This window comes from Pituophis catenifer, unplaced genomic scaffold (genome assembly GCF_029215685.1).
Source record: "Pituophis catenifer annectens isolate HBS135680 unplaced genomic scaffold, rPitCat1.0.hap2 SCAF_5, whole genome shotgun sequence".
Taxonomy (NCBI): domain Eukaryota; kingdom Metazoa; phylum Chordata; class Lepidosauria; order Squamata; family Colubridae; genus Pituophis; species Pituophis catenifer.
Window position 1 is genome coordinate 69,694,515 of NW_027256885.1, and position 71,732 is coordinate 69,766,246.

Below are 71,732 nucleotides of genomic sequence, written 5' to 3' on the forward strand. Positions count from 1 at the left end.
GGGCAGTGGTTCTCAACCTTCCTAATGCCGCAACCCATTAATACAGTTCCTCATGTTGTGGTGACCCCCAACCAGGGGTGGGTTCTAAATTTTTTTACTATAGGTTCTGTGGGCGTGGCTTATTTTGTGGGCGTGCCTTGGAAGTCATGTGACTGGGTGGGCATGGCTAGCTGGTCATGTGACCGGGTGGCCATGGCTATGTGTATAGGGACTACTCAGAGGGCTGAAAAAAGTCATTTCTGACAGATCCTCGCACTTTTGACTGGTCCTCACACTTATGACCATCCTCACATTTATGCCCGTGCAGCATTCTTAACAACCATGTCACTCATTTCACAACTGCTTCTCTTCACCATGGTGATAAGATAGGGCAAAAAACGTAAAATGTGAGGACAGTCGTAAATTCGAGGACTGGTCAAAAGTGCGAGGACCAGTCAAAAATAACTTTTTCAGCCCTCTGAGTAGTCCATATGCATAAAAGGATACAGCAATAGAGAGGGATGAAGGAAGGGAAGGGAAATTAGAGTAGGAGTGAGGGTAAGAGAGGGAGGAAGAGAGGAGGAGAAGGAGAAAGGAAGAGGAAGTCCGGAGGAGAAGAAGAGGGGGAGGGAAGAGAAAGTAAGAAGGAAAGAAAAGAGAGAGGTGGTAGGTTTGAGGAGAAAGATTGCTGTACAATAAAAAAGATGAAAGTGAAGAAAACCAACCCCAAACAAATATAAAGATATTAAGATAAAGAATGAATTGTTAAACTTGAAAGAATAAAAGAGAACAAATATGAATAAATAGCAATAATTAGAAACACAGATACAAACATACAATGTATTTTCTTTGAACAGAGTATTTGGCTGGTTCACAAATTTAAACAGTGTTTAGTCATTTCAATTAAATTTACAATTTCTATATTTCCTTTTTGCCATATTTATTCCTCATCTATTTTTTTAAAAAACCAATATTACCCTTCATCCTCATCTCTAATCTTAATCAAATTCAATTTTTCCCTTCTATTCTATATTATACCCCTTCCCATTGTCATCTATTTTTATATCCATCCTCACATTGGTTAATTATGTAATTATGTAATACAGTTGTTTAATACAAATTCAACATTTTAATATAAATCAATTAGTTATATAACTATCTTTTTTGTATATCAATCAATATGAACATGAATATTCCAATTATTTCCATGCAATCCAATTTCTTACAAATCAATTAATTATATTTACCAATAATAATAAACCAAATAATTTCCCCCATATATTCCTCCAAACCACAACTTAACCATTTCTGCTTTCAACACAATATACAATTAATAGTATCTCAATTATTACAATTCCCTAGTTAAATAGAGCTTTTTTTCTTTTGTGTTTTAAAATCTTGAACCTCCTCTTTTGCCCTAAATTTCCCATTGTTTGCAGTTTTGCACCTACCTTTTTTGGTGAGGAAAAAGAAAAAGAAATCTCTCTCTGCCTCATTTTGTCACGTTGCAGCAAAGACCCTGCTTTACTTTCAATTTCGCTTTTTCAGCATAGCTAGGGGGAAAAAAATCTGCTCCAGGAATTTACCTCTTTGCAGCTAGCTAGCAACAGAGCCCTCCGCAAAACAGCTGAGAGCAAATCAACTGAGAGTCCGGAGGCTGATCAAATCAACTTATGGTAATTAACCTATGCTGAAGCTGAAAGGGGCTGTTTTTTTCTATTTTTGCAGGCACCGGTCTTCTCATTTGTTTTCTTTTAACACTGATCAGCTGTAGGGTGGCCCTTTGAAACCCCGCGGCAAGAATTTAAACGGTTTGTTTCCCTCTAGCCATCAGCTGGGACTCAGGAGGCAGCAATAGATTGGGAGTGGGCGGGGTAAGCGACCGGCGACCGGCGATCCAACAGAGGCAGAGGGTGAGGGTGAGTGAAGGCGTGGGGGAGCGAGAGAGGGCTTTGGCGACCCCTGTGAAATGGCCATTCGACCCCCAAAGGGGTCGCGACCCCCAGGTTGAGAACCGCTGGTTTAGGGAGTTTCGCGCTGGGTAAGATTTATATTGCACAGTCAGTGGCGCGGTGGGGGGGAGCTCATCTGAGGCTTTTTCGCTAAAAACCTCAGCTAAATCCTTGTATTCTATGGGTATGCCCTCAGTTAGTATGGCGTGACCAGGCATGGCTGTTTCTCGATTCTCTGACCCCTCCGTTCTTTTATGTGGATTCTCAGCAAAAGTCACATTCATCTGAAATTTTATGATGCCTTGTTTCCAATTGATTTTTGGGTCCCATTTTTTCAGCCATGCAAGGCCCAGAACCAACGGCCATTCCATGCCAGGAGCCACTGTAAATGTAAGCATTTCCTCGTGGCTTCCGATGCCTATATGTAGAGGCTCAGTAGCAAAAGAAGCTGGCTCCCCTCCTGCTATTGACCCATCTAGTTGGCAGAACGCGATGGGATTTTTCAGCTTTCTTACGTTAATCCCTAACTTCCCTACTAGGGTTGGGCTGATCAAACAATGGGTGCACCTTGAATCCACTAGAGTGGAGATATTTATCTCCCTGTCCTGGTTTGGGATAAATAGTCTTAAGGGGAGGGTAAGCGGTTTAATTGGTTTGCTTACCAGTGGTTCATCATCTGGATCGCTTCCGAATGAGTGTGATTCCTCCTGTTCAGATGCCATGGTTTCCTCCCTAAAGAGGGTAGGGGATGGAACTTCTTCGGTCTCCCAGTTCCTCAGGGTAGTCTCCTTCCCACGCCAACCCGGTTTTGCAGGGTTCTCCTCCAGTGGGTGGTTCCGGGCGGGTGTTTGCGAACGACACTCTGCAGATCGGTGCCCCTCTTTTCCACACTTAAAACAGGCTGAAGATCTCAGAGAGAATGCGGTTTGTGGTTTGAGGGGCTCGTGCTTCCATTGGGGTGGGGATTTCTTCCATGCTCGCCCCGCTCAATACTGGTTTCTGGCCATATCGATCTCAGCTTCTTCGGCAGTGACATACCATTCATGTAGGTGATTCAGTGCACCTCGGGCCACGCAGGCATTGTATAGATCATCACTCAGCCCGTCCTTGAAACAGCTCACCAAAATATCTTCCGGCCAGTGCACATGACACGCGAGGTCCTGGAATTCTTCAGTATACTCTGCTACTGGCCGTCACCTTTGCTTCACCACCTTAATGCGGTCGCGTGTTTTGCGATCCGCTAGTGGGTCCTCAAACCGACATCGCAGGGCCATCATGAAGCAGTCGAAATCCCGCAGCTCTGGTGCGTTGGCGTTATGCAGGGTCACCATCCATCTGGCAGCGGCACCCTCTAGGGCTAGGGTCACAGCTCGCACTCGGGAGCCTTGGGTTTGGAAATCACGCCCGTACTCTTGCATGTAGGTAAGCGCATGTGCCACAAAGAATCCTAATTGGTGCGGATTCCCATCAAACTTCACCCCAAGGGGGGGGAGTTTCTCTTTCCAGTTGCAGGACTCATAGGTGGTTGGGAATGGGCGCCGGTGTGCGTGCAGCCTGGGGGGGAGGGGTTGCTGGGTCTTCTCCCACTGCTGCTGTACCCTCTGCTCGATAGGCAGGCTCCAGGAGGGGGGTGCCTCCCGTGGCATCATCCGCGACTGCTGCCCTTCCCGCGCCCTTTGGTTGTTGTCCTGGCTCCCTTCGGATGTTGAGGTTTTCCAAAGTTTCCATCTCCAATTGGGATATATGCTTCTTCAGATAATCCTCCCCCAGTGGTGCTTCGGCCATTCCCCCCTGGTCAGCAAGGGCTTCTAGTTCCAGTTTCCACCCCGGTTTTCGGTTGCCACGGCTGAGGGTGACTCCTCTGGATCTCTCATCCCAGGTATCTTTCTTCCCGATGCCAATTGACCAGCGGGGCTTTTCAGGATTCTCCAGGGTTGCCTCATCCTCTCTGATGGGGTGTACGAAACAGGCATCTGACTAGGTGGCGGTTGCTGTCTCCCCCCAGCAATCGGTTTCTCCCAGTTCTCTGCTTCTTTCAGACATGATTTGCAGGGTCCCCTCAGTAGAGCGAAGATTGCTTCTCTGGGTTGACCATTTTGCAGATCTTGCTTTCTGTAAGGATCGCCCCTCCTTCTAACTTAAGAAAGTGAGAACTCTTGAAATGTAGTTGTTCAAAAGGATTTATTTTATTAAGCAGAAGTGACAGCCATCCAGTTAAAGCAAGATCTGAATACCCTTAGGCAAGGCAGTAGGATTAAAGTGGTAGAGACCCCTCCCTTTAAGTCAGAATGCAGATTTTAGCCAATACACAAGTGTGAAGATGTTTTCTTTACTAGTTCTCTGACAACCTGAACAAACATGCATTCCCACCATTATCCTTTAAAGTGAAACAACCCATATGGCTATCATAAAAATTCCTGCAGGTAAAGGGGATCTCAGAGCTCTTTGGCGCCAGGATATAAGTTGTAAAATATCTGTTGACACAGGCAATGCTAGTGAATCGAATCCAAGTGTCCCCCCTCCTCCGATTGAATGGCAGTATCACTTTTAGGGATCTGACAATAAATGAACCAGCTATAGCTATGAAGCCCGTTACCAGTTTCTTTGTGGATGAATTTAAAATTAAAGAATGATGTCACAGAACCTTGCAGATAAGATTTTAGAACTTTGACTGCCTGTTTTTCAGTCCATTCCTCCAGAAGCTCCAGAAAAAAAGAGCTGGTTGATTTTAGGCAGTCCTCCAAGACGAAAAACAAGCACACACTGGACAGAAAAATTGGCTAGATAGATTCTTGGCATTATATAATGGAGTACATGCACACTCACAGTCTGAGATACGATAGGTTAGCTCCTCTTGATGTCTCAAATGTGATCCCTACTGCAAAAACCTCCAACAGTCTTGTGGGGTGAAGGGGTTTGTCACTGCCACCATCCCTGTTAACAAAACAAAACAAAACAAAAAATCCTCCATCTTCCTTTATTCCAAAGAAGACGAGCATTCCTGCTCTTTCAGAGCTAACAAAATGTGGTCAGAATGTGCTATAAACTAAATTTCCGGTTAGAATGAGATTACTGATTTCAGAAAAGAATACGAACTATTTATAATGGGGATTAATATTTGAGGAACCTGTTTACCATCAAAAGGACAATGGGGAAAGAAAGAAGGAAATTCAGCTTCCTGTTAGCAGCAAAGGCCTTTTAACAGCTCACCTGAGAAAACCTTGCTCCTGATTGGTTGCACAGAGTCTGAATTTCCAAGACTTTGGCGGTCTGTTCCCTTTGTTTAGACAAGGGCTGTCAAACTGGTCATGCCCATGCCCGGTTTAGCAAAGGAGAAAAAAAATCCCTATATGTCACTTGACGACACCGTGACAACGCAAGCTTGACAGCCCTGATTTAGACTGACAAATTGCGTTTATGTTTTCTCCCCATCATTTCTTCTTTCTGAATGTTCCCTGCCTGTTCTTTGTGACATATCTCTACCCTAAGAATAATAGAAATTGGTAGATATTTCTTTTTATGAGCTAAGCAGGCAAAGTGCTTAACGGTCCTTCAGCAAAGATTTATTCTTACTGTTCCTGTACAGATAGAGCTTCAATGTCCAGAGCTGGAAAAACAGATTTGGGCTGTTCTTTCCCTTAAGCCATACTTTCTCTTCCACATTGCAGATCCTGGACACAAGAAGGCTTCCCATACATTTCTTAACAATATCAACTATGAAGAAGGCGATGAATTCTTTGATAAGAATTTGGCACTCTTTGAGGTGAGATCACTGCTCGTTGCCGTTGGTTCACTTTCTTTTCCCACTTCCACCATATACAGGTAGTCCTTGATTTACAACCACAATGGGGCCCCAAATTTCTGTGGCTAAGTCAGATATTTGTTAAGTGAATTTTGCCCCATTTTACAACCTTTCTTGCCACAGCTGTTAAGTGAATCACTGCAGTTGCTAAGTTAGTAACATCGTTCTTAAGTGAATCTGGCTTTCCCATTGCTGGTCAGAAGGGTCACAAAAGGTGATCACAAGACCCTGGGACATTGCAACCATCATAAATATGAACCAGTTGCCAAGCATCCGAATTTTAATCAAGTGACCATGGGGATGCTGCAACCGTCGTAAGTGTGAAAAAATCAGTCACTGTTTTCAGTGCCATTGTAACTTTGAATGGTCACTGAATGAACTGTTGTAAGTCGAGGAATATCTATACTTTCAATATCAATCAATGTCAGTATTCTTTCCTTAATGTACTCTATAATATTCATGGATAAGACCTTTCATCTTAATTCAAGTTGCTGGGCTGTTACAAGTCCGTAGAAAAAGTACAGTTACCGTGAATTCTGCATGTTGAAAAATTTTTAACTGTCTTTTTTAAACGCTACTCATAGCAATTTGTAAAAATAGTTTTGAAAGGGAGGCAAATCTTGTCTGAGTTTTCTGAAAGTCTGGGGAAGTTTTAATGAAATGCAAAACAAGAAAGATTTGTGAATGCGTAAGCCTGTAGAATAACTAGCTTGTTTATAGTCCACTCTTATTTCTTTTACCATAGTTTCCATCCTTCTTCACTACTTTCAATCCTTTATTGTTTTTCTTCATCCATCTTAAAGGAACTTTTCATTGCAATTTGTCCTCATGTTTACTGTCTTCTGCCCCACTCAGTAGGAGGAGATGGATACCCAACCCAAAGTGTCTTCCCTGCTCAATCGAATGGCCAACTATACCAACTTGATGCAGGGAGCCCGTGAACATGAGGAGGCAGAGAATGTCCATCCAGGCAAGAAAAAAATCACCAAGGTAAGGAATGGCACTAAGAAGGTTTATGGGAAGACATCTTGACATGAGGCAAAAAAAATGTGTTTTAAGATCAGGATTGATAGAATTGATATTTTCCTCCATGATTTTAGTAGAACTAGAGAAATCTGCTGTCCTGAAATTTTGATTTCCCCAAGATATGTTCTGGGCTTTTTACAAAAGCTTTCGTTTTTGTGTGCCCTGGAAGAAATATTTCTAAATCCTTGACTTTTACATGTAATTCTTGAGACTTAAATAAGTAGGATTAGATTAACAAAAACTGGTGGAGATACATTTTTTTTCTCATGTTGTTTTATATGTCTCACATATATGAGCTTTAATGACCTTTCTAGACTTTCTGAGAACTTCAGCTTCCTTAGAAGCTTCACTTTAGTAGATCTTAAACATTACCTCAAAACTGATTATGCCCAGTGGACTTACTGATATTCACCATCATTCCTTCTGACCACCATTGAGTCAGCATCTAGGAAAGCACTGTCGACTGAACTTCCGGCGGTGACGTAGGGTTGTGGCGGCACAGGAGAAAAGCGCTCTCTTTCTGGTGTCGGATTTCTGAGCTTTTGGTACCTTTTTGGCGAAGACTGATCTTGGAGAGATCGAGGATAAGGAGGGGAAGCTTCGGGGGAGGCGAGGAGAGGTGCGATCTCCCACCGTACCATGAAGATCCCTCATTCCAGGCTCGGGAGAAGCCAGCTGGTGCGACGAGCGCAGCTGGCCCGGAGGCCCGACGAGCCGATTGAGACCATCGGGAGCGGAGGAGTGAGTACAGTGCAAGATCGTGGAGGGTGAGCAGAAAACAAGAATCAATAATTTGGAATAATTTGGCGCAAATCGAGGAGAGAGTATTTTTCCGGAGGGGTAGCGTGAAAAGAGAAGACCTCAGAGCGTAAAGGGGCGGCAACCATAGAGGCGAGCAGAAAGGAAGAGGATGGAACATAGACCAGCAGAGAAAGAGTAAAAAAACACTAAAGCAGCGAAAACGAAGGTGAGAAGAAGTGGATTTAAATTGTGGAGATTTGAAGAAGAACAGACATTCTTTGTATCCTCCTTTTTCGGCTGCCCTAACGGAAGGAGAGAGGTAGTTTGGCAAAGTAAAAACTGCAGACTGTGACTGTGCAGATTAGAGGTCGCCATATTGAAACATATTGAAACAGGAAAAGACTCCAGCATAAAAAAAAAAGAGAGACTTGCCTTTTCCTTCGTTGAAAATATAACAAACAAGACTTATAGAATATTTGAAAATATATTGCTCATATATAATCCTCTTTATTTAGACATAGATAATTGTTACTGATCGTTATAGATAAAATAGATAATTGTTACTGATATTTATTGGAATTAATTAATTAAGGATTATAGTGAAATTTGATCATAATTTAAGTACTATAAGCATTATAATTATTAATTATTGAATACTAAATATTAAGTATTAAGAATAGATTGAATAAGTTTTTGATTATTTAAGCTGCATATTTATACATATTTATACTTATATTAATATTTATACTGCTATTTTATATTATATCTATTTTTACATTTCTGCTACATTTTTACGGAGTATTTTATAGAGATAATTAATTATTTAAAGGAATTTACTTAAAAGAAAGAGACTAAGTGATTGAGAGATTATTGAATTGAATTTTTATGAGAGAAAAGAAAAGAGAGAGAAAGAAATTATACAAAATTTGGATGGTGATATGGGAGAAAGTTGATAAAATATTAGTGGAACAATATAGAATTTTGAAAGAGATGAGTACTACCACAACAACGTTGAAGACAGGGAAGAAGATAACATCAATTTTAGCAGGAACATCAGCCTCCCCAGTGTCACAGAAAACTTTGGAGGGAATGTTTGCGTCAGAGAAGCAACCCAGCACACCCAATATGCCAACAATGCAAGCCACGTTAATAACCATCCAAGAAACCATGGCCAAAATGCAAGAATGCATGACCAGAAACCACGAGCAATCCAGAAAAGATATGGACGAGGTAAAGAGACAAGTTAAGAACGACATCCAAAAGATTGATGGAAAAATGGATTTGATACAAGAAATTATCCAAAAAAATGACCAAAGGATAAAAGAAATAGAACAAAAAACTGAATTGACAGAAGAAAAACTAGAAGCACTGGATACAAAAATGACAGGACTAAACAAGGAACTTGAGAACACAGTGGCGCAGCTGGAAATGGAAAAAGCGGCATTTTATCTGCGTTTCCAAAATGTAGTAGAAGAGAGGGAGGAAGATTTGACGATAATGGCGGAGATGATAGCTGTGTCGCTCCAAAGAGAAAAGGACGAAATAATAAATGAACTAGATGAAGTGTACCGGGTTCATACAAATTACGCCCGACAAAACAAACTTCCCCGGGAGGTACACATAAGATTCGTAAGAAGAAAGGTGAGGGATATTGTATACAAAATAACAAAGGACGAACCTATGTTCTATAGGAATAAAGAAATAATTACTCTGAAACAAATTCCCAAAAGGATAAGAGACTTGCGAAAAGATTATTGGTTCCTGGCCACATTGCTAAATAGGAGATATATACCCTTTAGATGGATGACGCCGGAAGGAATGTTAGTAACGTGACAGGGAAAGAAAATAAAGGTGGATTCGCAGAGCAAGGCAAGGGAACTATATGACCAAATGACAGGCAGCGAGGCAAAAAATGGTAGTAAAGAAGAGGGAGGAAGGAATACCAAAGGAAAACAGAGGCGGGAATGTGAAAGAAACCCCCTACAAGGAGGAAAAGAAGACGAAGGAGAGACGCAGGAAGAAGGAGGAGTGCAAACAAGAGGCAAAAAAAAGGAACAAGAAGAAACAAAGAAGAAACAACAGGAAAGTCAGTAAAAAATGGAAAGAACTCTAAAAATCCTATCAGTGAATGTAAATGGACTCAACTCGCCATCCAAACGACACCAAATTTTCAAAAAAAATTTGAAACAAAAATCAGATATAGTGTGCCTCCAGGAGGTACACATAAGAAAACAAGACATAAAATACGTACAATATAAGAAATTAGGTACAGCATATTCATCTTTGGCAGAAGAGAAAAAAAGAGGAGTAGTGGTATATATTAAGGAAGGAATAGATAGCAATATAAGATATGTGGATACTGAAGGTAGAATAGTGATGATAGAGTTAAAACTTGATTTCAAAAATATATTGTTGGTAGTAATATATGCCCCAAACAGCAAACAATTAGAATTCTATAAAAAAGTGCATGAGAAAATTATGGATCAAAAAATGGAAAATGTATGTCTGATTGGAGACTTCAACGCTATTTTAGATGTAAGAAAAGATTATAAATGTGGCCAGCAAAATAAAAATAAGAAAAATGTATTGCCCAGAACTTTTATAGATATGGTGGAAGAGCTAAATATGATAGATAGCTGGAGATTCTATAATCCCGAAATTAAAATTTTTACATATTATTCGAATCCACATAAGTCCTGGTCTAGGTTGGACATGGCATGGGTATCCAGTATGTTAATGATGGAAATAGAAGAGGTAGAAATTCTACCAAATGATTGGGCTGATCACAACCCAATAATGATGACGTGGAAGGGGCAGCAGAGAAAGAAAAATAGATGGACAATGAATATACAGTTAATAAAAGAAAAAGAATATAAGAAATACATGGAAAAGGAGTTAGAATTGTTTTACAAGGAAAATACAAAACAACACACCTCCCTACAAAACTTATGGGACACAACTAAGGCGTATGTAAGAGGCCTTACAATAGCATATAATGTAAAACGGAGAAAAGAGAGAAAGAATATTTATTTTATTTATTTATTTTATTTATTCGGCTTATATGCCGCCCTATCTCACAATGGACTCAGGGCGGCTCACAACAATAAAACACAAGCCACAATAAAAATAAAGACTAAAATCTAAAAAATTTAAAATTAACCCATTAAAACCCTTAAAACCCCGTCATCAGACCAGGTCAAGGGATTTGAAAAGCCAAGTTTTTAATTCCCGGCGGAAGGTGCGAAGGTCAGGCGCTAGTCGGAGCTCCAAGGGGAGTTGATTCCAGAGGGTGGGCGCCCCAACCGAGAAGGCTCTACTCCTGGGGGCTGCCAGCCGCCACTGCCTAGCCGATGGCACCCTGAGTAGGCCCTCTCTATGGGCGCGAACCGGGCGATGGGATGTAGTTGTTGGCTGTAGGTGGTCCACCAAATATCCTTGTCCTAAGCCATGTAGGGCTTTATAGGTCAACACCAGCACCTTGAATCTCACCTGGAGGGCAACCGGTAGCCAATGCAAACCGCGCAGGAGGGGTGTAACATGGGAGTATCGGGATTCTCCCATCACAACCCGCGCGGCTGCATTTTGCACCAGCTGAAGCCTCCGAGTGGTCCTCAAGGGCAGCCCCATGTAGAGAGCGTTGCAGTAGTCAATCCGTGAGGTGACCAGCGCGTGAGTAACTGTGCGTAGGGCATCTCGGTCCAAGTAGGGACGCAACTGGCGCACCAGACGTATCTGGGCGAATGCCCCCCTGGGGCAATAAATTACGAGAAGAAATTCAAAATTGGGAATGTAAATTGCAAGGAAAACCAGGGGATGAACAAATAAGGGTAAAATGGATAGCGGCAAAACACAAGCTGAATATATTAGAACAAGGGAAATATGCAATGACTTTAAAATATATAAGGCAGAATTACTTCGAACACGCAAATAAACCAGGGAGGTGGTTGGCGTATAGGCTGAGGAAGGAGAGGGAAAAAAGACAATTCAGAAGCTACAAGATGATGAGGGAAGGATCCAACAGAGCTTAGAGAAGAAAAAGGAGATAATAGTCCAATATTATCAAAAACTTTATGAGAAGGACATAGTAACAACGGAGGAAATTGAACAGTATCTAAAAGGAGAGGGAGTGCAAATACTAACAGAGGAAGAAAAAGAACTATTAGATAAGGAGATTACTATAGGGGAATTAAAAGAAGCACTGAAGAGACAGAAAAATAACAAAACTCCGGGGACCGATGGTCTTCCAACGGAGTTTTATAAAACATTTGGAGAATTATTAAATGGAATATTATTAGAAATATATAACGAAGCACTGATGGAGGCAAAATTACCAAATTCATGGAAAGAAGCGTATATCTCCCTAATACCAAAAGAGGGGGCAGATACCACATTAATAAAAAACTATAGGGTGACTTCCGGTTTGTTTGCCACCGGCGAAGACGGTCGCTTTTGAAGGACCGCCAGCCTCGCCGCCTGTAGAGCCGCTCCGAGTGAGGGGAGCGGCTTGAAAACTCCAAAATCCTGAGGATTTGAGGAGAAGAGTGAAGCAAGAGGCAGGTCGAGCCCCTGTGAGCCCCCAGAAGTCTGCTACTGGGGAGGAAACGGGCGCGGCTCCCTTTCAACTTGCGGAGACTCCGGACGGCGTGGGACGACTCTGCCTGTCAGAGCAAGCCGGCTGCAACAAACATTTAAACTGATGGGAAAATAACTTTGCTATAAAACAACCTCAACCCCTAAACCAAGAAACTGCAAGTATTTCTCCTCTTTTGAACTTCTGATTTGGGAAAAAGTTAGAGCGAGCGGAAACGGCTTGGAAAAAATGGCGCCGTTCCAGTGCTAACGAGCTGAAAGGGAGAGTGATTTCGCAAAGCTATTTCAATAAGTTACATTGTAGCACTGCTTGTAGCAAGCGAACAGAGAAGAGTGGAAGAAAAATTCCTTTTAAAATAAACCTGAGCTTGCTTCAGCTTATTCAATTTCTAATTTGACTAAATCTGGGGGACTTCTTTAAAGGACTTTGTGGAGGTGCAAAGGAAAAAAAAAAGATTTCCTTTTTTCAGAAAAGTTAATTTACGTGGCAGAATGGCTTCAAAGAAACAGGAAGGAAAGGCTGCAGGGGAGGGATCTCCCACTCACAAACCGGAACAGCAGCCCCCTCCCAGTCAGCAGAGTGAGGGAAAGGACTTTGATGTTCAAAGTTTAAAAGATTTTATTACCCAGGCTCTGGATGATAAATTTCAAAAATCACAACAGGAAATGAAGAAGGAAATTAATGAATTTAAAGAGGCAATGAAAGAGAATTATGACAAGGTGTCTGATAAATTGTCAAATGTGGTTTCTGATTTGGCAGAAACCATTACTAAAGTGGATTCCAAATTGGAAGAATTCAAATCAGAAGTTAATGTTAAAATGAAGGATACTGATTTTAAAATTGTTGATGTGGATAATAAAGTGCAGAGAGTTGAAAATGAAATTACAATGATACAATTTCGATCCATGGAATTCGCTATTAGGCTTCGAGGAATAAAAGAGAATGATAGGCAAGATCTGAGACAGATTTGTTCTGATGCCCTGGCTGTATTGTTAAAAATTGATCCAGCAGATGTGGTCTATAAAATAGACAAAATTTACAGAGTGAACTCATGGGTGGCTAGACAAAGAAAATTGCCCAGAGATGTGGTGATATATTTTACTGACAGAAGAATAAGAAATGATATTTTGCAAAGATCCTTTCTTTCCTCTGTGCAAGTGGAGGGAGCTCAAATTGGAATTTACAAGGAATTACCACCTAAGATGTTAAAAGACCGAAAAGAGTATAGGTTCTTAGTGAATGAATTGCAAAAGCAAGAAATACCATTCCGGTGGGATGCCCCAACTGGTATAATTTTGAAGTATAATGGAGAGAGACACCGATTGAACACTTTTCAGAAGGCGGAATATTTTTACTATAATATTCTTAAAGAAAGATCATCATCCCCACATACATCTACACTGTTGGAGATAAAAAGTGATAAGGAAAAGCAATCTCAGCATGAGAGGGAACAACAGTCTAAGCAGATGGAACTAGTGGAAATGCAGGGTGCTGTAGGAGGAGGAGGCCTTATGGAGGAATCCCTGTTAGAACCTTCCCCAATTTTGTCAATAAGAGATGCTGCTCTGGATCTAGCTCGGATGCCTGAAGTTAAGGACCAGCGTATAACTCGTGCAACTTCCAAGCAAATAAAAGAAAAACAACAACAAGAAAGTCAATATAAAAGGGGAGCTAAAAGCACCACACAAAGTGAAGCCATGGGGGGAGCAAGGCCGAAGACCTCAGAAGAAGCTAGGCAAGGCAGCTCATCGCTTCAGAAAGGTCAAGATGACAATTAGGCTTTTATCTTGGAATGTTAACGGATTAAATTCACCACAAAAAAGGAAGAAGTTATTTACATATTTGAGACAATTTAATAATGACATAATTTGTTTACAAGAAACTCATGTTCGAACTCAAGATCACAAATATTTGATAAACTCTAAATTAGGAACACATTTTATAGCTTCAACCTCGGAAAAAAAGAATGGTGTGGTTATTTATGTAAATAAAAGATTGTCCGCTAAAATCATAGAAGCAGATGAAGGTGGTAGGTTTATCGCAATTGAATTGCACACAGCAAATGGCCAAATTCTTTTGATTGGAATTTATGCTCCGAACCAACAACAGGATCATTTTTATAAGACTTTACATAATAAAATATTGCAATGGGATTACAGATCTATTTTAATAATGGGAGATTGGAATGGAGTAATTGATTCTAAACTAGACAAAAAGAGTTTGGCGAAATTAAGGATTAGACTACCACAGACTTTTTTTGATATGAAAGAAGATTTGGAATTAAAAGATATTTGGAGAATTCATAACCCAAAAGAATTGGACTATACTTTTTTCTCTGATAGACATAGATCTTTTTCTAGGATTGACTTTATCTTGTTATCAGACGATTTACTTGTTAAAACAAAAAGAACAAAGATATTTCCAAGAACTTTAACTGATCATAGTTCTGTATGGATAGAAATTGAGATGGGAAAGACTGAGAGAAGGTCATGGAGATTAAATGAAAATTTGTTCAGATATGAAAAAAAACATAACAGAACTTAAAAAACAGATGAAAGAATTTTTTGAAATGAACTTGAATAAGGGTACCCCAATTGAAATTGTATGGGATGCGAGCAAAGCGTATATGAGAGGGGTACTCATTTATATGAACTCTAAACATAAACAGAACCGACAAAAGAAAAGACTCGAATTGGAAGCAGAAATAAAGAATAAGGAACAGTTACTCATTAAAAACCCAACAGATGAAAGAATACGTCGTGCTATAAAACTTTTGAAAGATCAATTTCAAATGCTCTTGGCGGAGCAAGCTGCAACAAATCTACAATATGCGAAGCATAACACGTTTTGTAATGCTAACAAACTGGGGAGATGGTTGGCTTACACCTTAAGGAAGAAGCAGAGTATACGGACTATTGAGAGTATTGATATTGGAGGGAAAGAAATTTCTCAACAAAAATTGATTAAAGAAGTTTTTGTAGACTACTACGCTAAATTATATGTTAAAGATGATATACAGAATGGACTTATAGAAAAATATTTAGAAGAGAAAAGAGTCTCAAAAATTACTAGCCAACAAAAAGAAAGAATGAATTACCCTATAACAGTTGAGGAAATAATCGCAGCAATTAAACAATTGAAAACAGCTAAAGCTCCTGGAACAGACGGATTGACTGCAGTGTATTATAAAACTTTACAAGCAGAAATGGTGGAACAACTTAGAGATTTATTTTGCAATATACAACAAGGGGGTAAAATACCCCCATCATGGAAATCAGCATATATTACTTTGATACCAAAAGAACAAGTAGGTCCTAAAAAACCGGAAAATTACAGACCAATATCTCTTTTAAATAATGACTATAAAATTTATGCAAAAGTATTAGCCAACAGACTGATGCCAGTAATTCAAGAGGTGATTCACGATGACCAAGCGGGATTTATAGAGGGCAGATACATGAAGGACAATGTAAGGCAAGTTATAGATTTATTGGAATATCTTGAGAAGAATAAACAGATCTCTGCAGTGCTGGTTTTCTTGGATGCGGAGAAGGCCTTTGATAGAGTGGACTGGAATTTTCTACTAAAGACCTTAAGAAAAATGGGATTTGGGGATCAATTTATACAGGCAGTCTCAGCAATTTACCAAGAGCAAAAGGCACAGATTATTATTAATGGAAGTTTGACATCAGAGTTCAATATTGAAAAAGGGACCAGACAAGGCTGTCCGTTATCCCCATTGTTATTTATCTTAACACTAGAAGTCTTGTTGAACACAATACGGGATTCGAATAACTTGAAAGGTATAGTGATAAGGCAAGAGGATTACAGAATAAGGGCATTTGCAGCTGATCTGGTTGTTACCCTAACACAGCCGATGGAATCAATAATCCAGATGAAAGACATTATACAAGATTATGGTACAGTATCAGGTTTTAGATTGAATCAGAAAAAAACTAAGATGATAGTTAAAAATATGACACAAGATGAACATTTTGCCAAGATTTCTTTTTCTGTTTCAAATGATTCCGGTGCTTAAAAGTGATAAACAATTGAAAGAGTGGCAAAGTGGAGTGAATAAGTTTGTCTGGAATGAGAAAAAAACGAGAGTGAAACTGAAAATCATTCAAGATGTTCCCGAAAGGGGAGGTCTCAAACTTCCAAACCTACAGTTATATTATGAAGCAGCAGCTTTGACTCAAGCAAGTGATTGGTTTGGAAGGGAAAAGACTGGAATATTGAATATAGAAAGTTTTGACCTTGAATTTGGATGGCATGCATACTTATTTTATGAAAACAAAGTGGATAAAGTATTTAAAAGCCATATGTTTAGAGACTCTTTGATGAGAGTTTGGAAGAAGCACCGATTTAAATGGGATTATAAAATACCGCTATGGCTGGATCTTGGTCATATTATGAGGAATACAAATATAATGTCACTCGGGGGGTTGTTATACAAAGAGGTTCTTTTTGCAGATGCGGGCAGATGGCAGTTGAAGACATTACAGACACTGTTGGACGAAGGGATTAATTTGACTTGGTTAGAGTATAATCAACTTCAATGGAGATGGAAAGAGGACCAGAGAACTGGTATTATTTTGCATGAGGAAGAATTGGTTAGACATATAAAAGAGAAAGGTCCAATGCATATTAAAAGGCTTTATAATGTTTTGCTAGAAAGGGATTCAGAAACTGAATTGGTGAAGGATTGTATGATTAAGTGGGCACAAAACTTTGCAGAACCAGTGATGTTGGAAACATGGGAAAAAAATTGGGTTCAGAATGTTAAATTTACACAGTCGCAGAATTTGAGGGAAAACTTTTACAAAATGTTTTATAGATGGCATTTAGATCCTAAGAAATTGTCGTGTATGTACCCTAATGTTCAGCCAAAATGTTGGAGGTGTGATTGTACAGATGCTACATATTATCATATTTGGTGGACCTGTAAGAAAGTTAAGGCTTTTTGGATAAAAATTTGGTGGGTCATGCAGAATGTTTTAAAGAAAAAAATTCAATTTTCTCCACAATTGTTTCTATTGGGTATAGCTAAGGGTTTTACAGTGGATGAAACAAAGTTGATTTTGTATATGATTACAGCAGCGAGATTGCTGATAGGCAAATATTGGAAAAATGAAGCTTTGCCCACTGTTGAGGAATGGACTCTGAAGATGGCCAGTTTCGCTGAGATGGCGAAGATTTCAGCATATTTAAAAGACCGCTCACAAGAGACTTATGAATGTGAATGGAAAAAGTGGATAGATTATGTGCAGAACAAATATCAAACTAGGAAGTATCAAATAGCTTTTCATTGATAGTATTATATTATATTAAGATAGAAATATTTGAACTATGTGAAGATGAAAAATGATATGGGGGTTGGGGGGGCTCAAGTTTTATATAAAGGGGATAATGATGGGGGTATATTCTATGGAAGTCCGGGGGGGAGGGGAGGGTTAGGGGGGGTTAGGGAGGGTGGGCTGGGGAGTTTGGGGTGGGTTAGGGGGGTGAAAATGGGGTGAAAATGTAATTGTAAAACTTTTACAATAAAAAAAAACAAAACAAAAACTATAGGCCTATTTCTTTGTTGAATACCGATTACAAAGTTTTCATGAGTATAATTGCTAATAGGTTGAAAAAAATATTACACAACAAAATACATCAGGACCAAAACGGTTTCTTGCCCACAAGACAGATAAAAAATAATTTAAGGATGGTAATGGATGTTTTGGAATATTACGAGGTGCATCCAGAGAGACAGGTGGCCCTGATCTTTCTGGATGCACAAAAAGCGTTCGATCAAGTAAATTGGCAATTTATGAAACAACAAATCAAAACTATGAATTTTGGAGAGAAATTTACAAAAATGATAACATCAACATACCAGAACCAAAAAGCATCTATTTTGATAAACGGGGACCCAACAAAATTTTTTGGAATAAGTAAAGGAGTAAGGCAGGGATGCCCGCTGTCACCCCTACTTTTTATTTTAACTTTGGAAAACCTGCTAATTAGAATTAGGGCAAATAAAGAAATACAAGGATTAAAGATTAAGAGAGAGGAGTACAAGGTCCAAGCTTTTGCGGACGACCTTGTCTTCTTCATAGAAGATCCAACAGAAACAACCCCGAAATTATTAAAAGAGATTGAAAAATTTGGAAAAGTAGCAGGCCTAAAAATTAATAAAGAAAAGACAAATATGATAACAAAAAATATGACAACAAAACAAATAGAGAAATTAGTAAAAGATTCAGGATTACAGGCAGCTAAAAAAGTGAAATACCTGGGGATAAATCTGATGGCTAGAACTATAACAATAAAACAAGATAATTATGAACCTTTAGTCCAGAAAATAAAAGAAGATTTAGAGAAATGGGGGAAATTAAGACTATCCTTGTTGGGGAGGATAGCAGCAATAAAATCAAATATACTTCCAAGACTCCTTTATTTATTCCAAACAATTCCAATAAAACTGGACAAGAAATTTTTTGATAATTTGGATAAAATAACTACAAAATTTGTGTGGGAAGGGAAAAAACCAAGAATAAAATTAAATATATTGCAAGACGATAAAATTAGAGGCGGATTTGGTTTCCCAGCATGGCAAAAATATTATAAGGCTGCAAGCTTATTATGGATCAAGGAATGGATAACCCTGGATAATCAAAGATTGTTAAACTTGGAAGGACATGACTTGATGAAAGGATGGCATGCCTTTATTTGGAACTTCCGGGAATAAAATATATAAACACTTCAATAATCACACTATTAGGAAATCTTTAACACATGGCAACAAATCCAACACAAACACTACATGAAAATTCCCGGCTGGCTATCAACAATAGAAGCAATAACTCACCCCAATATATTATCAAAACAAAAAAAATTAAGATATAGAGAAATATTAGATAGGCAGGGGAAACTGAAAACTAGGGAAGAACTAAAAGAACAAAGAATAGTAATAGACTGGTGGCCCTACTCACAAATAAAGATAAGATATAGGAAGGATCAGGAGGAGGGAGGAATAGATTTAAAACAAAATCGACTGGACAAATTATTAGAATCCAAAGAAGGGAAATTAATTTCGAAAATTTATAAATATCTACTTGAATATGATTTGGCAGAAGAATTGGTTAAAGGGCAGATGATAGCATGGGCGAGGAACATAGGGCACAGTATACAACTAGAAGAATGGGAAAGAGCATGGGAAAACAATTACAGCATGACAAAATCAGTAGCTTACAAAGAAAATCACTATAAGATGTGGTATCGATGGTATCTGGCCCCCGCAAGATTAGCGAAAATGTACCCAAATGTAAATCCGACCTGTTGGAAATGCAAAAAAGCACAGGGAACTTTTTACCACGCTTGGTGGCTCTGCCCAGAAATTAAGAAATATTGGAACAAGATAAAAATATGGATAGTAGAAATAACAGATTACGAAATTGAATTAGAACCCGAAATTTTTTTATTAGGCATGATTAAAAAGAACATTAGAAATGATATAAAATATTTAATACTTCACATAATTACGGCGGCTAGATTAGCGGTAGCACAACTTTGGAAAATAGATTGATTGCCAACCGATCAGGAGCTAATACAAAAGATATACACATGCGCAGAAATGGACAAATTAACTTTAGAGTTACAGGATAAGGAGGACTCAAAATATTTTATAATATGGAATAGATGGTACCAGTGGATAAATCAGAGGAGGGGAAATGGGTAGAGATGAAATTTAGAAGAAATCAATATAATTAAAAACTGCACTGTCAGGTAGATAGAAAATGAAACATGTCACTGTAGGTTTGTATATATGTATATATAATAATAGAAATTAGTTAGTAGGTGAAGTTGTGTACTGTATATGTAAATTTGTTTCTTGACTAAGAGAAACTTGTATGTTTTAAATGTTTTTTTAAGAATGAATAGTTTTGTTTTTTAAAATTTTTTTTAAAAAAAGGAAAGCACTGTCACCTATCCTGAGCTAAAAGAACAGATTAATCTGAATAATACAGTTAATGATTCTTGAGAAGTGGACAGGATCAAAGAAAAAAAGCCGAGGAGTAGAGAAATTTCAAGTCTTCATTGTATAGGTCAGGGGTGTCAAACTCACGGCCTGAGGGCCACGTTGTGAGTCCGACCCCCGAGCCCGTCTTATCGGAGGGAGAAGACTCCGAAAGTGAAGGAGAGGAGTTGGCAAGGCCGCCCTCTCCAGGACCCTCCTCTTTGGCAATGCCTCAGGTGTCTTCCGAAGGAGAAGAGATAGGCCAGGAGCCAGGCACTTCCGCAGTTAGACAGCGACGGAGATAAGTCTTGGCTGGATCCCCGACAGTGTCGGAAAGACAAGCACGCGCAGCAGAGAAGGAGGCGTGCCAGAGATTAAGCTGAGTCACTGGACCACACCCCACAGGGGATAAAAGGGGGTGTGGTGGCCATTCAGGCTTTGTGACGGACAAAACTGAAAAGCTAGCAAGTCATACTGTGTTTCTGGAACTTCGTTATATGCCTTCCTTGGATTTATTATGGACTGGACTTGACAATTCTTTGGCTTTGTGAATTTATTTTGGTTTATCCAACGGAGGAGGAAAACCTCCCTTTGTGAGTAAAGTTTTTGGCAAGCAGCTACTGGGTTGCTGCCAATGCTGTTATCTCAAAGAAATTCCTGACTGCTGGTTTTATTAACTCCTGGCTGACTGTTTGTGTGCGTGTGTGAGTCGGGGACAGAACAGGCCAGATGCATCACGTCCTGGCTCTGCCCCCACCTAGTTTAGCGAAGGGGGGAAAAAGTCCCGATACGTCATGTGACGCTGCTGTGACGACGCGACTTTGACACCCCTGGTATAGGTAGTTCTCCACTTAATGACCACAATTGAGTCCAAAATTTCTGTTGCTAAGCGAGACATTTCTTAAGTGAATTTTGCTCCATTTTATGACCAGCTGTTAAGTGAATTACTGCAGTTATTAAGTGGTAACACAGTTGTTAAGTGAATCTGGCCTCTCCGTTGACTTTGCTTGTCAGAAGGTCACGAAAGGTGATCACGCATGTCCCCAGGACACTGCAACTGTCATAAATATAAGTCAGTTGCCAAGCGTCTGAATTTTGATCACGTGACCATAGAGATGCTACAAGGGTTGTGTGAAAAATGGTCATAAGTCACTTTTTTTCAGCGTCGTTGTAACTTCAAATAATTACTAAGTGAACTGTTGTAAGTTGAGGGCTACCTGTATAGAGATATTGGGAAGCTTGGTCTTAACACTCTGCCTGTCCTTCTCCTCCTCTTCTACTAGATTCCACAGATGGGTACGTTCATGGGAGTCTACCTACCTTGCCTGCAGAACATCTTTGGAGTGATTCTTTTCTTGCGTCTTACTTGGGTTGTGGGTACAGCTGGTGTGCTGCAAGCCTTTACCATTGTCCTTATTTGCTGTTGCTGTGTAAGTTACCCTCTCCTATCATGTTTGTATCACACATGTTACCTCTAATGGCAGAAAGTGAAGAGGAACTAAAGAGCCTCTTGATGCTGGTGAAGGAGAGTGCAAAAGTTGGCTTGAAACTTAAAATTAAGAAAACTAAGATCATGGCATTCGGCCCTCTCAATTCCTGGCAAATAGATGGGGAAGAAATGGAGGTAGTGACAGATTTTATTTTCCTGGGCTCCAAGATCACCGCAGATGGGGACTGCAGCCAAGAAATTAAAAGATGCTTGCTCATGGGGAGGAAAGCTATGGCAAATCTAGGCAGCATATTAAAAAGCAGAGACAACAACCTGCCAATAAAACTGCGTATAGTCAAGGCTATGGTTTTCCCAGTTGCAATGGATGGCTGTGAAAGTTGGACCATAAGAAAGGCTGAGCGCCAAAGAATTGAGGCCTTTGAACTCTGGTGCTGGAGAAGACTCCTGCGAGTCCCTTGGACTGCAAGGCGAATAAACCGGTCAGTCCTAGAGGAGATCAACCCTGACTGCTCTTTAGAAGGCCAGATCCTGAAGATGAAACTGAAATACCTTGGCCACCTAATGAGAAGGAAGGACTCACTGGAGAAGAGCCTAATGCTGGGAAAGATTGGGGGCAAAAGAAGAATGGGATGACAGAGAACAAGGTGGCTGGATGGAGTCACTGAAGCAGTAGGCGTGAGCTTAAATGGACTTCAGAAGATGGTGGAGGACAGGAAGGCCTGAAGGAATGTAGTCCATGGGGTCGTGATGGGTCGGACACGACTTCACAACTAACAACAAGAACAACAAAATGTTACCACAGCTGTGAGGGGGAGGCAACTTCTGATCTTGAGGAAGGAGAAATTACACTCACCGACGTTAGCATCCCATGACTGAGATGCCAGTGCAAAGTAATCCTCTTTGTAGATGTAGTCAGTTTTTGTGTTGAGATCACTGGCAGTCTTTATTTCCATATCTGTTCTTCCCCGTCTTTGGTTAATCTATTTCTGAATTTTTGGAAAGGTCCACCTGACTAAAACCATTTTGCTCAATTCCACATTGGTATTTTGTCTACATTACCCATAATAACAAGGAAAACTAAAAGGAGAAGAAGGGGCATAATTTGATTTTTATCAAAATGTAAAACTGGCGGGGGGGGGGAGCTAATTTAGGTTTGTCAAAATAATAGCCAAAAGTTATAAGTGCTATCAGTGATTCTTTACACATTACAAACTAAGAATTTGCTTTTGCCTGTATTTGTCTCCTAAATACTTCTGCTGACAATTTCTCGTCTCCTCCTTAGACATTGCTGACAGCCATCTCTATGAGCGCCATTGCCACTAATTGAGTAGTGCCTGGTAAGTACTAACCAGGAGTGAAATCCAGCAGAGTCTGACAGGTTCTGTAGAACCGGTAGCAGAAATTTTGAGCAGTTCGGAGAACTGGTAGCAGAAATTTTGAGTAGTTCAGAGAACTGGCAAATACCACCTCTGGCTGGCCCCAGAGTGGGGTGGGAATGGAGATTTTGCAATATCCTTCCCCCAGGAGTGGGGATGAAATGGGGATTTTGCAGTATCCTTCCCCTGCCATGCCCACCAAGCCACACCATGCCCACCAGGCCACGCCCACAGAACCGGTAGTAAAAAAATTTGGATTTCACCACTTGTACTAACATTTTAAAAACCGCCTTCTCCCATGTGCACAGTACCCACCTTCAAATCAGATCATATTCAGAAATTCTCCTGAATGCTCTCCTCAGAAATCTGATTAGTTGATATGGAGAATGTCCCCCCTTTCACCGGTGGCCCACAAAGCACGGAATTCTTTCTCTAACTATGGTTATAGCAATAGCACTTAGACTTAAAAACCACCCCATAGTGCTTTATAGCACTCTTTGGGTAGTTTACACAGTGTCAGCATATTGCCTCCAACGATCTGGCTCCTCATTTTACTGACCTTGGAAGGATGGAAGGCGTGAGTCAACCTTGAGCAGGTCAGAATCGAATTCAAGGATCGATGGTAGGCAGAGTTAGCCTGCAATACTGCACTCTAACCACTGCGCCACTAGGGTTAGACGAAGTCCTTGACTTACAACAGTTCATTTAATGACTGTTTGAAGTTACAATGGCACTGAAAAAAGTGACTTATGACCGTTTTTCACACTTATGACCATTGCAGCATGGCCACATGATCAAAATTCAGATGCTTGGCAACTGACTCAAATTTATGACAATTGCAGTCATAAAGTGCAGAGTCATGTGATCACCTTTTGTGACCTTGTGACAGGCAATGTCAATGAGAAGGCCAGATTCACTTAACAACCATGTTACTAACTTTACAGTGATTCATTTAGCAACTATGGCAAGAAAGGTCATAGTAAAGGTAAAGGTTCCCCTCACACATACGTGCTAGTTGTTCCTGACTCTAGGGGGCATTGCTCATCTCCGTTTCAAAGCCGAAGAGCCAGCGCTGTCCGAAGACGTCTCCGTGGTCATGTGGCCGGCATGACTAAACGCCAAAGGCGCACGGAACGCTGTTACCTTCCCACCAAAGGTGGCCCCTATTTTTCTACTTGCATTTTTTATGTGCTTTCGAACTGCTAGGTTGGCAGAAGCTAGGACAAGTAACGGGAGCTCACCCCATTACGCGGCACTAGGGATTCGAACCGCTGAACTGCCGACCTTTCGATCGACAAGCTCAGCGTCTTAGCCACTGAGCCACCGTGTCCCACAGAAAGGTCGTAAAATGGAGCAAACTTCACTTAACAACTGTCTCACTAATTTTGATCAGTTGTGGTCATAAGTCGAGGACTACCTATATTTGTGTTTTGGGGTTGTCTTGCTGTTGGTTTTATTATACTTGGGTTTGTTTTTGAAAGCCACGGGGCAGGTCCTTCTGAAAAGTGAGGGGCTTGGAATGAGTGAAAAAGCAGGGATAATAAGATTTCCCCTCTGCATCTTCTGTCTTTGTTGCCTCTCCGCAGCTGGAGGATCATACTTCATGATTTCACGAGCTCTGGGCCCTGAGTTTGGAGGAGCTGTAGGACTCTGCTTCTATCTCGGCACTACCTTTGCTGCTTCTATGTACATCTTGGGGGCTATTGAAATCTTTCTGGTAGGTATTCAAGCACCTCACAGGAGAACCCATAAGATACAACACGGTGTTGTAATTGTGAGGTGTTAAGTCCTGCCAGTCGGCTACAGCTCCTCTGAGAAGCAGGAACACTGCAGATCGGAGTGTCTCTTGCTACCATTGTGCCAACTCCACATCTTTTTGTATTTTCACTCTTCTGACTAGGCCGAAGGTGACGTGTGACTCATTCTTGCCTCCTCTCAGATGTACATTTCCCCCAAGGCAGACATCTTCCACAGCGATGATCCCCTGAAGGAGCCGGCAGCCATGCTGAACAACATGCGGGTTTATGGCTCGGCCTTCCTGCTGCTTATGGTGCTGGTGGTATTTGTGGGAGTGCGTTACGTGAACAAGTTTGCTTCTCTTTTCCTGGCCTGCGTCATCGTCTCCATTCTGTCTATTTACGCTGGTGTCATCAAGTCCTCCTTTGCACCTCCTGATTTTCCGTAGGTTACTAGCATACTCCAAGACGGCTAACTAAACTCCCATTGAAATCTGTGGCAAGAGGTGGCTTCCCCACAATCCTGCCCCTAAAGGTGTTGGGAAATATAGAATGGCCAGTAAATGAGCTGTGCTCTCCTTAGTGCTCTCTGAATTTGGTTGTTCTTTTGCAGATGTTTCATTATCCAAACTAGCTAACATCTCGTCTAGTCTGCAAGAAAACAACTCAGCTCAGAGAGCACCAAAGGCCTCTCATTTCGACCCTGAGCTACAAATATTCTCCTTTATTGAGAATTTCCTTCCCAACCCTAGAATGTCTCGAACAACAACTCACCATTTCCATGGATAGCAGCATGTACCAACTTTCACACTTGTCCCCTTTTGAAGGCCAACCAATTTGCTCATCTTTTATTTCTCTCTCCATTCAGTGTGTGCATGCTGGGGAATCGTTCCCTCTCCCAGCACCATATTCAGACATGTGCCAAGACCAAGGAGTATGGTAACCTGACCATACCCACGTTCCTCTGGACACGCTTTTGCAACCATAGCAGGCTCCTCAATGCCTCTTGCGATGAGTATTTCCAACACAACAATGTCACTGCTATCCAAGGAATTCCAGGACTAGCCAGTGGTGTTATTGCTGGTGAGAAAGGGTTCCTTATGTTCTTTGTCTAGCAAAAGTGTTGTTGTTTCATTCAAAGCTGTTACAGAATCGGGTAGTCCTGCCAGAAATACTTCAAAACCTCCTCCCAGAGGGGAGCAACAGAAACAGACCGTAAAGTGGGTGTGTTATGTCCTTATAAGGACATCCGCCCGGATTGGCTGCCAGCCACCGGGCGGGAAAGTTTGAATCTCTGTCAGGGGCGGTGCGACTGCCGGAGCGAATATAAGGAGAGCTCCAGCAGCACGCCCGCAGTCTGGTTGCTTACTTTGTAGCTAATAAAGTTACTAAATGTATCGAGCTGGTCACGTCTTCATTTCCTGTGCCTGATCTAACACTGGCGACGAAGGACTAGAGAAGAGAACCTGAGCAAGACTCGTGGCACGATCGCCAACCGAGCTGAAGTCACTCAACCGCAGCGACCTTCAGAATGGCAAACCCGCAAGCTCCGATTGCCTCGCTGAACCCATTCGACCCGGCACGAGAGAAATGGAGGTTGTACATGGTCAGATTCCGGCAATTCCTGCGAGGGAATGGTTACCAGAACCTTGACGACGAGCGGAAAAGAGCCCTCTTCCTGGCTCACTGCGGGTCCGATGTCCTAGAGATGGCAATTGACCTCGTGGCGCCCAGGGACATTGAGGAGATGTCCTGGAATGACCTGCAGGAAGTCCTACAGGAGCACTATGCACCCACAGGCACCCCAATCGCCAACAGGTTCACCTTCCAACAAAGAAACCAACGGGAAGGTGAATCCATCAAGGAATTCGTGGCAGCGCTCCGCCAAATCGCTGCCAATTGCGAATTCGACAACGTGGATAATGCCATCCGAGACCGCGTTGTTTTCGGAATGCGGGATGTGGGTCTGCAGAAGAAATTTCTGAGCCGAAAGAGGATCCCACTCAAGGAAGTCCTCGACGAAGCCACAGCTGCCGAAACGTCCGAAAAGGCAGCCGCCGCGCTGGTGAAGGCAAGAGGGATCCACAAGATCCACAAGTCTGGCCTGAACTCATCAGATGACTCAACCACACCATCAGAGTCTGATGAGGAAATGGCCGTCCACAAGGTTTCCCGCCCTCCCAGGCGGGAAAACCCTCAGCATGGCGACCGGGGAGAACGTTGCGGCAGTTGCAAAGGCGACCACCCCAGGGCAACCTGCAGATGGAGAGACGCAACCTGCTGCTGATGCCTGAAGAGGGGACACATCGCCAAGGCCTGCAGAGCAGCAGATCCAGCCCCGGAACCGCCCAGGCCAAGATTCCGCGAGAATCGCAGAGAAACCCAGAGGACATCCAAACGGTCCTCGAACCAGTCCCGGCGCGGAGAGGAAGAATATCTCCACAACAGAGCAGTGCACCAGACCACCATCGCCCACACGAGCGACGAGGGTGCCACCAAGTTCCATGTGACACTGTTGGCAGAGGGGTCACCGTGCAAGATGGAAGTAGACTCCGGGTCTGCCTACTCCATCATGGACTGGCAGCATCTGAAGCATCTGAAGCCATCCTGCAAAAAGACCCAGCTGAAACCCCCGAAGTCGAGGCTTGTGGACTTCAGCGGAAACCCCATCGGAGTCCTGGGCAGAACCACCATCCACATCCAATTCAAGGACTTCCAAGGCGAGCTTCCCATCACAATCGTGGAGAACAGCCGACCGAACCTGTTAGGAGTGGAGTGGTTTAAGCCGCTGGGGCTATCCATCGAAGGCATCCACCAAATTCACAGGGATGAACTCGACAACCTCATCGAAGAATTCAAAGAAGTCTTCGATGGTAAGCTGGGGAAATTTGTGGGAAGGCCAATCTCCTTTAATCTGGACAAGGGAATCACCCCAATTAGGCTTAAGCCCCGCCGGGTTCCGTTTGCCCTGCAGCCGAAAGTAGACGAGCAGCTGGATAAGCTGATCGCCCAGGGCGTCCTGGAACCGATCGATCATGCTTCATGGGAGACCCCCATTGTGACCCCACTGAAACATGATGGGTCTGTGCGCATCTGCGCCGACTACCGTTGTACCATCAACAAGGCGTTGGCACAGAGCGCATACCCAGTCCCAGTAGTGCAACATCTGCTGCATTCCCTGGGATCTGGCTCAATTTTTGCGAAACTGGACCTGGCCCAGGCTTACCAGCAACTGCCAGTGGACGAAAAAACGGCGGAGGCACAAACAATTGTCACGCACAGGGGGGCATTCAAATGCAACCGCCTCCAATTTGGAGTCAGCGCTGCCCCCGGAATTTTCCAATCTATGATGGAACGCCTTCTCCAAGGCGTTCCAGGGGTGGTGCCTTACTTTGACGATGTGCTTATCTCCAGAGACTCACAAGCACAACGCCTTGAAAGGCTCAGGCTTGTCCTGCAGCGATTCAAGGCTAAGGGCTTGAGGGTCAGGCGTGATAAGTGCATCCTAGGAGTACAGGAAGTTGAGTTCCTGGGCTATCTCATAGATAGTACTGGCATCCACCCCACCAAATCAAAAGTGAAAGCAATCCATGAAGCTCCAAGCCCGAAAAACAAAACGGAACTTCAGGCATTCCTTGGGTTGCTTAACTTCTATGCCATCTTTCTCAAACAGAAAGCCACAGTTGCTGAGCCACTCCACCGCCTGCTGGGGAAATCGGCTTCCTGGAAGTGGGGCCAGGAAGAGGAAGCAGCATTCCGAGCCATAAAAGGACTGTTAACTTCCAAAATACAGTACAACGAGACGCTCCCCATCAAACTGACTTGCGATGCGTCGCCTTACGGGGTGGGGGCAGTCCTCAGCCACGAACTGCCCAACGGCGCTGAAGCCCCAATCGCATATTTTTCAAAAACCATGTCCGGCGCGGAACGCAACTACAGCCAGCTGGACAAAGAAGCCCTGGCCATCGTTGCAGGAGTGAAACGGTTCCACGAGTATCTCTACGGGAGGAGTTTCATCATAGTCACCGATCACAAGCCACTCCTGGGGCTCCTCGCAGGCGACCAACCCACCCCGACCTTCATGTCCCCGCGGATGACGAGATGGGCCATCTTCCTAGCCGGCTACTCCTATAGGCTCGTGCAACAGCCAGGCACAGCCATAGGAAACGCCGACGCGCTGAGCAGATGCCCATTGAAGGATCCCGTAGAATACCCAGCCCCCACGCTCCACCTATTCCACATAGATGACGACTCCAGCTGTCCAGTCTCATCCGCAGATGTGGCCGTCCACACCCAAAAGGACCCCACACTCCGCCAAGTGAAGTCCTGGATCCTCATGGGGTGGCCATCTGAGAAGACGGAGGAAAGGTTCAGCCCGTTCGCCAGGAAGCAGAAGGAGCTGTCCACCATGAAGGGCTGTTTGCTATGGGGAGACAGGGTGCTGATCCCAAGCACTCTGCAACGGCGGACGCTAGAGACTTTGCATAAAGGGCATCCGGGCATCGTCCGCATGAAGGCCCTGGCACGGAGTTACGTCTGGTGGCCCTCACTGGACAGAGACATCGAAGAGTGGGTCTCCAGATGTGACCCGTGCCAAGAAGTACGCCCAGCGCCGCCACAAACCGAGACAGCGAAGTGGGAGACCCCCAGCAACCCCTGGTCGCGGATCCACATCGACTTCGCGGGTCCGATGCAAGGGCGACACCTCCTCATCGTGGTAGATACCTTCTCCAAGTGGCTCGAGGTGGTACCCATGGCATCTACCACAACAGAAGCAACGATCCGGGCCCTGCGCCGCCTTTTCGCCACACATGGACTGCCGGATGTGCTGGTCTCTGACAACGGGCCCCAACTCACGTCCCTGGCCATGGAATCATTCCTGGCAGGACTGGGCATCCGCCATGCCCTGTCTGCCCCGTACAGGCCGGCTGGGAACGGACAAGCGTAACGGATGGTGAGACTCACCAAGGAGGCACTCACCAAGATGGGCACGGGAGACTGGCAGGAACGGATAGACAACTTCCTCCTCACCCAGCACATCACGCCTCATGCCACCACCCACAAGAGCTGAACTGCTGATGGGCAGAAGGTTGAGGTCACCCTTGGACTGGCTGCACCCCCAATACAGCCCAGAAGTGACCGCAACCGCCAGCCGCCCGCTTCGCGCCTTCAGCAAAGGAGATTCAGTTTTCGCGCTGAATTTCAACGGCTCTCCTAAGTGGCTGAAGGGAAAGATAGACAGCACAACCGGCCCGAAGTCCTACACCGTGGAGCTGGAAGATGGACAGGTCTGTAGACGTCACATCGACCAGCTCCGGAAAAGGTGGGGGGAGCACACGAAAACCAGCCTGACGAGGGAGGCCTACAACACCCAGACGAGGTAGGCCTACAACACCCCGACGAGGTAGGCCTACAACACCCAGACGAGGTAGGCCTACAACACCCAGACGAGGTAGGCCTACAACATCCCGACGAGGTAGGCCTACAACACCCCGGCGAGGTAGGCCTGCCACACCCCTGCGAGGCAGACCGCCGCCATACCAACGAGGCCGGCCAAGCACACTACCAGGCACTGTCACGTCGACAGTCCAGCGAGGTAGACCGGGGCCAGCCGCATAGGGGATGGCAACACCAACCCAGCGAGGTGGGCACCCGGCAAGACAGGGCAAGGGACTACCAACCCAGCCCCCGAGTAGACCGGGACCTACCCAGAGGGGAAGCATCACACCCCACCAGTGAAGACAGCCGACGCCAGCCCGGCCAGGGAGACCTCCGCTCCAGGTGAGTAGACCGGGACCCAGCCAAGACGGGCACCCCACTACCCATGGGTGAGGGTGGCATACGACTCCCCGGCGAGGGGGACCCCCGCCCAACACAGAAGACAGCCCGGCAACAACAACCCGACCCAGATGACCCCAGTCACCAACCGGCGGTAGACCAGGGACTAGGGCGAAGGGAAAGCCGACAACATCCCAGCCAGAGAGACCTGCACCACCCCGGCAGGGGAGACCTCCGCCGATCCGCAGAGGTAGCCCCTCAACAACATCCCGACCAGGTCGACCGCTGCCGACCCGACGGGGTAGGCCAACGCCAGCCCAACCAAGGGGACCAGTGCCACCCCTGCGAGGTCGGACAACACGACACGAGCCAACACCATCCACAGCTGGCAGACCGGACCCGAGGGCACCCATCCAAACCACCCCCCAAATGACAGCAAGCCGAACCGCAGCCGAACCGCAGCGCCCGGGAGACCGGGGAGGAGCAAGTGACAGCCTGGGACTTACCGAGACTCAGACGCTCTTCCCGGGTCAGAACCGAGCAACCGCAACGAGACTATAGATCCACAGGCCAGGAGGAAGACCACCAGAACCAGCCATCCAAGGTCTGCGGTCCGGCCGGAGGCGCTGAGGGTGACCCCGCACACTCGCCAGCCGAACCGAGCCCGGTTCCGGGGAGGGAACCAGGAGACACAGGAGCCCCGTCCGTCCAGGTCGGGGACGAGGAAGAAGTGAGACTGCGCAGGTCAACTAGGGTGCCGAGGCGTCCTACGTACCTGCGTGATTACGTGACTTTTATTAATGAGGATTGACAGTTCCCGGACTAAGAGGGGAGGAGTGTTATGTCCTTATAAGGACATCCGCCCGGATTGGCTGCCAGCCATCGGGAGGGAAAGTTTGAATCACTGTCAGGGGCGGTGCGACTGCCGGAGCGAATATAAGGAGAGCTCCGGCAGCGCGCCCGCAGTCTGGTTGCTTACTTTGTAGCTAATAAAGTTACTAAATGTATCGAGCTGGTCACGTCTTCATTTCCTGCGCCTGATCTAACAGGGTGTGTGGGGTCTCTAACAATGCTTTGAGCTTTAACACATAGTGCTTATAAGCAATATCCTGAATAACAGCAAGCGATCTTCCTATAATCTTCTCAGCTGCCCTTACCACTCTCTGTAGGGGCTTTCCATCTGAGGCACGGCTGCCACCTAACTAAACAGTGATGCAGTTTGTTAAAACTTTCAATCATGCCTCTGTAAAAAGTGGCCAGGATAGAAGGAGAAAGATTGTAGTAGTGACTGTGAAGTTTCTTTGGGATGCTTCTCAGCCTAATTGTTAAGAAGATCATAGGATTGGGGGGGGGGGGGGCACTATTGCACTATCCAAAGCTCTTCAAATAAATGAGATGGTGGTGGTGGTGGTGGTGGTGGTGGTGATGGTGATGGTGATAATGATGATGGTGCCATAATTGCAGAGAATCTTTGGAGCAGCTACCTGACGAAAGGTGAAATACTTGAGAAGTCATTTTTGCACTTGGCTGATGTGGGAGGAGCTCTGAATCAGCAGTATGTCCTGGCTGATATATAAATATATATGCTTATAAAGTATATAAGCAAAGATTGAGTTTGTTTTGCATGGCTGGGAGGCCGAGGCATTTTTCCTCTTTCAATGTATAAGCCAAATTTGTGTGTGATGGACCACTTGTTATGAGCCAGGCTAAGATTTGATATTGGGATAAAACTCAATTATTAGAAATCCAAATCTTTGGTCAAGACAGAAGTGCCTCTTCCGTGCCAATGTGCTGAGATGGCAGACGGTATTTGACGTAGGTACAGAATTGTAAAAGGGCAAACTGACCCTAAACAGATACATCCTGTTGTTTAATGTTTATTGCACCCCAAATGTCATGTAGATTTTAGAGAAGAAATACTGCTTTCCTTACTGTCCTCTTTACTGCTCGTGAGGCGCCTTTGAGCCCCTTATCTCCTTTTATTATGTCTTGAGCTCCGGAGCTGAGAACCTGAGCCTGTGGGAACAGGGCTGTTATGTCTTTCCTAGAGATAGATTAAAGGGTACCTTCTACGTGTGAAATGTCGCACTCTTCGTAATAACTTTGCCTTTATACTGTATAAATATCTGGTCAAAATCAGCCATCTTTGTTCAGACCTTTTGGACTGTTTGAACCGTGCACAATAAACTCTTTCCTGCATTGAAGAGCTTGGCCTAGTCCGTCATTTTTCCTATAACAGAACCAACTCCGCTTGCTCAGTTAACATTTAATTTTATTGAAGGTTCTTCTGCTAAAAGCTTTTATGTAAAATACCAGTCAGTATTGTTCCTTATTGTTATTTCATTCAGTCACATAAAATGTACATTCCAGAAATGGATCAACTCTTATTTAAATGGTAGTGTCTTTCTAGGAATTATGGCTGGGTCAAATCGTTCAGGGGACCTAAAGGATGCCCAGAAATCGATTCCCATCGGTACCATCCTGGCTATTCTCACCACCTCCTTTGTGTGTATCCTTTGCAGCAGCTGGAGGCGCCTCCAGACAACCAGCCTTCTTACAATTCCGTTCCTTCTAAAATCAGTTTAATAGGAAATCAAGATCGATAAGGACTGTTTTGTATGGTTTTATAATCATTTTGACACAAGCATAGACATGTTTATCTATTTGTGGAATCTGGAGCTTGTAGAGAACTAGCAAACAATTTCAGTTGCTCTTTTAGACCAGTATATGGGTAGAGCAGTTTCTCAATTTTGCAATTTTAAAATATCTGGATTTCAACTCGTAGAATTCCTGAGCCGGCATGCCAGCTGGGGAATTAGCTCAAGTCCAAACATCTTAAAAGTTGCTAAGGTTGAGAAATACTGGTGTAGAGAGAGCTGTCAGAACATCATCTTCCTCTTGGCCAACCTTCCTCATTCTTGACCAAAAAGAATGCCTTGCTTAGGTTCTGGAATTTGGACTCTTCTAATAATGCCAGTATGCTGCTTTAACAAATTCCAGATGTTTGGGGGCACATTGAACCCAGAATTTTCTCCAGTGAGGATTACTGCTTTGTTGTCTTGAAATTATGTTTCCTCACCCACAGATACAAAGCTACCGGCAAGGAAATATATCAAAGCTGTTTACAATTTCAGCCCTGTAGTTCATTTTGCACTGATACCAGGACCATGCCTTTGTTTGGCTGGAATGTGTTAGGATTAATAAGCAAGGGAAGCTAAAAATGATTTGATAAAGTTATCTTATGAGAAGACTGGTTGTTCATTTTTACTACCTTGTTCTTTGCACAAAATTTACCTTTGACTCTTGCCATATTAGATCTTAGCAACGTAGTGCTGTTTGGGGCATGCGTAGAAGGCATTGTACTCAGGGACAAGTAAGTAATACTACCTTGGCTTTCTCTAATCTTATAATTTTCCAGTAGTAGAAACTGCTGGTACATTTTTCTGTGTGTAGATTTTAGATTGGGTTGGCTATAAAGTTCGTTTGTGGTAAGCATCGGGAATGCTTGATACATGCTTCTTTTTTAAGCCGGATATTTGTGATTAGAGATAGTTTTTTTTTTCATTTTGATTTATATGCCACCCTTCTCCGGAGACTCAGGGCGGCTTACAATGCGTTAAGCAATAGCCTTCATACTTTTGTATATATTATACAAAGTCAGCTTATTGCCCCCACAAACCGGGTCCTCATTTTACCTACCTTAGAAAGGATGGAAGGCTGAGTCAACCTTGAGCCTGGTGAGAATTGAACTCGCAGTAATTGCAGGCAGCTGGAAGCTAAATACTACCTTTAACAGTAGCATTAGTCTGCTGCACCACTCAGGCTCATGTTTGATGTATTGGTTAAGGCAGCGGTCCTCAATCCCTGGGGCGTGGCCCACTATAAAGTCCCTTTGAAGTTGCTTTAAATACTATTTGCTAAATAGCAACAATGCCAAAGGACACTCATTCATCTAGCCTCTTTATGAACTTCCCAGATACGTTAGGATGATCTCTGTGTGACAGAAGTTACTAGACCAGATGGGCTTTTCCTGATTCAGGAAAATTCTCACATACAGGAGTGCACCGGGGTGCTATTCAGCAAGTTCTGACATGTTCTGGAGAACCGGTAGCGGAAATTTTGAGTAGTTCAGAGAACCGGCAAATGCCACCTCTGGCTGGCCCCAGAGTGGGGTGGAAATGGAGTTTTTGCAATATCCTTCCCCTGGAGTGGGGTGGGAATGGAGATTTTGCAGTATCCTTCCCCTGCTACGCCCACCAAGCCACGCCCACAGAACCGGTAGTAAAAAAAATTGAATTCCACCACTGGAATGCACACTATGAATTGTATTATTTCCACTGGAATCAGAAGGATCTTTGCAATGAATTTGTATGGTCTAATAATAAATATAGTACTGGCAGTCCTCGACTTACGACAGTTCATTTAGTGGCCATTCAAAGTTACGACGGCACTGAAAAAAGTGACTTAAGACCATTTTTCACACTTATGACAGTTGCAGCATCCACATGACCATGTGATCAAAATTCAGATTTGTGGCAACTGACTCATATTTATGACAGTTGCAGTTTTTCCATAGCACTGCTTCCTACATTCCATGGCTGGGTATTTCACATATAGGTTGATTGGGAACTGAGTGATGAATATTTAAATTTCTTGTTGGTCTCCTCCCACTCTGTGCTCTCCTGGTCAGTCTTTTCACTCAGTTGATTAGGGAACGAGTGTTGAAATCGCTCTGTGCTTTAATTATTTAATTGTGCTTAGTTGTTAACGTAATTTTTTTATCTTAGTCTTTTAATTTGGTATTTTCTTCTTTTTCCTTTTCTTTTACTGAGGCTGATTACTTTTTTCTTTGGTGCTGCAGAGGTGTGGTAACGAGCCTGGGGCTCCAGGCCGTTCCACACCCTTGGACTTTTTGAGATCTAGCAGCTTGCCGGATTCTGACCCGGCTGGGCAGGTCCAAGGATTGATATAGCCGCAGGCGGGGGTGCTGGTGAACTGGTGAGCCGGTAAGACCGCTACCGCCTCAGCCTCAGTGGAATTTGTTGTGTAGCGGCTCCAGAGTCCATGCCCAGGCTTGTGGCACACTCCGACGTGTTTCACTGATTTCTGCCGCCGTTTGAGCCTTTTTCTGGCTAGGCGGCCACTTTTGCTTGGCGACAAGCCTCTCGGAGCGAAGACAGCAGCAGCCAGGATTGCCACTCGCCCGAAGGGACCAGGACCGATCCGGATGCAAGGAGGCAGTTAGTGCTGCGGGCGGTCGCCATTTGCCTGGGGAATCGTAGCAGCCGCCATTTTTTACCGCGGAGATTACAGCGGCCGCCATTTGTGACGGGAAAATTATAGAGGCTGCCATTTTGAGGCGGCGAGGGCTTTCAGCGGCGGCTAATTATTGGACCCTGTGGTGGCTGCCATTGGCATTCCCAGACTTGGTAATTCTGGTCTGCACAGAGGGGAGCTCTGTAGTTTATGAAGGCATTGTTGGTCTTGTACCAGAGCCTCTGCCTTCAGTAACTGGCTAGTAACGTTGGGACAGTTTGTATTATAATTTTTCCTGTCTGGCTGAACCATCTGGGGCGCTCCCTCCTTCCCCCCTCCCCTCTCTGCTCCACCTCTACCTGTCTGCATTGTTGGAGTCACTGAGAGTCTTCAAAGGGGGGGGGGTGCCAATACAGGTGGTGATTACCTGTTTATGGAATTGTGTATTTTTCATTGCCCTCGTGTCTTACAGGCAATTGATTGTGCTGGACATGGCTGATCCAGTCCTTTCTTCAGATCTGGAGGCAGAGGCCAGCCCTCCTAGGGAGGTGGCACCTACTGGATCCAAGGCCAAAGATAAGAGCAAGGTGCCCAGGGCGTTCAGGGCCCGTACTAGAGCCTCCTCTGCCAAGGAAAAAGATACTCTCAGATGCCATAAGGCTCTGGAAAAACAGTTTGACAAGGCTAGACGCTTATCTGGGGATAACTTACCTTCTACACCTGTTCCTGTGCCTGTCTCCTCTCCTCCACCGGTGTTTGGAGCTATGCCCCATCATTTACCTCCAGAACATCCTGACTTACCCCAGGGGACTAGCAGAGTCCATCTTTCTTTGGACAGTGCTCGGACTCAGGGGGCCACTACCAACCTGTCTCAGGGGTCTCCTCAAGAGTTGGAAGACCCTGCGACATTGCAGCCGCCCGCTGAGATTGCTGCTTCTACTTCGGCTGGAGGCCTCATATCTATTGGAAGTGAGAATCCACTGAACTTTCATTCTATGCTGTCAGACACTCTGGCAAAGATTCTAGCAGCAGGACTTCAACAGAGTGTGATTCCGGGGCCTTCTGCTGACCCTCAACCGTCTGGGCAGGGTCGCCTACCCGACAAACCTTCTACTTCAACTCACCGGGATTATGCCTCTTCTGAGGAGTCTGATACAGGTGAGGTCTTTCCCGAGGAAATGGAATTTTCAGAGGACGAAGGCCTTCTTCCTGACCAACCGGCGTTTACAGGCTTATTCCGTCCTGCAGTCTTCAAATCGTTGCTGCATAAGGCAAAGATGACTACCAAATTTGGCTTGGTGACAGCCACACCGGAGGGATCTCTTCCACTTCTGACTCTCCATGATCCTCTATTTCAGGTGGCTAAGCCAGACAAGGATGTGATTCCATGCCCGCCACTCTTTTCGGAAGTGGTGCAGAGTGGGTGGGCCCAACCTGGCTCTCTAACAGCTCCAAGTGGGTTGGACAAGAAATTTTATTGTTCGGCTCCTGAACTGGAAGATTTATTAGCCCTACCTGTAGTGGATCCACCTGTGGCAGCTCTATCCTCTTCCTCGGTCATTTCCAGTGACATTGTTGATGGGCTCCGATCCGAGGATAGGAAGGCTGAGTTGGCCTTTCGGAAGACTCACCAGGTGGTGGCCTGGGCGATCAAGACAGCCACTGCCACTTCATTCTTCACTAGAGCGTACCTGCTTTGGTTACGCCAACTGCAGGAGAGACTTCCTCCTGAGGACGCCAGACTCCATCAAGATGTCAACAAATTGGTAGCAGCGGCTGAATACTCAGCGGATGCATCACTCAATGCTGCTAAGTTTGCGTCATGCGCTCTTTCTTCGACGGTTACGTCTCGCAGGTTGTTCTGGCTTCGCAATTGGAGAGCTGACGCGAAAACTAAATGGAAACTTGCCTCAGCTCCTTACAAGGCCCCAAGTCTCTTTGGCGCAGCTTTAGAGCCTCTACTGATCAAGGACAAAGACAAAAGAAAGATCCTTCCATCGTCGTATCACAGGCCTGAGCGCAGATACGCTCTTTACAGTCAGCGCCAGTCCTTTCGGCCCGCTTCAGGCTCTAGGGGGCCTTATCAGCCACGATCCTACCTCCAGGGCAGGTACCGTTCTTCGGACAGACAATCCTTCCGTGACCGGGGCCGACCACAACCCCCAGCTAAACGACCATTTTGGGGATCAGGCTTCAGGTCGTTCCGTCGAGGTAAATGACTCAGAGCCATCGGCTCCCATTGGTGGGCGGCTCCAGCAATTCCACCACCAATGGGAGGCCTCTACGTGCGAGCAGTGGATCCTTCGCACGGTGACCCACGGGCTTTGCTTAGAATTCCAATCCAGCCCTCCCAGTCGCTTCATTCGTTGTCCGGTGTCCCCTCTCCAGGAAAAGAGACAATTGATGGAGGCTGAACTTGCCCATCTTCTTTCCATCAACGCCATCGAACCAGTTCCCGTATCTCAAGAAGGGACAGGCTTTTATTCCACGGTGTTCCTGGTGTCCAAGTCCTCGGGGGGATACAGAGGCATCTTGAATCTCAAATATCTAAACCAATTTATACTCTACCGCAGGTTCAAGATGCAGTCTCTGAGGTCCATTCTGGTGTGCGTTCAACAGGGAGATCTGCTGCAATCAGTGGACCTCAAGGAGGCGTATTTACATGTGCCAATTCATCCGGCACATCGCAAGTACCTTCGCTTCGAATACAATGGCCGACATTTTCAGTACTGAGCAATGCCATTCGGGCTCTCCTCTGCCCCAAGGACATTTACCAAGTTGGTAGCGGTGGTAGCTGCTCAGATCCGGATCCTTCCAGTTCGCATACTTTGTTATCTGGATGACATCCTTGTCCTGTCCTCGTCTCGGAGGCAGGCGAGGGAGGACATCAAGTCGGTGATCACCATTTTCCAGGGTCACGGGTTCTCAATCAACGAGCTCAAAAGTCATCTCAGACCGACCAACCTCATTCTCCACCTGGGTGCAGTCATCGATTCGGACAAAGGCCAGGTTTTCCTGTCCCCAGACAGGATAAAGAGTCTTTCCGGCTTAGTGTCTCAAGTGCAGTCCCAGAGATCGTCTTTCCCTCTTCTACTCTCACAGTTGTTGGGGAAGATGGTCTCCTGTATAGCCATCGTTCCTTGGGCTCGCAGACACTCTCAACAGTTACAGTGGTTCCTGTTACAGTACCAGAAGTCAGGACGGGGGTCCTCCAAGACTCCAGTTTTGGTGCCACCCGAGGTTCGCCTATCGCTCCGGTGGTGGCAGTTCCCGGCCTTGCACGTTCCTGGAACCAGATCGCCAGGTCTTAACATCAGATGCGAGTCTGCAAGGGTGGGGAGCCCACCTAGCGGGTCAAGTGACGCAAGGATTGTGGTCCCCGGCAGAGAAATCCCACAGCATCAACTGGCTGGAGCTGAGGGCGGCACGCCTCGCCCTCCGCTTCTTTTGCCTAGCTTTGGAGGGCCAACATGTCCTGCTCCTCACGGACAACATGACCACGGAAGCTCATGTAAACCGGGAAGGGGGTACTCGATCAAAGCCCCTGATGCTCGAGGCGGAGTAGTTGCTGGATTGGGCGGAATGTCACACCCTGTCGCTGCGGGCAAACCACATCTCGGGTCAGGCCAACGTTTACGCCGATTGGCTCAGCAGGAGGATGCTCGACCCAGCAGAGTGGCAGCTCCATTCTCAAATCTTTCGGGACATTACTCAGAGATTCAGCATGCCTCTCATGGATCTCTTCGCATTGCCTCAGAACGCCCAGCTACCCAGGTTCTTCTCCCGCTTCCTGGCCATAGGGGCAGAAGCTTGTGACGCACTCTGCTGCCAGTGGCCTCCCAGCCTGCTTTATGCCTTTCCACCACTTCCCTTGATTCCGAAGGTCGTACGGAAGATTCTGAAGGAAGGAGCGGAGGTCCTGCTCGTCGCCCCTCTCTGGCCGCGCAGGGCCTGGTACGCCGACTTGATGAGCCTTTCTGTCTTGCCTCCATGGATGATCCCTCAGCACAAGGTCTCTCTCAGCCAGGGGGTCATCACCCACCCTGAGCCCCAGTGGCTCCGGTTGACCATCTGGCACTTGAGAGGGTCCTGCTGAGGAGGGATGGATTACCGGAAGATATCATACGTACCATCCAATCTTCGCGACGTCCATCGATGATCCATATTTACGAGGCTTCCTGGAAGGCGTTCTGTCTCTGGTGCTCACGGCGGCATGTGGATCCTATGAGGGTGGATGTTTCAGATGTCCTGCAATTCTTACAGTCCGGGTTAGACAGGGCTCTGGCCCCTACGACCTTGAGACGGCAGGTCGCGGCTCTTGCGACGGTTCTCTCCCGTGACCTGTTTAATTCCTTGTCACATGATCCGAAGATCAGAGGTTTTCTTCGTGGAGCTGCAGTCATTTCGCCTCCGATTGTTCACCGGTATCCGTCCTGGGACTTACCTCTGGTTCTCCATGTGCTTACGTTAGAACCATTTGAGCCATTGGGGTCCATCAGTCTCAAGTTTCTATCCTTTAAACTGGCATTCCTGCTTGCCATCACATCTGCTAGGAGAATCTCCGAGATTGCGGCCCTGTCGGTACGTAAGGACCTCTGCATTTTCCATGCAGACAGAGTGGTGATGAGATTGGACCCTACTTTCATGCCAAAGGTGAACTCCTGGTTTCATCGGGCACAGGAGCTCATCTTGCCAGACTTTTGTCCAGATCTGCGCCACCCTCAGGAGGACCGTTGGCACACATTGGACGTACGGAGGGTGTTACGTAGGTACCTCAGACGTACTGCTTCCTTTCATCAGATGGAGGCCCTTTTGGTATCTTTCCATCCAGCTTCTATGGGCAAGAAGGTGTTTTCGGCGACGGTGGGGAGATGGATAAAGGCCTGCATTGCTACAGCGTATGAACGCCAAGCCAGGTCTGTTCCGGGCAGGATCCTTGCTCACTCTACCCGCAGTGCAGCGACCATGGCTGCGTGGGCTATGCAAGCTTCCATCACGGACATCTGTCACGCTGCTACGTGGTCTTCTGTTTCACCGTTTATCCAACATTACAAGATTGACGCCTACGCCTCGGCCGAGGCTTCATTTGGTCAGAGAGTGCTACAACAGGTCCACTCTGTCCAGGGAGTGGCGAGCAGTCAGCCTCCCGCCCAATGAGTGTAAGCTTGGGTATATCCCAGCCATGGAATGTAGGAAGCAGCACTATGGAAAATGGACGTTGACTTACCTGAACGTCCCTTTTCGGAGCACTGCGACTACATTCCATTCCCTCCCTTGTTCCAGCTGCCTGCTTTGGTTGACCTGTTGGTTGGAGGGGTTGTTTCTCTTGTCTTCCCTACAGTTTCTGTTACCTTGTTTCTTCGTGAAAAGACTGACCGGGAGAGCACAGTGTGGGAGGAGACCAACAAGAAATTTAAATATTCATCACTCAGTTCCCAATCAACCTATATGTGAAATACCCAGCCATGGAATGTAGTCGCAGCGCTCCGAAAAGGGACGTTCAGGTAAGTCAACGTCCAGTCCCGGGGTCATGTGTGATCCCTTTCTGTTAACTTTGACAAGCAAAGTCAATGGGGAAGCCAGATTCACTTATCAACTGTGTTACCAACTTCACAACTGCAATCGATGATTCACTTAACTGCTGGGGCAAGAAAGGTTGTGAAATGGTGCCCATTTCACTTTTGCTAAGAAAACTTTTGCTAAGTTTTCACTTAGCAGTATAAATTTTGGGCTCAGTTGTGGCTGTAAGTCCAGGACTGCCTGTTAGAGCATATCATTTCTTTCCATAGTTTGCCTCAGGTGCACTTCTAGCCATGAAACTTTTAAGGATTCAACTTAACAACCTTTCATTCTTGTGTCCATCCGATAGATTTGGCGACACAGTAAAGGGGAACCTGGTGGTGGGCACCCTCTCCTGGCCATCCCCTTGGGTCATTGTCATTGGTTCGTTCTTCTCCACATGTGGAGCTGGGCTGCAGAGCCTCACAGGTGCACCCCGGTTACTGCAGGCCATAGCTAAGGACAACATCATACCCTTCCTGCGGGTGAGTGGCCATATTTTGCTTTCAGGTAGCAATAGCAATAGCACTTAGACTTGAACATTGGGGGCTATCTAGCAAAATGAAATTCAATGATGAAAAATGTAAGGTTCTACATTTAGGCAAGAAAAACAAAATGCACAGGTACAGTATATGTGGTATCTCACTCAATAGTAGTAACTGTTGAGAGGGAGTCCTAGTGGACAACCATTTAAATATGAGCCAGCAGTGTGCAGCAGCTGCCAAAAAAGCCAACACAGTTCTAGGTTGCATAAACAGGGATAGAATCAAGATCACGTGAAGTGTTAATACCACTTTATAATGCCTTGGTAAGGCCACACTTGGAATACTGCATTCAGTTTTGGTGGTCACAATGTAAAAAAGATGTTGAGACTCTAGAAAGAGTGCAGAGAAGAGCAACAAAGATGATTCGGGACAGGAGGCTAAAACATACGAAGAAGGGTTGCAGGAACTGGGTATGTCTAGTTTAATGAAAAGAAGGACTAGGGGAGACATGATAGCAGTGTTCCAATATCTCAGGGGCTGCCCCAAAGAAGAGGGAGTCAAGCTATTCTCCAAAGCACTTGAGTGCAGGACAAGAAGCAATGGGTAGAAACTAACCAAGGAGAGAAGCAACTTAGAACTAAGGAGAAATTTCCTGACAGTTAGAACAATTAATCAGTGGAACAACTTGCCTCCAGAAGTTGTGAATGCTCCAACACTGGACGTTTTTAAGAAGATGTTGAATAACCATTTGTCTGAAGTGGTGTAGGGTTTCCTGCCTAAGCAGGGGGTTGGACTAGAAGACCTCCAAGGTCCCTTCCAATTAGAATAGAATAACAGAGTTGGAAAGCTAATAACTCTGTTATTCTATTATATATACCACTTGACAGTGCTTTTATAGCCCTCTCTAAGCGGTTTACAGAGTCAGCATATTGCCCCCAACAATCTGGGTCCTCATTTGACCCACCTCGGAAGGATGGAAGGCTGAGTCAACCTTGAGACTGGTGAGATTCGATCCGGCAAATTGCAGGCAGCCAGCAGGCAGCAGACGTAGCCTGCAGTACTGCACTCTAACCACTGCGCCATCGCTGCTCTTGGAGGGAATGTATAGGGTTAAATCATACGCTCTCTGCTTCTCTCACACATGCATTCGTTTTAGGTTTTTGGCCACGGTAAGGCCAACGGGGAGCCCACCTGGGCTTTGCTTCTGACCGCCGGCATTGCAGAACTTGGGATCCTGATTGCATCCTTGGACATGGTTGCCCCTATTCTCTCCATGTAAGCGTCCTCTTCCTCGTGGGTTGGGGTCCCAAGGAAATGCACATTGCTGACACCACTAGATGCTTTTCTAGGTTCTTCCTGATGTGTTACCTCTTTGTCAACCTAGCCTGCGCCTTACAAACTTTACTACGCACCCCCAATTGGAGACCACGCTTCCGGTACTACCATTGGTAAGAACACTCTACCTAATTGTTGAAAAGGAAGGGAGAGGGCACAAATGGATGCCAAAGATGAAGAGGTTGGGAGGAATTTAGACTCCTAACTCCTACAGGCCATTATGACAAAATAAATTTGGCCTGCAGATTATACGTAAGAGGCCAACGGGGGCCCAGCAAGATCCATAAATTGTTCGTATTCTCTTTGGTTGAATTCTAGCTCCCACGGTCATTAGGAAACTGTGTGTGTACCCTTGTCCTTCCAATTTCTCTCTTCATAGGATACTCTCCTTCATGGGCATGAGTATCTGTGTGGCGCTCATGTTCATCTCCTCCTGGTATTACGCAATTATTGCAATGGTGATAGCTGGCATGATCTACAAATATATTGAGTATCATGGGTGAGTGCTCCTGAACTGTTTTGGATTGGTTCTGTGTGGCCTTGGCTCAGTGAGGATTTCTTGTCGTTAGATTTACTCCCTCCCTAACCCTGATCCTAACCCTGCCCTAACTTAATGGTAAGCACCTGGGTTCTGCAGGATCGCCTGTTTTGCTCTGTCTGCAACGATTCTGGAAAGGACAGACTTACTGTGACATGCTTGTTTGGCTGAACTCTACTTCCCTTGCAGGGCTGAGAAGGAATGGGGCGATGGCATCCGTGGCTTGTCCCTGAGTGCCGCCCGTTTTGCTTTGCTGCGCCTTGAGGAGGGGCTACCCCACACCAAAAATTGGAGGTAGGGAAGCCACGGATTGCTTTCGGACTCTTGTTGCCTCAACATCGGGCAGTGCTGCATAGAAAATGCAAACTCAAATTCAGAATAGATCTGGAAGGGACCTTGGAGGTCTTCCAGTCTAACCCCCTTGCTCAAACAGCAGACCCAATACCAGACCTGTCAAACTGGTGGCCCACGGGCTGGATATGTCATGTGCAGGCCACGCCCAACCCAGCTCCGCAAAGGCAAAAAACATCGCGATCCGGCCTGTGACACGATCGAGTTTGACACCCGTGCCCTACACCATTTCAGACAAGTGGCTATACAGTCTCCTTAAAAACCTCCAGTGATGAAACACAGCTTCTGAAGGCAAGGCATTCCACTGGTTAATTGTCCTCACTGTTAGGAAATTTCTCCTTAATTCCAGGTTGCTTCTCTCCTTGATTAGTTTCCATCCATTGTTTCTTGTCCTGCTCTCTGATGATTTGGAAAATGAGTCAATCCCCTCTTCTTTGTGGCAGCCTCTCAAATACTGGAATACTGCTATCATGTCCCCCCAGTCCTTCTTTTCTCTAGACTAGCCAAACCCAAATCCTGCAACCGTTCTTAATGTTTTTAGCCTCCAGGCCTTTAATCATCTTAGGTGCTCTTCTTTGCCCTTTTTCCAAAGTCTCAACACCTTTTTTGTAATGCATTGACCAAAACTGGATGCGCTACTGTGTTTCCCCGAAAATAAGACCCTGCCTTATATTTTTTTTGAACCCTGAAAGGCTTGGCCTTATTTTCGGGGAGGTCTTATTATTTTGGCGCGCGTGGAGCAAGATGGGGCTCCTCTTGCTGTCGTACCTGATTTCCAGCTCTGCGTTTAAATATTTTTGGGGGGAGGCTTATTTTAGCACATGCTCAAAAGCCCAATTGGGCTTATTATCAGGGGATGTCTTATTTTCGGGGAAACGGGGTATTCCAAATGTGGCCTTACTAAAGCTTGATCAAACGGAATACTTACGCATGTGGATTTACATGTATTACAGTCAGGTCCAGAAATATTGGGACATCGACACAATTCTAACATCTTTGGCTCTATACACCACCATAATGGAGTTGGAATGAAACAAACACAATGTGCTTTAACTGCAGACTGTCAGCTTTAATTTGAGGGTATGTACATCCAACTCAGGTGAACGGTGTAGGACTTACAGCAGTTTGTATATGTGCCTCCCACTTGTTAAGGGACCAAAGGTAATGGGACAATTGGCTTCTCAGCTGTTCCATGGCCAGGTGTGTGATATTCCCTCATTACCCCAATTACAATGTGCAGATAAAAGGCCCAGAGTTCATTTCAAGTGTGCTATTTGCATTTGGAATCTGTTGCTGTCAACTCTCAAGATGAGAGCCAAAGAGCTGTCACTATCAGTGAAGCAAGCCATCATTAGGCTGAAGAAACAAAACAAACCCATCAGAGAGATAGCAAGAACATTAGGCGTGGCCAAAACAACTGTTTGGAACATTCTCAAAAAGAAGAAATGCACCGGTGAGCTCAGCAACACCAAAAGACCCGGGAGACCACAGAAAACAACTGTGGTGGATGACCGAAGAATTCTTTCCCTGGTGAAGAAAACACCCTTCACAACAGTTGGCCAGATCAAGAACACTCTCCAGGAGGTAGGTGTATGTGTGTCAAAGTCAACAATCAAGAGAAGACTTCACCAGAGTGAATACAGAGGGTTCACCACAAGATGTAAACCATTGGTGAGCCTCAAAAACAGGAAGGCCAGATTAGAGTTTGCCAAACAACATCTAACAAAGCCTTCACAGTTCTGGAACAAGATCCTATGGACAGATGAGACCAAGATCAACTTGTACCAGAGTGATGGGAAGAGAAGAGTATGGAGAAGGAAAGGAACTGCTCATGATCCTAAGCATACCACCTCATCAGTGAAGCATGGTGGTGGTAGTGTCATGGCGTGGGCATGTATGGCTGCCAATGGAACTGGTTCTCTTGTATTTATTGATGATGTGACTGCTGACAAAAGCAGCAGGATGAATTCTGAAGTGTTTCAGGCAATATTATCTGCTCACATTCAGCCAAATGCTGCAGAACTCATTGGACGGCGCTTCACAGTGCAGGTGGACAATGACCCAAAGCATACTGCAAAAGCAACCAAAGAGTTTTTGAAGGGACAGAAGTGGAATGTTATGCAATGGCCAAGTCAATCACCTGACCTGAATCCCATTGAGCATGCATTTTTGAGATATTAGATTTTTAATTGTTTAATGGGTTTTAGTCGTAAGGTTCTTAAATTTTTGGCCAAAGGGTATAATTCTTTTAAATTTTTAAATTTTGTATTGGATGTTTTTTACTTGGCTGTGCACTGCCCTGAGTCCACTAGGAGAAGGGCAGTATACAAATTTAAATAAAATAAAATAAATAAATAAATAAATTTCACTTGCTGAAGACAAAACTGAAGGGAAAATGCCCAAGAACAAGCAGGAACTGAAGACAGTTGCAGTAGAGGCCTGGCAGAGCATCACCAGGGATGAAACCCAGCGTCTGGTGATGTCTATGCGTTCCAGACTTCAGGCTGTGATTGACTGCAAAGGATTTGCAACCAAGTATTAAGAAGGGAAAGTTTGATTTATGATTATTATTCTGTCCCATTACCTTTGGTCCCTTAACAAGTGGGAGGCACATATGCAAACTGCTGTAAGACCTACACCGTTCACCTGAGTTGGATGTACATACCCTCAAATTAAAGCTGACAGTCTGCAGTTAAAGCACATTGTGTTTGTTTCATTCCAACTCCATTGTGGTGGTGTATAGAGCCAAAGATGTTAGAATTGTGTTGATGTCCCAATATTTCTGGACCTGACTGTATTTGCTGCAGAATAAATTCTTACGTCTTGTGTGTGTTTTGGGGCAAAAGTCTAAATTCATCTGCTCCTTCAACTCTTTAACATGCACGTGTTGGGCTTCCATTTCTCCCTAGGCCACAATTGCTGGTGCTGCTAAAGTTGGATGAGGATCTCCATGTGAAGCATCCACATGTGCTCACCTTTGCTTCTCAGCTGAAAGCTGGCAAAGGACTCACTATTGTAGGTTCGGTCATGGTGGGTAACTTCCTGGAGAGTTACAGTGAAGCCTTGGCTGCTGAACAGGTGAGATTTCATGGAAGTGCATTTCAGCTGAGTGTGTGCCGCCGATTAAGGTAGGAGGCTACAAGAAGAGCAGCTACTATATCCGTGTAAAGCAAAGCTTTCGGATAATTAAGAGACAAGAAAAGTAGGAGAACGCCTGATATTTCATATTTCGGTTGGCTCAGTGACATGTCTTCTCCAGCTAACATGTTTTCCAAAAGTTCAGGAATTAAGGTGCCCGTCTCAATCTGACTACCTAAAATCTTTTAACTGTACTTTTGTTAAGAGGGGTTTTTCAAGCTTGCCATATCATGAAACGTAAATTAGAATTTTGCGTTCGGTCAAGCTAACTTTTATGTGTTGGATGATGCCATCATAAAGTTAGCACAGCACAGCACAGCACAGCACAGCACAGCACAGCACAGCACAGCACAGCAGTTGGAAGGGACCTTAGAGGTCTTACTAGTCCAACCCCCTGTTCAGGCAGGAAACCCTGTACCCGTGATGGCGAACCTATGGCACGCGTGCCACAGGCGGCACATGTAGCCATACCAGTGGGCACGTGAACGCAGCTCTGGCGTGCATGCGTGCGCTGGCCAGCTGATTTTCAGGTCTGGGCCCACCAGAAGTAGGGAAACAGGCTGTTTCCTGCCTCTGGGGGTGGGGAAGGCCTGTTTTTCTTTCTCACCTGGCTCCAGGGCCTCTCTAGGTCGGAAGTTGTCAAACGGGCCGTTTTTGGCCTCCAGGGGACCTCCAGGGGGGTGGGGAGGGCCGTTCTTGCCCTCCCCAGACTCCTAGAGAGGCCCTGGAGCCAGGTGAGAAAGAAAAACGGGCCTACCGGGCCATCGCGTGCCAGGAGCGGGGGTAGTGGGGGGGGTCGCGCACACATGCGTGAGGGTGGGGCACATAGAATTATGGGTTTTGGAACACACGCACGAACCCCCCACTCCACCCTCCTGGCACGCGATGGCAAAAAGGTTAGCCATCACTGCCCTATACCATTTCAGACAAATGGTTATCCAATCTCTTCTTAAAAACTTCCAGTGTTGAAGAATTTCTTTGCTTCCACCTGAACCTGATGCTTTATCTTATGATTGTGCCTGGCTCAAACCCAAATATGAAAATGGAAGATTGCTTGTGTCAATCCCTGAGATACATTGATTCAGTTTATAATGTTAGTAGCATCTATAGAGAGCATCTAATATATAAAGGTAATCCATGACTTACGACCGCAATTGAGCCCAACATTTTTGCGGCTAAGTGAGTCAGTTGTTAAGTGAACTTTGTCCCATTTTACAAGATTTCCTGCCACAGGGGTTAAGTGAAACTCTGCAGATGCTAATTTAGTAACACGGTTGTTAAGCGAATGTGGATTCCCTATTGACTGTCCTTATCAGAAGGTGCTAAAGGGGATCGCATGACCCTGCAACGACTTTTCTTGCCACATTTGTTAAGTGAATCCCTGCACCTGTTAAGTTAGTAAACCAGTTGTTAAGCGAATCTGGTTTCCCCATTGACTTTGCTTGTCAGAAGGGGGTCACATAACCCCGGGACACTGCAACCATCATAAATGTGAATAAGTTGTGAAGCATCTGAATGTTAATCACATGGCCATGGGGATGCTGCAACGGTCATGAGTCTGGAAAAATGATCCTAGGTTACTTTTTTTCAGTGCCGTTGTAACTTTGAACAGTCGCTAAGTGAACTGTTGTAAGTCGAGGATTACCTGTAAAGTTTCCTCTGTTTGCAATGCTGAGTAGCTATTTTGCAGCTTTGCCTTTAAACAACTTTTAAGAGCCGTGGTGGTGCAGTGGTTAGAATGCAGTACTGCAGGCTACTTCTGCTGACTACCAGTTACCTGCATTTTGGCAATTCGAATCTCACCAGGCTGACTCAGCCTTTCCATCCTTCCGAGGTGGGTAAAATGAGGACCCAGATTGTTGGGGGCAAGATGCTGACTCTGTAAACCGCTTAGAGAGGGCTGTAAAGCACTGTCAAGAGGTATATAAGTGCTTTTGCTATTGCTATTTCAGACCATCAAACATCTGATGGAGGCAGAACGCGTGAAAGGCTTCTGCCAGATCGTGGTGGCTGCCAAGGTGCGAGAGGGCATCTCCCACCTCATTCAGTCCTGCGGGCTGGGTGGCATGAAGCTCAACACTGGTGATGGGCTGGCCAAATGCCTGGCGTCAGAGTGAGGATGCCCGTGCTTGGAAGACTTTTATTGGTACGCTTTCCCTATGGGGCAAGGCATTTGGGGGCAAGAGGTCAGAAGAGTCAACCGAACCATATTGCATGAGTTCCTCTTCCTGTTCTCCAGGCACTGTCCGCGTGACTACAGCTGCCTGCCTGGCCTTGCTGGTGGCAAAGAATGTGGCTTTTTACCCTAGCAACGCAGAGCCTTTTACCGAGGGCAACATTGATGTTTGGTGGATTGTGCACGATGGAGGGATGTTGATGTTCCTCCCCTTCCTTCTCAAGCAGCACAAGGTGATGATAGGCAGGCATTGCTGAGACACGGAGCAGGCGTTAATTGGCAGGGCGGAGTTTACTGATTTCCTTCTCCCCTTGCTTCAAAGGTGTGGCGTAAGTGCAAAATCCGCATCTTTACCGTAGCCCAACTGGAGGACAATAGCATACAGATGAAGAAGGATCTGGCCACCTTCCTGTATCACCTTCGTATCGAGGCAGAGGTGGAAGTCGTTGAGATGGTGAGTGACACAACACTGTAGGGATTAGAAACATATCTAGCAATAGCAAAAGCACTTAGACTTATATACCACTTCACAGTGCTTTACAGCCCTCTCTAAGCAGTTTACAGAGTCAACCTGTTGCCCCCAACAAACTGGGTCCTCATTTGACCCACCTCGTAAGAATGGAAGGCTGAGTCAACCTTGAGCCAGTGAGACTCGAACTGCCGAAATGATGGCAGTCGACAGTCAGCCTGCAATACTGCATTCTAACCATTGTGCCACCACGGCTTTGTCTAATGGGGAAAAAAGAGATTAGAGGCATAACTAATAGATAGAAACATATCCAATGAGGGAAAAGGGATTAGAAGTGTACAGCTGGTCCTTGACTTACGACCACAGTTGAGTCCAACATTTCTGTTGTCAAGTGAGACATTGGTTAAGGGACTTTTGCCCCATTTTACGACCTATCTTGTCACCGTTAAGTGAATCACTACAGTTGTTAAGTTAGTAACACAGTTGTTAAGTGAATCTGGCTTCCCCATTGACCTTGCTTGTCAGGAGGTTGCAAAAGGATCATGTGACCCCAGGACACCACAACCGTCATAAATACATGCCAGTTGCCAAGCGTCCAAATTTTGATCACATGACCATGGACATGCTGCAATGGTTAAGTGTGAAAAATGGTCATAAGTCACTTTTTCAGTGCCATCGTCACTTTGAATGGTCACTAAATGAATTATTGTAAGTCGAGGACTACCTGTACCTAATGGACAGAGACATATTTAATTGGGAAAAAGGGATTAGAGACACATCTAATGGATAGACACATATCCGATGAAGAAAAAGGGATTAGAAATATATCTAATGGACAGAGACATATTTAATGGGGCAAAAGGGATTAGAGACATATTTGATGGAAGCCACACTCATACTCATTCCTGGTTCCTTTAGCATTGCCCACTACCTGCCCCCAAGTTACAAATTGACTTCTTTCACCACGAGAATGATGATCAAAAAGAGATGTTTAAAAAAATGTGTTCCCTTTCAAGGAAAGAGTTATAAACTGGCTACTCTTCTTTTGCACAGAATGCCTGTAGACATGCATATTCCTAGAGAAGTCCCTCTGTGCAGATGTGCCATTGGTTGAAATCTGGCTAAGGTTACGAAGGATGGAAGAACGTTGGACCTAGCCAGGGGTTGGGTGTTGTGGTTTGTCAGATGAGTCAGAGGAGGCGGAGGAGGTGCCTGGGTTAACATCGGAGCCTGTGGAAGGTTCCAATGAGCAAGAGGACTCAGAGCCAGATGCAGAGCAAGGCCCCTCTACTCAAACTCAGGCGGAGAGGCAGCTGCTTTTGGGGCCTGAGCTGAGCGAAGGGGAGGAACAGCTGGGGCCCATCCCAGATGTGCAGACGTTAACAAACCCCTCCCTGGCTGGAACATAAAGAGGGGTGTGGGAGGCACCAGTTGCCGTAGACAACCATTCGTGCTACAGGAGATGTCCCTCCGTTGAATTTCTTTGCCAGGACATGGGGTTGGGAGGGTTGTCCAATATCAGCCATCCCTTTTCTTTTCTTGCAGCACGACAGCGACATCTCTGCCTACACGTATGAGCGCACTTTGATGATGGAGCAGCGCTCACAGATGTTGCGCCAAATGCGTCTCTCTAAAACAGAACGAGAACGCGAGGTGAACTGGGCTGAAACAAAGGTGGGAGAAAATAGGCTGAAAAAGAGCAACCGATTTGGGTTTCTTTTTCACTAAAGCATCAGTGATGCCATCCTTGTATATAGGCCCAGCTTGTGAAAGACAGGAACTCAATGTTGCGGCTGACCAGCATTGGCTCAGATGATGATGAAGAGACTGAGACCTACCAGGAGAAGGTGCACATGACCTGGACCAAGGACAAATACATGGCTTCTCATGGACACAAACTCAAGACCCTGGAGGGTTTCCAAGATCTGCTCAACATGCGTCCGTAAGTTGTCAATTACTGTTGTGGCCTGTCAGCGGCCTGTGCAGATTGTAGCCGATTCCGACAAAGAGGAGACTGGTGTGGTGTCGTGCCAGCAGCCTGTGCAGCTGGCGCTCGAGTCGGACAGTGAGGAGGCTGGAGAAGATTTGGTGCCAGAGGCAGGGATTCAGCCAGGGCCTTCAGAACCTCCGAAAGCTCCTTTAAGTGAAGAGGATGAAGAGGAGAAACCACTTCTCAATGCACGAGCGCACAGCTGCCAAAAGGCAGGAGTGGCTCTTCAGGAGGAGGTCTCCTCGAGAGTAAGGCCACTCCCTTAGCCTATTTAAGAAGGAACGCCGCTTGCAACAAGCTGTAGAGAACAACTTTAGTTCACTCTCTTTCGTGTCTGCAAAACTGCTTCTGGGCTTTCTGCCAACTCTAGTAAGACTGTGATTATTTTAGAATTCTGGTAGGCTGTTAAGACAGTTCATTAACAGCCTTTGAATGATAAAGACTAAGTTATTTTGAGTAAATAAGCTTTGTATAAAGTTTGTGTGTGCTGCATTCTTTGGGGTCCGTAGCTGGGGCAGAACAATTACTGGGTTATTTCTAATATATACTTCTACTGTTGTTAAACCCTTCCTATTTGCCCACCATTCGTGGTGGCGTAGTAGTTAGAAGGCAGTATTGCAGGCTAATTCTGCAGACTGACAAACTGCCAACAGTTTGGAAGTTCAATTCACACCAGCTCACAGTTAACTTGGCCTTCCATCCTTCTGAGATCAGTAAAATGAGGACCCACATTGTTGGGAGCAATATGCTGACTGTAAACTGTTTAGAGAGGGCTGTAAAGCACTGTGAAGCGGTGTATAAGTCTTAAGTGCTGTCGCTATTGCTATTCTGCTTCCAAATTCTTCTTGGAAAGTGATACAAAACCTAGCTTAATCTTACCACTATCCTGTCTGGGTTTTATTCTAAATGCATTTCGTTTTTTTCCACCATAGATCCCATTGTTTTCCATGAGTAATGCTCTCCATCTCCAGCATGTGCTAGGGTTCTTCCTTTGTTGATTTATTTTGTATGGCGTTAGCGCATAACAGCATGAGTGCATAAAATTCACAAAAACGGCATATAAAATGTGCATCAAAATATAAACCACCCAGTACAGTGGATTATAAGGGACATGGTGGCTCAGTGGCTAAGATGCTGAGCTTGTTGATCGAAAGGTCGGCAGTTCAGCAGTTCGAATCCCTAGTGCTGCATAAAGGGGTGAGCTCCCGTTACTTGTCCCAGCTTCTGCCAACCTAACAGTTCGAAAGCATGTAAAAAATTCAAGTAGAAAAATAGGGACCACCTTTGGTGGGAAGGTAACAGTGGTCCGTGCGCCTTTGGCATTTAGTCATACTGGCCACATGACCACGAAGACGTCTTCGGACAGCACTGGCTCTTTGGCTTTGTAACGGAGATGAGCACCGCCCCCTAGAGTCAGGAACAACTAGAACATATGTGCGAAGGGAACCTTTACCTTTACCTTAGTGAATTATTTTAAAAACCCACAGTATGAATGATAAATAAAATTAAATTATGTATGAGCAGTTACTAGACTGAGTAAGTTTATGGCCAGATATCTAGATTGTTTAGCCACTGGACAGCAGTGCCCTTGAGAAGATGTAGTTCCTGCAGGGATCTGGGGCACCTTTTGAGGGAGCATTCTGTTGCAATATGATGTAAAGTTTGCAGGACGGTCCCCAAGTCACAATATTATCAAGCAATCCCCATTAGAATTTCCAATATTGGCACCTGCCATGGTTGGTCCAGATTTGGTGGAGCGTTGTCCAGTTTTTCCTTGGAAGATCAAAGCCAGAGGGACATTGTGTTGGGTCGGACACTAAATTAAACAGATCTGGGTTAGAAGTTGCCCATTAGAAGTTCTTGCTAGTACTTTTAGTTTGCTTTTCTGCAATTACCATGTCATTCCCTCTTCTTTTGGGACGGAATCTCTGGCTGTGTTTTTTTCAGTCTCTTATCCATAATAAATACCTTATTTTCCCACAAGCCAGTCTTAGGCTCCAGATTAGATATTGTTCTGCCCCAGCTCCGGATTTCCGAGGATATTGACACACACCAACGGTCCTTATCAAATTTATTAAGTAGCAAGAATCAACAAGACCGGCAAAGGTTGGCAACCAGCCCAGAAAACAAGATATGATAAACCAAAATACTCTGATAATAAATACGAGTTGTTTCTAGCAAGAAACTTACTGTGTGTGACTTAAATAGGCTAAGGGAGTGGCCAATTATCCTCGAGCCTTACTCTCGAGGAGACCTCCTCCTCCTGAGTAGCCACTCCTGCCTTTTGGCAGCCCTGCGTGCTTGAGCATTGAGGAGAGGCTCCTCCACTTCGCTCTCTCCACTTGAAGGAGCCTCTGGAGGTTCTGAAGGCCCTGGCTGAGTCTCTGCCTCTGGCACCACATCCTCTTCAGCCTCCTCGCTGTCTGACGCGAGCGCTGGCTGCGCAGGCTGCTGGCGCGACCCCACACCAGCCTCGTCGGGATCAGCCACGATCCGCGCAGGCCACTGGCGGGCCACAACAGATATACTGGTAAAGCTTGCTGTATGGCTATATTTGTATGGGTCCTGGTTTTGCTAATTTCATTTTTCTCCTACCCTCAATTTAGGGATCAGTCTAACGTGCGACGTATGCACACGGCTGTCAAGCTCAATGAAGTTATTGTCAACAAGTCCCACGAGGCTAAGCTTGTGCTGCTGAACATGCCTGGGCCACCATGAAACCCTGAAGGCGATGAAAACTGTATCCTTTTCTGCCGGGCACAGGAAAGAGTGGAGGTGGCTCTGAAGAATCGTGTTGTGTTGTTCCTTTGACTCTTTTCCACCCGCAGATATGGAATTCCTGGAGGTGCTCACAGAGGGGCTGGAGCGTGTGCTGCTTGTACGGGGCGGAGGCAGCGAGGTCATCACCATCTATTCATAGAGGATGGCGGGAGGGGGAGTCTTCCCCCCGATGAACTGTGTTTGAACAGATACTCGCTTCCTACCTGTTCCCATGTGCCACTTGGATCTCCCAAGGAGACCAGCTATTACTGCCACACCTATTTGCTTTCATTTCTCGTGGCAATTCAGGGTCTTCAAATTGGGTGTTTTCCCCCCCTCCACCCCCAATGTTGGCAGCTTCTTCAGCTTCCATCGAGTTAGGAGCTACGCGCTAGAATCTTCATAAAGCTTTTGTCGCGAGAGGGAAATTTAGAGATAGGTAGGAGATTGCTCTGTCAAACCCTCTCAAGAAACGTAGGAGCCGTGTCGTGAGTAGTAACTCTGCAGGGCATTTAAGAGGAGCAAAAGATCAGGAAAGGAGTGACAAGGATCCATCAGCTGGAACAGCAGGTTTGGCCCAGCTGGAGAAGCTGTTACTTGTCATTATCATGTTAAGAGGAACAAGAAGGGAAAGGAGATAACTGCTGGGTGATTTAGAAAAAAAGGGAAATCCATCCTTTGCTGTGCTGTTTTCTCCTGGTCAGCACCAGTCTCTTTGCTTCCCTTCCCACTGAAATCAAGGCCGCAATAAGCTCTTAGAAAGTCAGAAGTCACTTTTCAGTGTGCTTAACCCTGATCCCCTTGTGGTATTCTGAGAATCAGATACATCGTTTGCCGACAAGGGGAGAGAATGGCTGATCCCCAAGTTAAGGGTGGAAGCAGCATATTGATAGGGAAATTGCTTTTCCATCTGGCCTTTGCACTTCTACCGAGTCGAGGAAACTAGCAGCTGCCTTTTCCTCTTTTTATGGATAATTCTGTAGAACCGCGGCAGGCAGCTGTCATACTTTGTCCTCACACGTCGAGGGGGGTTAGGGAGATTTCTATTCTGAAGAACAGGGTTTTCTGATTTTCCAAATTGCCCTCTTGGCTTTTGAAGAGGTTCATCTCTTCTTCCAAGCTTGGATAAGAAGAAAATTTAATGCCACGTCTTCTGTGCCAAGTGAGATTGCCCTCTTTGATGTCAAGTGACAAGGATATACAGCTTACGTTTATTAAGTGTTGGGATGGAGTTTTTTTCCCCCTTACCTCTACAGAAGCAAACTTAAAGAAAGGTGGTGTTGTCTATTTTGTCCTATCTTAATTTCAATGATGGATGTCTCCTTCTCCTGGTACCTCTTGCTCAAGAATAGAATACAGGGACCACTCCCTCGGGGTAGCCTTAACAGACACATCTCAAAAGCCTCTTGTTTTATTTTTAAAAAAGAATTTCACAGACATCTCTTTATTTTGGCTGAGACTTCTTTTTTTTAACTTATTCAGGGTGCAACCTTGTTTACATTGCGTCAAATTTGGGAGTGTGATTTTTTTTTTTTTGCTTCTTGAATTATGTAAAAGAAAAAACATTTTATATATAATTTTTTATTTTATTTGTGCCTAAGTCGCTCCACTTGCAAAGCTCACGTATTTGTTACGTAACATTCATCCACTTTACAGCCTTGGTATCTACACCCAGTGCTCTAGTTCACACAAACATGACTGTGAGACTAATGTGAACAGGCTATTGTATAACAAGTTTATCATTCCCCCCCCCAGTAAATTTGTATCAGTGGCTTAAGAATTAAGTAATGTACACGAATTTTGGAGTAGCTGTTTCCATCGTAAAGATAAAAAAGTCCCTGCGGATTTTACTCCACTAGTTGTTGCTGGTTAGTGAGCAGTTGCTCATCTCCATTTCAAGGTCATCGAGCCAGCACTGTCCGAAGACATTTTCAGTCATGTGACATCACAGATGGCTGTTACCTTCCCACCGAAGTACCTATTTATTTACTCGCATTTGCAACTTTTCAACCTGCTAGGTTGGCAGGAGCTGGGGCGAGGACGGCAGCTCACCCTGTCGCGTGACACTTGGGTCTCAAACCTGGACTGCCAGCTTTCTAGCCAACAAGCCCAACCTCTAAACCAGTGTTTCTCAACCTTGGCCGCTGGACGATGTGTGGACTTCAACTCCCAGAATTCCCCAGCCAACTGGCTGGGGAATTCTGGGAGTTGAAGTCCACACATCGTCCAGCGGCCAAGGTTGAGAAACACTGCTCTAAACTGTTGAGCCACCATGCTGCCCCATTGTTCTCCATGAAGCTTTTAACATTTTTCACTGATGCTCATACATAAATGATAAACGATTAGAATCCTATAAAACAGTGATGGCTAACCTTTTCCAGACCGAGTGCCAAAAGCACGCGCATACGCGCACACCTGAACCCCCAAAGTGCAATGCATATGTGGCCGCCGCACATGTGCCCAACCCCGCATGTGTGCATCCCTCCACCCCCCTGCGCATGCGTGCACCCCCCCACGTATGCACGGCAGAGACCCAAAGACCAGCTGGCTGGTGGGAGGCGCATGCCCATGCACAGCAGAGCTGAACTGGGGCGATGGCTCACGTGCCATCAGAGAGCGCCGCATGCTATAGGTTCGCCATCACGCCTATAAAATGCTCCATCTTTCCCAGAAGAGGTCATTGAGCACATTATACACTTTTCAGCTGGCTTTAGGATAATAAAATCAAAAATTTTATCATAGATTAGAATTTACCTGTGAATTAACCTTTACATTCAAGTCAGTGTATGTATGCAATTAGGCTCTAGACTGCTACAGATACCTTCCTGATTCACCTGTTTCTGCATAATTTTTAAATGAGAAGTGAAGTGCTCAGTATGTAACCTTGGGCCATCATCTTGTGACGTTGGGCACTTCTAGCATTATGTACCTATTATAGAAAAATGGACTCTCCGATGGTAGCACTTCAGTGAAAGCACTATACGCATTTAAAAGTTGACATTTTTTAATTTTGCTTTTAACCGAGGGGAAATTTACTAGGGCAAATCTTTTGCTTGAACTCCTCCAAAGCACACCAGTCCTTCCTGTTCTGGATAAACATTCTGTAAATGCTTCCTTACTGTTCCACAATGCAGCAACATGCACTTAAAATCCAGCATGTTTTGGCGTCAACAGAAGGAAGAATAATTCACAATACCAAGGCAAGACACCTAGAGCAGCAGTTGATTTCCGGAAATGGGTCAGGTCATAAGATTAGGCCCCCACCTGTGTACTCCATACGCTAGGCAGAAGACAGAAAAATAAACCACAAGTCAGCATTTTGAAAGTTAAGCTATCTTTAAACAGGATAAACAGAGATTTAAGAATTTAAACGGAGACTAAGCAAGAGAATGTTAAAAAAAAACTTGGACTAGATCGGGGTACTTGTAAATCATCTAATACTGCCCTTTTGTGACATTAAGAGTGCAAAAAGAGACTTGGCAGCTTTGATCCAAGAAATTTGTCCTGGAGGCCATCTCCCCCACCCCTCAGGAATAGATATAGGCTAGTTAGGAGATGATCCAAGGGAGGGGTGGGAGGAGAATTCTTCATACTTACCTCAGGTGGTTGAATAAAAGCCAGCCAGTCAGAAGCATGAGTTGGCAGTAGCCCCATTGACTGGCACTTGTAAACAGCCAAGCCCAATCCTAACAGGTTGCCAATTAAATATACCAGTCCCTGAAGAAACTTCTGACTTGAGCTTTCAAGTAGCTTGAATGCTGTGGGGACAATAGAAAAGTAGTTAAGGAACCTCTGGAGTATGAAACACTACACAGCACACTGGTTGACAGTGCTGGATAGAAGAGCCGGTTTGGGGATGTGGTTGCCAATTTAATAATCTTTCCAGAAACTAGGTTAAGCAAGAGATTCAGGAGTCTTATTAAAATACTAATACAGGTGAAACTCGAAAAATGAAAAATTAGAATATCGTGCAAAAGTTCATTTATTTCAGTAATGCAACTTAAAAGGTGAAACTAATATATGAGATAGACTCATTACATGCAAAGCGAGATAGTTCAAGCCTTGATTTGTCATAATTTTGATGATTATGGCTTACAGCTCATGAAAACCCCACATTCACAATCTCAGAAAATTAGAATATTGTAAAAAGGTTCAATATTCTAGGCTCAAAGGGTCCTACTCTGTTACAGGATCCATGGATCAGGCCCAAGAACTGACACGATTCACTCATTTAAACAAGTCTTTTATTTACAGGTTCAACTTTACATCACATGCTATATCTGGAAGTGGGGAGCATGGGAGAGCGTGTCTACCTTTTATACCTGTGGGCGGAGACTCAGGTAAGGAGTGGCCTGTGGGTGGAGCTGGCCAGGTGGGTGTTTGCGTTAACCCCTGCACTACTGCACCACAGCTGACCCCTGGCATGGGCAAGGCATTTACACTTGACAAATCCCCCTCTAAATGCCTGACCTGTGGTTGTGGGCCTGACTGACTAATTGGCACCCTGGGGCGGATATTGAGTTTGGATACTAGGTGTGAGTGCTGTCTACCCTGTAGTGGTTTTGTGAGTATGTCTGCGGTCTGTTCTTCTGTGTCACAATGTATGGCCTTTATGAACCCGATTTTGGAGAGTTGCCTCACGTGTTTGTACTTTATGTCTATATGTCTTGATCTTTGTCCTACTGCGTCGGCCATGGATATTTCTATGGCGGCCTTATTGTCTTCGTAGATGTTTATCGGGTAAGCTGGTTCGCTCCACACACTGGCGAGTAGGTCGTCGAACCAGATGAGGTTGTTAGCGGCTTTGGAAAGGCATATATACTCTGCCTCTGTGGTCGAAGTGGCTACCAAGATTTGTTTACCTGTGTACCAATGCACCGGGCTATTGTTCAAGTAAAATATGTATCCTGATGTGCTTTTCTGACCTTTGGTATCCCCGGCCCAGTCAGCGTCAGCGTAGCAGGAGAGAATGGGCTCGTTGGATGTTTCTGGTTCTAGGACTAGGCACGCATCGGCACTTTGTTTCAGATACCTCAGCACCCTTTTCACCGCGTCCCAGTGGTACATGGTAGGTTTGCCCACGTGCCTGGATAATAGATTAACTGATAATGCAATGTCTGGCCTTGTCCAGTTGGCGATATACAATAGCGAGCCTATGACTGACCTGTACAGTGTGTTGTCCTTAAATTCGGGTGATTCATCATGCATGTTTTTTAGGAAGTCCGGTTGCATGGGTGAATCACACCCCTTGGCATCTGCCATGTTGCATTTGTGGAGTAATTCTTCTATCTTTTCCTTTTGGGACAGCTGAAAACCTTTGGGGGTTTCATTGACCTGCACGCCTAGGTACCTGTTTATTTTTCCAAGGTATTTTAAAGTGAAGTGTTCACTTAGTTTTCTGGCGAAGGCGTTGCGATTCCCTTCATGTTTGCTGATGTAAAGTATGTCATCCACGTAGACTAGGATGTATTCTGGCGAGTCCCCCTCTCTCCTAGTGAAAAAACAGTTGTCGGCTACGGTTGCTGTGAATCCCATTGACTTCAGGACCTCAACCAGGCACTCGTACCAGCGTTTGCCTGACTGTTTCAGTCCATATAGGCTTTTGTGAAGCAGCCAGTTGTCTCCCCTGTTGGTCTCTTTACTGTGTGGCGCCCTAACGTATATTTCCTTATCTAGGTTGGCGTGCAGGTAAGCTGTCTGCACGTCGAACTGGTGTACCTCTAGTCCTAGCAGGGAAGCGATGACCAGGGCACTTTTGACGCTTTCTGTCCTCACAGTGGGCGAGTAGGTGTCGGTGTAGTCCTCTGGGAACCTCTGAGCAAACCCCTGGGCAACCAGTCTGGCTTTGTATAGATTTTGGCCACCCTCTAGGTTCTTGATCTTGAAGATCCACCTGGTGCCTATCGCACTTTTGCCCTCTGGGACCTTGGCTGGAGTGTAAACTTCTAGCTTTTTCAGACTGTCCAATTCTTTGGCCATGGCGGACTCCCACTTTGCCCTCTCCTCCTGAGGTAGCCTCAATACCTCTTCGTATGAGTTGGGTGTGACATGGTTCGTGTGTATGTGCATCACGTAATCATTTAACCTTCTTGGCAATTGGTTCCTGGTTGACCTGACCGGCCTATCTATCGTCTGTTCGGTGTCATGTAAGTACCTGGCTTCCCTTTGTGTTAGTGAGTCTACACCTATCTTGGGGTGATTCCCTTTCCATTCCTCAATCTTGATGCCTTGGAGATTGGGTCTGTGTCCCTTCCCTTCCTGTCTATCTGCCGTTTCGTGTTTGTTTTGTACTTGCTCGTCTGGCCTACCCTCCCGCCTGGTGGATACCTCATTTAGGTGTATCCTGGACCAGTTGGCTTGCTCATGGAATGCTGCCGTCCTAGATACCACGAATCTGTCGTTATTGTCCACAAATCTGAAGCCCTTGGTGCCTGGCTCGTATCCCATAAACCTCAGTCTCCTGGATACCTTGTCCCCCTTCTTGCGCAGCTGTTTGGGTATATGGACATCAGCAGTTACGCCGAATACATGTAAGTGTGCTATCTGTGGCCTTTTGTTGTACATGAGTTCGTAGGGCGTTTTGTCTATCACGCTGGACCAGGTTCTGTTTAGTGTGTAGTTTGAGTAAACCAAGGCCTCAGACCAGAAGTGTTGGCTGATTCCCGCGTCCTCTAAGGCGCACCTGACCATTGTCTGCAGCGTGGAGTTTTGTCGTTCTACGACACCGTTCTGAAAAGCAGAGAACGGGGACGATGTAAAGTGAAGCACGCCTTTGGACCTGAGCCAATGGGAGAAATCCTTTGACAGAAACTCAGATCCTCTGTCAGTCATGATTTGTTTGATTTGGGCGTTGTTTTGAGTCTCTACTCTTTTGTAGAACTCTTTAAATTTTTGGAAGGCCTCATCCTTTCGTCTTAGGGTATAGACGAAGCCATATCGACTATAATCATCCACGATGGTGAGGAAGTATCTTTTCTTGTATTTTATGGATGGCCTTAGGGGCCCTACCAAATCCATGTGAACTAAATTGAATATCTGTTTGGCGGCGCGTGAGGACTTCTTAGGCCTGGGTTTGACCTTTAACTTGGAACATTTGCACACTGAGCATTCGAGGTAATTTTCACAACTCTTTATTTTGATACCCTCGGTACAGTTGGCCATTTTTTGGACTACGGGGAAACTGGCGTGCCCTAGTTTCCGGTGTAGTAGGTGAGCACAGTCATCGTGCATGGGTTTGCCTATCGATGGCCCTCTCTGGGTGTGTCTGGTGGGTTGTGTCTCATGTGTCGTGTTCTCCTCGTTCTCTGTCTCTCCCTCATCCACCTGTTCTCCCTCAGTTCTGCCCTGGTTAATGTCTTCCGTGCTTTCTGAGTTGGTGTATATGCTGTGGGTGTTACTCTCATAGAATGTTATGTATGGTAACCCTTGACTGACTGTCACTCTTCGTATATCCTTTCCGCCCTTGCTAACGTGAACCTTTCCTTCTGCAAAGGTTACCTTAACCCCTGATTCTTCACTGAGTTTTACCGCGGCCAATATGTTGTGGGGTATCTCCGGGACCAGCAGTACCCCCTCTATTTCCCCTACGTCTGGCAGCGTAACCACCCCCTTGCCTGTCACCTTAACCTCGCTTTGATCTGCAACCTTGATTGAGAAATTCTCCTTTGTGAATGATGAGAGCAGTTTTTGGTTGTAGGTTGTGTGGTTGGAGGCCCCAGAGTCCAGAAGCCACGAGTTGGCCTCCCTACCCTGATGTGTTATGTGGGTGCACTCTCCTATCCCGTATAATGACCCTGTTCTGCTGTCACATGAGCTATCTCTGTTCCCCCTCCTGTCTCTGGGGTTGGGTGAGTCCCTGCGTCTGTACCTTTCCTCAGAGGTGTGTCTCTCTGTTTGTCTGAACCTATGTTCTGGTCTGCTCCTCTCCCTGTAGTTCTTGGGGCAGTCTCTCTTGAGGTGTCCCCTTGACCCGCAGCTATAGCACTCTGATGTGTTGTGCTGTTTTTCCTGGAAGGCTACTCTCTTCTCGCTCTTATGTTCCCTGGAGGAGCCAGAGCGGCTCCTTTTCAAATTGTCTTCAGCGATCAGTTTGTTGGACAGCTTCTCGACGGATAGTAGGTCTAGACTAACAGTATCTAAGTGTGTTAAGAAGCTGTCCCATGAGTGATCTAAAGAGTTAATTATTACACTCTTCATGATCTGATCTGATATGACCTCTCCCCTAAGGTGGAGCTCTGCCCTGGTAGCGCTTAAGGACACCAGGTGCTCACTTATGGGGGTCCCTGGTTTGACTCTGGCAGAGAAGAAATCTTTGGAAATCTGGGTGGTGGTAGACACACTTTCACTGTAAAATACCCCAAACATTTTTTGTATGATTTCTGATACAGTGAGGTTATGACCAATGCTGTGATAAATTGTGGGGGATATGCTGGCAATTAAAAGGTAAAATGCCCTATGGTGCATACAGTCCAACTCTAAAGTCCATGGTCTCTCTGGGGGGTCATTAATAAAATGTGACATATTTTCTTTTAGGAACACCACCTGAAGCTGCTGTGACCACTCTAGAATATTGCCCCCATCCATCCTCAACTTGGGAAAGTCACTTGGTAAGTTCCCAGCATTATTTGTAAAGTTACTTACTGCAGGCTGCTGTCCATGGTTCCTTATGTGCCTATAGCAGCAGTACGGCATGGGAACGCTTGCCGGTAGTTTAAAAGTCCCGCTTTGTAATTTTTTTCTTTTTTCTTCTTCTAGGCGGAAGAGCGCATGCGCGAAGTCCATTTCAGCCCTGCTGTCGTCGTGGAAGGACCTATTCATCGCGGCTCCGATGTAGAGGCCTCTGTCGGTCGGGTAGGCCTCGGCTTCGGTCTTGGGGGTCCAGGTGTGCTCCGGAAGGTGTTGTCCTGCAGCTGCTTCTCCGAAATGAAGATTCTGGCGGCGTTGGGGCTCCGACGACGGCTGTAAGTAGCTGCCCCAGTCCCTGCGTTCCGGGGTGCGCGGCTTGGGCGATCGGAGGCACGGTGTCCCTGGGGTGCGTAGGTGGGTTGGCGAGCTGGCATGGGCATTGGTGGCTCTCGGGTGGGTGCTTCGTTGCCCCTCTCCTCGCCTCCCCTTTTGTTTCGGCCTCTCCGGTTTCTCTTTTGTAATTTTAAGGCCTGGGCCGAAGGCGGCGGCAAGGGTCTTCATGGCCCTTTCTACTTGCCGCTCGGTCGGGTGTACCTGGGGTCCAAGTCGGATTCTGTCCCCTCTCCCCGGTCACTTTCTTCCTCGCTCATGGTCCGGCATTTTTCGTGCACCGGCCATTTTGAATTCTGGCTGCCGATTGGATGCGGGTCGGCCATCTTGTCCGACCACGTGGACAAAGATGGCCACCGTTTCAAATTTTGAGCGGGGCTTCGGGGCTTGGTGACTGTTGAGGGGTCCCTTTGGGGCGATCCACTCACCGAGTCCAGCTCCTCGAGTTCCGGATCCGAGTCCTCCTCGCTCCTTGCCACCTCGCGGTCCATTATGAAGCTCCGCAGGTCTGCGAGGAGGCTCTTGTCGCTGGCTCGCTCCTTCAGTAATCGTAGGACGTCGAGCCGCAGCTTTTCTTCCTCCCGGTCGTTATGGTCTGCCATTTTTCCTTTCTTGATCTCCCCCTTTTCTTCCGTTGCGGTGGCTTTGGGGTCGATTGAGGTTTCTACCTTCCCTGGCGAGCCCGATGGGTTGCTTTCCCGTTGCTTCGGAGGTGTCGCCATCTCGTAGGTAGGGATGTGTCCTCGTATTGTGGTCTAGAGTTATTGGGCCATAAAACCATCCTCTGCTACCATCTTGTTACAGGATCCATGGATCAGGCCCAAGAACTGACACGATTCACTCATTTAAACAAGTCTTCTTTTATTTACAGGTTCAACTTTACATCACATGCTATATCTGGAAGTGGGGAGCATGGGAGAGCGTGTCTACCTTTTATACCTGTGGACGGAGACTCAGGTAAGGAGTGGCCTGTGGGTGGAGCTGCCCAGGTGGGTGTTTGCGTTAACCCCTGCACTACTGCACCACAGCTGACCCCTGGCATGGGCAAGGCATTTACACTTGACATACTCTAATCAGCTAATTAAGCCATAACACCTGCAAAGGGTTCCTGAGCCTTTAAATGGTCTCTCAGTCTGGTTCAGTAGGAATCACAATCATGGGAAAGACTGCTGACCTGACAGTTGTGCAGAAAACCATCACTAACACCCTCCATAAGGAGGGAAAGCCTCAAAAGGTAATTGCAAAAGAAGTTGGATATTCCCAAAGTGCTGTATCAAAGCACATTAATAGAAAGTTTAAGGAGCCTGAGTGGCGTAGGAGGCTAATGCCTCCTACTAAGGCAGCATTTAACATCCAGCTGCCTGCAATTACTGCGAGTTCAATTCTCACCAGGCTCAAGGTCGACTCAGCCTTCCATCCTTTCTAAGGTGGGTAAAATGAGGACCCGGTTTGTGGGGGCAATAAGCTGACTTTGTATAAAATATACAAAAGTATGAAGGCTATTGCTTAGCGCATTGTAAGCTGCCCTGAGTCTCCGGAGAAGGGCGGCATATAAAAATAATAATAATAAAAAAAAAAAATAAAAAGTTATGTGGAAGGGAAAAGTGTGGAAAAGGTGCACAAGCAGCAGGGATGACCGCAGCCTGGAGAGGATTGTCAGGAAAAGGCCATTCAAAAGTGTTGGGGACTTTCACAAGGAGTGGACTGAGGCTGGAGTCAGTGCATCAAGAGCCACCACACACAGACGGATCCTGGACATGGGCTTCAAATGTCGTATTCCTGTTGTCAAGCCGCTTCTGAACAACAAACAATGTCAGAAGCGTCTTACCTGGGCTAAAGAAAAAAAGAACTGGTCTGTTGCTCAGTGGTCCAAAGTCCTCTTTTCTGATGAGAGCAACTTTTGCATCTCATTTGGAAACCAAGGACCCAGAGTCTGGAGGAAGAATGGAGAGGCACACACTGCAAGATGCTTGAAGTCCAGTGTGAAGTTTCCACAGTCTGTGTTGATTTGGGGAGCCATGTCATCTGCTGGTGTTGGTCCACTGTGGTTCATTAAGTCCAGGGTCAACACAGCCATCTACCAGGAGATTTTGGAGCACTTCATGCTTCCTTCCACAGACGAGTTTTATGGGGATGCTGACTTCATTTTCCAGTAGGACTTGGCACCTGCCCACACTGCCAAAAGTACCAAAACCTGGTTCAATGACCATGGGATTACTGTGCTTGATTGGCCAGCAAACTCGCCTGACCTGAACCCCATAGAGAATCTATGGGGCATTGCCAGGAGAAAGATGAGAGACATGAGACCGAACAATGCAGAAGAGCTGAAGGCCGCTATTGAAGCATCCTGGTCTTCCATAACACCTCAGCAGTGCCACAGGCTGATAGCATCCATGCCACGCCGCATTGAGGCAGTAATTGATGCAAAAGGGGCCCAAACCAAGTACTGAGTACATATGCATGCTTATACTTTTCAGAGGTCCGATATTGTTCTATGTACAATCCTTCTTTTATTGATTTCATGTAATATTCTAATTTTCTGAGAGTGTGAATGTGGGGTTTTCATGAGCTGTAAACCATAATCATCAAAATTATGACAAATCAAGGCTTGAACTATCTCACTTTGCATGTAATGAGTCTATCTCATATATTAGTTTCACCTTTTAAGTTGCATTACTGAAATAAATGAACTTTTGCACGATATTCTAATTTTTCGAGTTTCACCTGTATAAATCATCTATAAGTCAAACTTACCGAGTTTTTACCATTGGAGATTAAGCTGCTTTGCAAACACTTTGTCCTAAGGGCAACCCTAAAGCCAAGCACAAATCTGGATATGGATCTTAATCAGTGGGACCTTTCTGCCCCAAACAATCCTCTTTTTCTTATAAGCCTCTAGAATAGATGTCCCAAATCCAGCTAGCAAATATTCCTCTCACATTATTATTCCTGGACTGCCTTCGTTTATAGCATAACCTATAGTACCACATTTACTTATTTGTACCATAAGTAAACTGCCCACTCAACAGAGTTCCTGTATTCCCATTTTAAAAAAAGGAGAAAGCACTTGCGTGTGTCCTATTTTTGAAATTGTTCAAACTGTATTTTGGCTCACAATCAAGACTATTACATTTCCACACACACCCCTAATTGGAATAACAGCCCCACAAAGTAGAAAATGGAGAACAAGTGGGATAAAAGAAGGCGTTGGATGGTGATACAAAGAGACTTACTAGCAGAGATGGACATTAGTGCTTGGATGGGCCTCCAGGCCATCATACAGACCATCATGGTGGGGAAGATAGAGATTGTATTCCCTGCCATGTACATGATGAATAGGTTCATAAGGATTTGCTTCAAGGGACTGAGAGCAATATCCCAGCAGCGCTAAAACATTTAAGGAGGAAAAAATAAGAATTCAATAAGCAAAGTCTATATAATCTATAGAGTTCTACATTTCGAACACCTATAGCAGGGGTCAGCAACCTGCGGGTCTGGAGCCGCATGTGGCTCTTTTACCCCTCTGCTGTGGCTCCGTCACTCAAAATATGCGTCACAACTGCCAATGTGCGACACCTGCCGGCATGTGATTTATTGAGCTTTTCAACCCCCGGTAGGCCAACCATGGATAAATCCAAGAAAAGTTTCAGAAATAAACAGAATGTTTAATTCAACTACATATGTTAGTTTTGTGGCCGCTCAGGAAATAGTCAGGCACGGGAAGGGTTTTGTGGTTCCCGGTGTTTTCTGTGGGAAACGGGTTCAAATGGCTCTTTTGAGTATTTAAGGTTGCAGACCCCTGCCCTATATCATTTCTAATTCCCAGTTCTTCCTATCCAGGACATTACCTTTTCAACCAGGATGCGATCTGTCTCCTGAACACTTGTGTCAGGCACCTGCTTATCTGAATAGCCTATGGGGTACACAGTGTCTCCTTGGCTGCTGCCACGGTCACTTCGGCCTCTGGCAAAGAAAAGAAACCCCTCATCCAAATGCACATGCCCAACATTTGTAGATTGCTTATGTAGGGAGACACATACAGGTCTTTTCCTAGGTACTTACCTACCACCACTGCCTGGACCGCTCAATTCAATGGCCCATTTGAAACGTCGTCCACGATTGGTCACCAATCCCCCTCCGGTGCTCATCGTTGCCTGTAAAAAGAGGTAATGCATACTCCAAATAAGATCCTCAATTAAATATTAAGGAAGTGAGCAGCCTGACCCTTTTGGCCACACATCCCACAATCCTGAAGAAATCACAAGCTCTTGCATCATTGCCTCCATTCCACTCAACAGGTATTATAACCTCCCTAGCCAGAAGGCTAACATTGCATTGGAACCTGGGAACCAAACCTAGGAAGCTCTTGGTTTCATGATTACCAAAGATCATCCAAGCAGCTGACAGTTCAAATAAACTTTTGTATATGGCAGTGTCACCAATATTTTCTCTAAACCCACAAATAATCACCCTCTCCAGAATAACAGAGTTGGAAGGGACCTTGGAGGTCTTCTAGTCCAACCCCCTGCTCAGGCAGAAAATCCTATAATACCATTTCAGACAAATGGTTGTCCAATCTCTTCTTAAAAACTTCCAGAGTTGGAGCACCCACAACTTCTGGAGGCAAGCCGTTCTTACCTCCTCCCCAATGTGGGGTGGGGGAGACATCCCGCCCAAGAGCAAATTATCATTCCACAACTAATTAAAAAACTTTATTATGATTAAGGATGTTGTTGTTGTGTTACCAACCAGCAGAGTGTAGAGCACAGAGAAACATTGCTGAGAGCAATGAATAAGAGATGTGCAAACTGGTTTATCAAAAGTTTACTTTATAGTGAAAAAACAATCTCATAGTCTTTAAACAAATCCAAGTCTTTGCCAGTTAAATCAGTCCAGTGATACAAGAACTCTTCTTACCACACAAACAGTAGTTGGTTAGAATAACAAACTCACTCTGGTTCACAAACCACGATGGTAGCAAATCCATCCAACGAAGATAGCAACTCCACACACTATGGTAGCAACTCATCAACTGAATACGTTACAATACCTTTCTTAAATACGTTCACAACTAATTACAGCATGACTCAGCATTACAATGAATCAGCAGGAAAACTTTAAAGTCACACAATACATATTCACATTAAAGTCACAGAACACATATATTGCCTGGACAACTTGTTAGGCTCAAACCATATCCTAACAATGATCCTATAGTCCTTGCAAGGCGATCAAACGGGTCAGTCCTAAAGGAGATCAACCCTGACTGCTCTTTAGAAGGTCAGATCCTGAAGATGAAACTCAAATACTTTGGTCACCTAATGAGAAGGAAGGACTCACTAGAGAAGAGCCTACTGCTGGGAAAGATTGGGGGCAAAAGAAGAAGGGGATGACAGAGAACAAGGTGGCTGGATGGAGTCACTGAAGCAGTAGGCGTGAGCTTAAATGGACTGCAGAGGATGGTAGAGGACAGGAAGGCCTGGAGGAAAGTTATCCATGGAATTGCGATGGGTCGGACACGACTTCGCAACTACAGTAACAACAACAGTCCTTGCAACTGTAATGCATGGCCATAAATCCTTTCTACCCAACCTCTGTATGGAGTCTACAGCACCTAGGATCGCTAGCCATTGTCACTGGTTGTCCTGGCTAGGAAGTCTGGGAGCTGTAGTCCCTGAAGGTCTATGGAGATTCTCTGTCATTCTCAGTTCACGGTTGTCCCAATGGTGCTTTTTTCAAGAGGCAACTGCACCTCATTATTTTTTTTTCTTCAAAGACGTTTCGCTTCTCATCCAAGAAGCTTCTTCAGCTCTGACTGGATGGTGGGGAATGGAAGGATTTATACTGCTTGCAGAGAGCTGGTCATTTGCTTTCCTTTTTATTTTTTAATGATTTTTTTTAATGATCAGCTGTCTGCAAGGAATATAAATCCTTCCATTCCCCACAATCCAGTCAGAGCTGAAAAAGCTTCTTGGATGAGAAGCAAAACGTCTTCAAAGAAAAACCAGAAAGTCCAGTTGCCTCTTGAAGGGGGGGGGGGAAGCACCTTTGGGACTCTGGGAGTTGTAGTCCCTGAAGGGTGCCAAGGCTGTGCGAGAGAGGTGGCAACTTCAGCCTTTTTGGGAGGCGTGATTAAGTCAGGAAGGGACATTTTCTCCCCTCGCTTCTAAGTCACACCAAAACCCCAACCCTAAAGCAAGGCCGGGAAGCCTGGGAATTGTAGCCCCCGAAAAAAGAGCGCCTGGTCTACACTCACGGCTCGAAAAGCTTCAGCAGCTGTCTTCCGATTTGTCGTTACTTCCTGTTTGGCTCCGGGCCACACGGTCGACCTCTGATAACGTCACGAGCACGCTGCGTCCCCCTCGCCGCCTCTTCAGGGCTAAAGTCCCCTCTGCTCCAACTTCTCCCGCTGAAAGAGTTTCGTCATAGAGGATTAAAGCGGGAGAGGGACGCGGCTGCCTTCTCTCAGTTTCATTTCCGGCTGAGCTCTGCGGGTTTCTCCCGGAAGGCCGCTCTGTGCCTCACTTCGTCTCCTCTCGCTCTCTCTTTCAGTCGGAGGCTTCCTATGCATGCGCCCGGACTCGCTTAAAGCCATGAGAGTCTTTATCGGTGAGTGGTGGTCGCTTTCTCTTTAAGAGCCAACGGGCGCCCCTTTTTTTTCAATGGGAGCAACGGCTGTTTTCTTTGCTGCGGGGTGGCTTTATTTATTTATTTATTGTTACTGATTTCTAGGATCTTACCCAATAACTCCAAACACAGGATGCAGTGAACCAATGCTCTTTATTGATCAATGTTTCTATTACAGATATTCAGCTGGAAGTGACCCCTGGACTCCTGGACCGTGTCTTAAGTACCTGGGAGGCGGAGCTGAGGTAAGGAGGGGTCAGGGGAGGATCTAGGTGGATGTAGAGTTAACCCTTATCATACCTGGGATGGTGAATGGTGGGCATTTACACGTAACAAATCCCCCTCTAAATGCCCAACAGTTGGACCTGCTTGCGTGTTCTGTACCTGTACCCCTAATTTAGACGTAAGGTAGGCATGTTGTTTGCTGGGTAGAGGTTTGGTCAGGATGTCTGCGGCTTGCTCGGCGGTCTCACAATGTACAGCCTTAATAAAACCAATGTTCGTTAATTCTCTGACGTGTTTGTACTTAATGTCTATATGTCTGGACCTTTGGCCTACTGCTTCTGCCATGGATATGTCTATGGCTGCTTTGTTGTCCTCATGTATTACTATCGGGTAGGCCGGTTCGGTCCATATGCTGGTAAGCAGATCGTCAAACCATGTCAGATTATTGGCTGCTTTGGAGAGGCAGATGTACTCTGCCTTAGCTGTGGAGGTGGCTACCAGGTTTTGTTTTCCGGTGTACCAGTGTACTGGGCAGCCATTAATGAGGAATACGTAGCCGGATGTGCTCTTTCTACTTTTTGTGTCGCCTGCCCAGTCAGCATCTGCATAGGAGGTTAGGATGGGTTCTTTGGACATCTCTGGTTCTAGGTTCAGGCATGCGTCCATGCTGTGTTTTAGATATCTGAGCACACGTTTTACCCCCTCCCAGTGATACATCTTTGGATCGCTGACATGTCTGGATAGCAGGTTGACAGCCAGGAGGATGTCTGGTCTAGTCCAATTAGCTATATACAGTAGTGACCCAACAACAGACCTATAGAGGGTATTGTCCTTGAAGGTCTCGCTTTCCTCATTCACGTGTTTCAGGAAGTCAATATGTATTGGCATGTCACATGGCTTGGCTTCCTTCATGTTACATTTAATTAACAGATCCAGTATTTTCTCCTTTTGAGAGATCTTGAATCCCTTCTGAGTTCTATCAATCTGGACACCCAGGTATTTGTTCACCTTTCCCAGAGTCTTTAGTGCGAAATGTTTCCCCAACTGGTTGGCAAACTCATCACAATTTTGTTTGTGCTGGCCACAATATAAAATGTCATCCACGTAGATGAGTACGTACTCTATGGATGTGCCCCCTCTCTTGGTGAAAAAGCATAGGTCGGCGGAGGTGGCTGTGAACCCCATGTCCTTAAGGATCTTCGCTAGGCACTCATACCACCTCTTACCGGACTGTTTCAACCCATACAGACTTTTGTTCAGTAACCACGTGCCCCCCCTTGTGTGTTTCTCCCTGGGGGTGCCCTGACAAAGATCTCCTTGTCTAGCTTCGCGTGGAGGTAGGGTGTCTGCACGTCGAACTGGTAGACTT

The 71,732-nt window shown here is 45.5% G+C and overlaps 2 protein-coding genes across 2 annotated transcripts; one reads left to right on the forward strand and one right to left on the reverse strand.

Annotated features, from left to right (window-relative positions):
- The first annotated feature begins 5,603 nt into the window (after positions 1–5,603).
- On the forward strand, positions 5,604–54,737 carry SLC12A6 (solute carrier family 12 member 6). The gene is given in 24 exon segments (XM_070944524.1): positions 5,604–5,694; positions 6,592–6,723; positions 21,383–21,529; positions 22,832–22,886; positions 24,512–24,642; positions 24,865–25,106; positions 25,530–25,744; positions 31,904–32,033; positions 32,839–32,948; positions 33,755–33,812; positions 41,565–41,739; positions 42,896–43,014; positions 43,089–43,187; positions 43,454–43,573; positions 43,802–43,906; positions 46,873–47,041; positions 49,054–49,181; positions 49,183–49,247; positions 49,341–49,510; positions 49,600–49,731; positions 51,292–51,399; positions 51,504–51,688; positions 54,343–54,476; positions 54,565–54,737. Coding segments are annotated over 23 exon segments (3,015 nt in total). The 5' UTR covers positions 5,604–5,694; positions 6,592–6,597; the 3' UTR covers positions 54,657–54,737.
- A 2,998-nt stretch (positions 54,738–57,735) lies between these two features.
- Positions 57,736–67,714, reverse strand: EMC4 (ER membrane protein complex subunit 4). Its single transcript, XM_070944784.1, has 5 exons — positions 67,574–67,714; positions 67,360–67,474; positions 66,745–66,898; positions 58,090–58,254; positions 57,736–57,776 (listed from the first exon to the last, which is right to left on the reverse strand). The coding sequence occupies exons 1-5, from the start codon at positions 67,684–67,686 to the stop codon at positions 57,736–57,738; spliced, it is 588 nt and encodes a 195-aa protein (XP_070800885.1). The 5' UTR covers positions 67,687–67,714.
- Between the last annotated feature and the right edge of the window lie 4,018 nt (positions 67,715–71,732).

What these genes read in the sequence shown, in the direction of transcription:
- EMC4 (XM_070944784.1), bottom strand. Translation starts at nt 67,686, where the DNA reads ATGCATTACCTCTTTTTACAGGCAACGATGAGCACCGGAGGGGGATTG. An exon ending in ACTAATGTCCATCTCTGCTA is followed by an intron (nt 58,255 to 66,744) that starts GTAAGTCTCTTT and finishes TTGTCCCCACAG; the next exon opens with CATTCAAGCTACTTGAAAGC. An exon ending in TATTCAACCACCTGAGGTAA is followed by an intron (nt 57,777 to 58,089) that starts GTATGAAGAATT and finishes TCTTCTGCCTAG; the next exon opens with CGTATGGAGTACACAGGTGG.